The sequence below is a fragment of the Azolla caroliniana genome, unplaced genomic scaffold (assembly GCF_043228905.1).
Source record: "Azolla caroliniana isolate FFs.n. ecotype wild unplaced genomic scaffold, voAzoCaro1.0.p SCAF_16, whole genome shotgun sequence".
In the NCBI taxonomy this organism is placed as follows: Eukaryota; Viridiplantae; Streptophyta; class Polypodiopsida; order Salviniales; family Salviniaceae; genus Azolla; species Azolla caroliniana.
In genome coordinates, this window is record NW_028230451.1 from 9416133 (window position 1) to 9488221 (window position 72089).

At 41.8% G+C, this 72089-nt stretch overlaps 2 protein-coding genes across 3 annotated transcripts; one reads left to right on the top strand and one right to left on the bottom strand.

Moving 5' to 3' along the window:
- The first annotated feature begins 10195 nt into the window (after positions 1-10195).
- Positions 10196-31924, top strand: LOC147853940 (DNA topoisomerase, type IA, core). 2 transcript variants are annotated; one of them, XM_087332338.1, is made up of 15 exons: positions 10196-10234; positions 10401-10457; positions 11438-11541; positions 12871-12964; positions 14266-14365; positions 15129-15375; positions 15481-15643; positions 15858-15977; positions 22739-22818; positions 22925-23206; positions 23297-23465; positions 23741-23869; positions 23953-24165; positions 30877-31056; positions 31132-31924. In XM_087332338.1, the coding sequence occupies exons 1-15, from the start codon at positions 10211-10213 to the stop codon at positions 31765-31767; spliced, it is 2598 nt and encodes an 865-aa protein (XP_087188464.1). In that variant the 5' UTR covers positions 10196-10210; the 3' UTR covers positions 31768-31924. The 2 variants fall into 2 exon arrangements, with proteins under 2 accessions (XP_087188464.1, XP_087188466.1); XM_087332340.1 differs by lacking the exons at positions 23741-23869; positions 23953-24165.
- Positions 31925-62587: 30663 nt separating this feature from the next.
- Positions 62588-64510, bottom strand: LOC147853941 (putative pectinesterase 53). Its single transcript, XM_087332588.1, has 4 exons — positions 63800-64510; positions 63509-63715; positions 63088-63323; positions 62588-62875 (listed from the first exon to the last, which is right to left on the bottom strand). Exons 1-4 carry the CDS (start codon positions 64448-64450, stop codon positions 62725-62727), a joined length of 1245 nt encoding a protein of 414 aa, XP_087188714.1. The 5' UTR covers positions 64451-64510; the 3' UTR covers positions 62588-62724.
- Positions 64511-72089: the final 7579 nt, after the last annotated feature.

Consider the following 72089-nt stretch of genomic DNA (forward strand, 5'->3'; position numbering starts at 1 on the left):
TTGTACTTATCCCATGTATATTTTCATACATGAAAACTCAAATGTGTGGGATGTCTATTATGCATCACATGCATTTCATGCACTACATGCATGTTTTGTAACCTCACATGCATCATATGCATGGAGGCACCTATTTAAAGAGGGAAAGGGAAAAGAGTGAGGGTGGGATAAAACATGAGACGAAGAATATTATTGTAATAGGAGGGACAAGCTATATTATTGTACAAGAAATATTTTGTAATCACCTTCAAATATCAATACAAGTTATTTCCTTTTCTCCTCTTTCTTTGACAAGAAGCCCGGTGCTTACTTCCCGGATTCGCGATTTTCTTTCCATTTGCTCTCATAGCCGAGATCGACACGACAATGGTGAACCTAACGTGAAACAGGGAAGTTAAGAGAGATGGAGAACCAACAAGCAGTCTCAAAGCCACGGATCAACCAAGAAGCCGTTTTGGAGCCACAAATCAACATGGTGTTACAAATGATTGAAAGAATGATGCAAACCCAAGAATGTGCAACTGCTCTTCAACGAATCGATCATGCTATTGACAAGCTTGTAGAGAAAATAGGTCTCTTTGGAGGTAAAAATATATCTAAATTCTTACACGTATATGTTACTGAGATGGGTAGTAAAGGGTTAAACCAACATGATGTTCAAATGAATTTTGTGAGGATGGTTGAACTCCCTTTGAGAAATAGAGTCTCAAAACTCGCAACAAGTGCTAATGATTGGGTTCCATTTGAGCAAGCCTTATTAAATGAGTACATGCTTGGTGATACAATCCGAGCGTCAAGGAGGAGTTTCTTGGATTGGGTGGACAAAGAGGACAAGAAGATTTTGGTGATGGAGTTGTTAAAAGAATTTGAAGCTCGGTATAACCAATTAACGACTGTAAGGACTCTTTTGGAACCAGAGAAGGTCATATTATTCTTGAAGGCATCAGACTAATCCTATCAAGAAAAAATAGTCACATTCCTTGAATACTGGACTACACCCACTGGACTAGTGTCTGATTGGAATCAAGTACATGAAGCTTGCATTAGAATCAAGGAGGATACTAGGAGTCCGTCAACAATTTCCAAGGTACCCGAAACAATGATGGACGATCTTATCAAAGGTATAAAAGATCTCATTACATGTTGCAAAGCTACAAGAAGAAAAATCCTCACAACCCCAAAAAGATTATGAAAGAAGATGCATATGGTGTGATGGCGTTGACCATTCAAGAGGAGGGTGTGATAACTATCAAGAAGCAATAGAAAGAGGGGTGATATTCTTCAAAGATGGTAAGATTCATTTTTCTAAAACTCGATTACCTCTCTAAACTAACTTTAGAAGAGGTGGTATGAGAAGGATCATCGTAGACGCGGAAATAACTAGGACACAAGCTGCCTATCAACCATCAACTATGGTCATCCATGTTGGTGAAGGAGGATCTCAATCTGAACAACTGAGACACCCGTGAAGATTGAAAACCTTGAAGATCAGGTCGTGGCCTTAATTGACCACGGCTCAGAAATTAATCTAATTTCTTATGATATTTATAGGAAAGGCGGATGGTCAATGGAAACGAATCATGGGTGGAAGGTGAAATCGACTAATTCAATGACCGATCAACTTCATGGAGCTTGCCCAAACATCAAAGTCACCATTGGAGATGTGCTAATGGAGCAACATTTTTTTATCCAAAAGACCTCTTCATACCTAGTGATTCTTGGTCAACCATACATCATATCTTCTAGGATGCAGACGAAGGTGCTTGAAGATGGTTCAGCATATGCTAGGATTCGAAGTACCAATGGTAAAAGAAGTGTTCAATTTCTTACTGTTAGGCAAGAGCATGATAGAAATAAAGAAGAATTACGAATTAACTCATATGAGCATGATATGTCATCTTATGAGTCGGATTTTTAAATAGGATCATTGATGGACAGGGACACAATGGTCCCAAAGCTTTCCTTTCCTTGCAAAAATGTTTTCCAATTAATAAAACAATCAATACTTTGTCTAATACAATGGATGGATTTACCTGTTACTTTGGTGTGGAAAGTCATGCACAAAATAAAGGGAGCAGGAAGATGTTGGATGCATTGTGCACTTCAGGGATGATTGAAAGGGATGACATAATTTTTGGTATGTTTTCTTGAATGTTTAGATGTGGATATAGTCAAAATATTATAAAATTGCTTGAATGAGAAAGAATGTGACAAGATATTTGTTCATGTAAATTATGTTGTTATGTACCTTCATATTGCTGATTTTATTGAAAAAAATGGTTGTCTAGCTAATAGTGAAATAGTTGGCAATAGCTATCATGAAATGGCTAAAAAAGCAAGTAAAAATAACTATCCAATAAAAGTTAACACTAAATATAAAACAATGGACAAAAAGGTCAGGCTCGTGACCATGCATCTACCTATGGATATTACTAAAATGAAAAAGAATGTCGCATTTGAGCCAACATTGCGGGATTCAATTCAAGAGAACGAGTTGTTTGCAGTAATACATGCACTTAAAACATGGAGGCACTATCTCTATGGAAATAAATTTGTGGTTACAACAGACCATCAATCATTGAAGTATTTTTGTGACCAGCCAGATCTTGTTGGTCGTAAAGGCCATTGGGTTGACCTTATGCAAGATTTTGATTTTTCCATACGGTATCGCAAGGGTTCTATGAACACTGTTGCGGATGCTCTTAGTCGCATTAAAGAAGTTAACATGCTTAGCTTCACGGAAATAAAATCTGATCTTTTAGATCACCTTCGAGGGAAATACCTTGATGACAGTTATTTTTCGAAATACTGGACGAAAGCTGAATCTGGTTTAGATGCCGATACTAGCACCCTACCCTCGAAGGTGACCTTTCACATTACAAACGGTTTGCTCTACCGTAGTGGAAAGGTCTGTGTTCCAGATTTACCAAACGTAAAACAAAAAAATCTTCATGAATGTCATGATACACCATCTACTGGTCATCCTGGAATACAATGCACACTTGTTCTCATCTCGAGTACTTTTTTCTGGCCTAAGATGCGCTCTGACATGCATAAATACGTAACTCAATGTTTACAATGTCAGATTAATAAGTCGGAACGACTTAAAGCTACGGGTCTTTTACATCCCTTAGATATTCCCAACAACAAATGGGAAAGTATCTCGATGGATTTTATTGTTAGTTTACCTCGTACAGAGAGGGGTCATGATGCCATTTAGGTTGTCGTTGACAGACTAACAAAATTGGCTAGATTTATTCCTACCAAAACCACGGTAACCGCTCAACAATTGGCTTATCAATTTGTTGATGAGTTATTTCGTTTTTATGGATTACCAATGGATATTGTTAGTGATCAAAATTCCAAGTTTACTAGTACTTTTGGACTCAAGTCTTTAAGAAACTAGAAACTACATTGAGCATGAGTTCCACAAATCGTCCTCAATCTGATGGACAAACTGAACGAGTTAATCAAATTATTGAGGACATGCTTCGAGCTTATGTAGCAAAAACCCCTTCTAAGTGGGAGCAATACCTTCCTATCTTTGAATTTGCCTATAATAGCTCTAAACATACATCCACTGGATATAGTCCTTTTATGTTGATGTATGGTTTTCAGCCACGTGCCCCAGTGGATGTCACAATTCATCGTGATACATTAGACAGTACACGCAATTTTTTGCAAGACATGAACCAAATGTTGCATATTGCCAAAGAGAATGTCAAGACAACTCAAGATCGCGCTCAATTTTATGTTGATCAAGATAGACCATCCTCGTGCATTTACTATTGGTCAAAAACTTTTTTTGTGTGCCCCTACTGACTCTACATCATTGTCTACATGCAAGTGCGCTAAGTTAGCCCCACGATATTGTGGCCCATTTGAAATCCATAAGTGGGTTGGGTCATCTGCTTATCACCTTGCCTTACCCTGTAACGTTGGTATTCATCTTGTTTTTCCACGTTAGTCGTCTAAAACCAATTTTAGGCTCTAACACCATCACAAACCAAGATCTTGTAACGTTAGAGGATTTTTCTTATAAACCTCATGTTCCTGAATGAATTCTTGATTCTCGTACTAAACGTTTACGTTCTAAAGAGATTCGGCTATTCAAGATCAAATGGATGGATAAACCTATTGATGATGCCACATGGGAACACAAGCATACTCTTAAGGCACAATTTCCTCACTTTATAATGCAAGAGTGCAATATTTTGAAGTAGGGGAGTATGTTATGTACACATAACGTTGGTGAGGGTAGGTCATCAATATTTACGTTAGTGAAGGGTATGTTCACTAATGTTAAAAAGGGGACTAATGATTGGATAGAAGGAATGATAGGTGCATGCACTATCATGATTTGGACAACCAATGAATGGAGAGCCTTTTAGAAAGGCATATCTATTCAAGGGGCCTAGGAAAGGGTATAAATATGAGGCTTAGCTACCCTTATAATCACATTACGTAGGAAGGCTGTTGTCTTAGACACCGGTGGTGCAGGCTAGGCTTTCAACTCGACGATTGTGTTTATCTCTTCCAAGGTATTAGTCATCCTAATATCCGGCGGTATGGGACGTCGGTGGTAGGTTGGCTATGTCTAGATCATAACTCAGGGGTGGTCGGGTGGAACGGGTTCTTCTATCCATTCTATTTTTCTTCTTTTACTTTAGTTTGGTCTATTGATTAGGATCCGAAGGATGTGATCAAAACATCTAGCAAAGATGCTAGTGTGAGGATTGTCGACTCTAATATGAGATTGTATCATGAAACTAGACAAAGTGAGAAATATAGAGCATGGTTGCATAAAGATCTCAAAGTAGGCATGCACTTGAAGGTACTACATGGGGTAGTCAATGTCATTATTCAGATAAAGGCTTGGGGAGAAAGACACAAAACAAAAATGTGTGACGGGTCAAAGTGCCTTGAGCAAGGAGACGATCGAGACAAAGGTAGAACATGCATAAAGCCTAAAGAGTTATGTTCGAAAGGAGAACAAGGGGTCATGACAACTAGTCATGGTAAAGCAAAGAATGAGCGAATGATATGGTGGATTGGGTGGCAACAATTGTTCATGCTCAAAATGGAGGAATCATATTGATCACCATAGCGAAAATCTCACACTCTCTCTTCTTGGCACGTACCAGAGGACGTGCGGTTTGGTGGGGGTGGATGTCATGAAGATTTTTGCCAACGGTGTGAAAATTGAATGGAATGTACAAAATCGAGTGTGGTTCTTCACACACAACATAAAACAATAATAGTGAAGATACTATTTTATACTAGTTTAATATCTTGGTACAAAAAGATGGAGGTCTTCAAGAGTTTTCAAATACACTTTACCACATAAGAAAATGGACAACTAAGTGGCAAGTTATGTGGGTATAAAGTTTGCAAAGAAGAAGAGAAAAAATAAAATTACGAGATATCCCACATAGACAGGACAAATAAGGATCCAAGAGTATATAAGGAGGGCCAAAATCTATTACTTTGGGTCTATGAGTGGATCATAGAATGTTCAAGGTGACTTGAGCTAAACTAACCGAATAAATCCGCCGAGACAGCAACAGGATAGAGCCGGCGAGACGGCAATTGGTGACCGAGACCAGGATCGGATCGGGATTGGATTGAACTGATCGGGACAGACGAATCAGTCGGTTAAATGCGGTGCATGGTGTTTTGAATATTTTCAGTGTAAATACAAGACCAAAAGCCTAGTAGTATTTTGTGTTTTAAAAGGGATGTGACCAAAGCTTGAACCTTGCACCTCCAAGATAGGAGGCAATAGACTTACCACTAAGCCAAGTCATTTTCTTAAAAACTATATTTTTATCATTATACTTTTACATGTAATTCTTATACATGAGAGCTTAGATGATGACATGGCAAGCATGCATTGCATGCATGCATTACGCGCATGTCTTGCACGCTCACATGCACGATATGTAGGGGGGCATCTATAAAAGAGTGGAGGAATCAAGCAAGAAAAAACTAATGAAAAATTTGGGGAAAAAAAAAAAAGAAACTTGTAATCCTATTGTTGATGTATCTTCCCTCTTAAATCTAAACGTTAAAAGTTCAATCTTTATCTTAATATCTCTCTTTCGTCATATCAATCTCTCTCAATTTATCTTAAATACTTTCTCGCTAAAGTTAGTGCAAACTTCGAATCCTTCCGATCCAGGACCCCGGTGGTTTCGCCTCACGATCCGCACGTAGTGACGGATCTTCACAACGCCTAAAAGATCAACCCTCCCTTGGGAAGAGGTTATTTTCTCATTCCCTCACTCTCCGTCACCATCATTAATCCCTCCTTCTCTCCCTCTATGTGTTGTTCTTTCTATTAGAGAGTGTGATTTGTGCATGAACTCTTTGTGGGAGAGCCAACCTGGGATGGAGATCTCCACACTACCCTGTTGAGAGGAAGTCTATCCCTCACTCTCCCTCTTTGTGTGTTGCATGTCTCTGTGTTGCGTGTTGAGAGACAAAGAGTTGAAGTTTTGGCTCCATTGATATGAAAGAAGGAATGAAGCATTCCTCACCTGACGAGAGAAAAGCATGTGTCTAGTTGTTGAAGAAAGAAGCTTTAAGTAATATCCATCTCTTCTTGCTCTCTATCTCTGTCCCTGTCTCTCTCTCTCATGGCCAAGCTTCAAGCTTCTCCTCCTCCTAGCCATAGCTTTTTGTCGCAATAGTCTCCACAAGTTATGTCCTGGTCAGGCATTTGAAGCCACCAACAAAGGCCCCATTGAGCTTGTCAAACTTGTCCTTCTCCTCGGTCGTCATCATTTCACTAGTGTGGATACCCATATCTACGTCTGTGGAGGATGCCATACTTCTCAAATCTATGCCATCCGACAGGCCATCGCAAAGGCCTTTGTTTCCTTCTACTAAAAGTACGTAGATGATCAATCAAAGGGAGATCCGTGATATCCTTGGCAGGTATGATCGAACACTACTTGTGGCTAATACTCATCGCTGTGAACCCAAGAAGTTTGGCGGTACAGGTGCTCATACTCATTTCTAGAAGTCTTATCGTTAGGGGATGGAAGAGAGAGAAGAGATGCTTATTGACAATATGCTTGAGTATAGGGTCAACTTCCCATTCCATGCATATGACTGTGAAATCGTGTACATGGAACGTGTAGTCGAAGTGTTGCAACAGATTCTGCAGAATGCTCTGTTGGAGAGTCCCACCACCACAAAATAGATGGTAGAAGGGTAGAAGAATAGAAGGAATAGACATATGTAGAAGAACCACAACAGGATCATCAGTCTGACGAGCCATCCGCTCATCATCACACAGATCATGCTTCTAGATGTTTGGCCATTGAATCTAATTCGAAGAAGGAATCGAAGCTCTCCATAGCTCACGTAGATCCCATCCAATCAGTTCATGGATATTTAATTACCACATCTTCATCGTGTTCGCAACACCATCCATTACAACCAGCAACTAAAGATTATGGGGTTAAGAAGAAGATCGTAGCTCAAATGATGAATGGCGATCCTAGGTACAAGCATGGTGGCGATGGCTATGGCGACATATATGATGTTGAAGTTGTTGGGAATATGTCCCTCTAGTGGGAAAGAGAGAGGAGCCGAGTTGATGAAGAACCGACTGATCGGAAAGCCGATAGTCGATGACAGGGAAGATCCGACTGTTCGGAAAGCCGACAGTCGAAGAGTCAAAAACAGTGAGTTGATTGTTTGAAGATTCGACTATTATTATTATAGTAATAATAATGATGATGATGTGTGGAAACAAGTCCCTCCAGATGGGAAAGAGAGAGGAGCCGAGTTGATGAGTGACTCGGCCTTGGCCGAAACCGGAATCGTGTAAATAGCCAACTCGGGTGACTATACTTGTAAATAGTCTAAGTGTGCGCCCCATGAGGGCTACGTATGTAAATAGCCAGAAAGTTGTGTAAGTATATATATACAACTAGGGAAAACTTTATGCGTGTGTTAGTGACAGTGTAAGAACAGAAGTTGTAGAACGTGAGAGAGTGTGAGAGAGAAGAAGTGTGAGTCGTGCCATAGCTGTGTGAGTAACAGCAGACGCGAAGAGCCTTGTGTGGCCGATACACTCGATAGAGTGTTGTATTCCTCTCGGTGTTGTATATCCACTTTGTATAGTGAAGAAATCTGTTCACCAATTGCGTAAGATTGGGTTTGCGGCCTCCAAGTCTAACTCTTCATTGTTCATCCAGAAGAGTCCAAAGGGTCTGGTATGAATTCTTCTATATGTCGATGACTTGGTCGTCACCGGACCCGACCTCATTGAAATCGGTTGAGTCAAGCCCCAACTGTCGGACACATTTGAGGTGAAGGACCTGGGGGACCTTCACTACTTCATTAGGATCGAAGTGATCCACACCCTGACAACATATTGTTGTCTTAGCGACACTATGTGTTGAATATGTTGTTCATGTTCGGCATGATCGATTGCCGACTGGTCTCGACACCCCTTGACCGGAATCTGAAGTTACAACTTGACTCTAGAATGGCCTACGATGACAGAAGGTTCCAACCAATTGTGGGAAGCCTAACATACCTGACTATCACATGACCTGACATCAGTTATCTGGTCGGACCGATCAACACATTCATGTAGCGCCCAACCGTTGAGCACCTTCAATGTGCGCATCGACTACTATGATATGTGAGCGGCACTAAGAATCTGGGATTGTTGTACCAACAGGGAGTAATCAAACAATTAGTCGTATATACTAATGCCGACTGGGCCAGTGATGCGTCGGATAGTTGGTCAACATTCGGATTTATGTTTTCTCTTGGGAGTGCAGTTGTCGTATGGAGCAGCAAGAAGCAGTCGACAGTGGCTCTATTGAGCACTGAGGCTAAGTACCAAGGAGCTACTGTTGCGACCTATGAAGCCATATGGATTTGGCAGTTGTTGTAGGACATTCGGATCACAGTATCGATTCCTGTCTCGATCTACTGTGAGAACATCACTAGAATGCAAGTAGCAAAGAACCCCGTGTTCCATGCTCGCACAAAGCACATCGAGGTGCATTATCACTTTGTGCATGAGCGAGTCTTGAGCGGTGAACTCGAACTCCGGTATGTTAGGGAGTGGAGACAGAGGTAGAGCGAGTCGAGGAGACAAAGGTAGAATGAGTTAGGGAGACAAACCCCACAACATTAGAGATGGAATCATGGAAGTCCAAAATACAATGAATGAGGAAACTATTCAATGTCTCAAGCAAGGGTTAGGATCCTTCGACCGTGCAACTATTTTGGAATTTATACAAACATTGGAAGATGTGACTGAGAAGGTGTATTGTGTTGGTGCACCGAAATCAACCAATGAAGAAGATGGCAAATCAATAAATTGCAACCAACAAATCAATGCCAAACGAAGTGCAACAATAGACATCTCACCAGAACTTATTGGCAGCTCCCCAAACACTTCCAAATCCCACACCAGAAAACTACAAAGGGGAGGAGGAGATTGCCAATATGTGACCATGAGAAGGTTCGGTGTTTCTGTTGCGATGGCTTGACCTTGACTTAAAGGGACTCGATCGTTACATGTTGTAAAAAATGTGGTTGCATTTTGCCATCATCCCGACATGAGTCATAAACTTATGTGACGTGTGTATTCATATTTCATTTTAGGTTTTTTCGCATGGATTATTCCCATGTAAGATGTAAGCTTTAAGTCGATTTGTTATATGAAGCTTGGAGATATAAGTTTGTGTGATTTTTGAGCTTTAAGTTTTAAGTTTTGTGCAATTGGAAATTTGGGGTTTTTTTGAGTAATTTTTATGCATCATTTTCATGGCAAATATTTGTTGTACACTTTGGAAGTTTTTGGAGTTTTTGATGTTTGTTTCTGAGTCAGTCGGGGTCCTACCCTGAGTCAGTCGGGGCCCCGGTGGTGATAAGATGCTGTCAAATAGAGGGGCTCCTTGTTAGAGAGTTGGGCTCCTCCCTCCCTGGTGACACACGAGTCAATAGCCTACTACGAACGATCCCACCCCAACTCTCTCCCATCTATTTCTATTTACGTATGTATTAATTTTCACTATGACTTTGCTACTGCTACTGCATACATATTCTTGTACAAAACGAGAGATCTTCTGCCTTTGTAACCCTCCTCCTCTCTCAGGATTTCTACACCTCTTGCAGCACACGCGCGCGCGCGCGCACACACACACACACACACACACACACACACAGAAACGACATGGCTCCTCCAATCGTGCTCATGGTATGCACAGATTTATTTTCCATCTTCTTGTTTTCGTATGCATATATTTCCCTCCTGCCTACACATTCGTTTAAGCCATGATAGCTTCTACTCTTTTCTTCCGCATATTATGTGAACACTGTCTATTCATTTACACATGTGGTATGCCTTCTTCTTTTTGGTGCAGGTTGCTGAGAAACCAAGCATCGCATCTTCTGTTGCGTCCTTACTTTCATCTGGCAGGGTTTGTATATGTGATTCTTCAGTAATTTCATATTTATATTCCTAAATTTCAGGATCCTTTTTTCCATTCATTAGAAAATTATACTTTCAAGTGTTCTGTTACTATATTTAAACTTTGTTTAAAATTGGCCTGAGACAACTCATACACATCAGCTCTCATGGGAGACATAAAACTAGTCATAATACCAAAATGGCGTATAACATCCAATGGAGATTGCAGCTATTGATGCTAACACAAAAATGCAAGAAACTCAAAGAAAAATGTCTTCACATTTTACCTTCCTAAATGGACACAACTTGATCATATGTAAACTATGCGAAGTTTCCAATGTTTTCATCAAAGGACTTTGCCAAAAACAATTCTAACCGGCAGTTGCCTTTTCTAGTCTTGTTCATGGTGCTTTGAAATAACTTCATTTCTTAATGCATTTTTAATTATCGAGTACAAATAGTCTCAATGTTTGTCTGGCCGTAAGTAGACCGCATTGTTTTCTTGACAAGGGTTCGGATGGTTGCGTCACATCAATACTAGTTGGAAATATGTGATATAAACTTCGTTTTTGTTTACTTGGTTAAAAAGTGTGCAAATGTTTCTTATTCATAAGATAAATAGAGAATGTGTGTCAAAAGTAAGTTTGGGGGCGAATGATTGAGAATCTCAACATTATGCCTAATGCGAATATAAGAAATGTATACTCGGTAAGATGTGTTGCGTTTTTATGCTTTTAAATCTATACCTCTCATTGTAAATATTTTTATCTTATGCTTCTTAACAGTTAACTATGTGAAACTGATTAGAAGTCATCATATTTTTAAAGTGGTCACTGAACATTTGAAAGATTTGTTGTTTTCGATTAAATTTTTTATGTTTATTTATTTATTCTTTACTCTTCAACAATATGCTATGTGCAACATTCATTCACATAGCATGAGCATTGTGAAATATGCTCGTTTACATTTTTTTAGTTGTTTTTATGACAGGCTACAACAAGAAGATCTTATTTGGAAGTACATGAATTCAGTGGAAATTTCAAGGGAATGCAAGTGCGTTTCAGAGTCACTTCAGTAATTGGGCATGTTTTTAGGTACTTCAAGAATCTATGTACTTTATTCCCTTTGGATATTAATCAATGTGGGCATAATTGTAGTTTTTACTTTTGTTTTATCAAGAGAGTGGTTGAAGCATTTCAGAGGAGAGAGTAACATGCAGACATATTCATGCCATATGAAAGAACATGGAGCAAAAGTCATATTTAAAAATATCATTTCCTTAACTATCTGCATTACAAAGGTTAGTAACCCTGGGGGATTCACTTGTGGACTTGCTCTATTAAGAGAGCAAATGAAGCATTTAAGAAGAGAAAGTAGCATGAAAATATACTTATGCCACTGTGAAAGAACTAAGCGTAAAGTAAAGTATCATTTTCTTAACTATCGGCCGCATGCGAGGATGATGGTTATTGTGTTTTAGAATTCCATCACATAGGATGGTAGCTCTGGGAGATTCACTTGCATATAATTATATGGATTCCTATGAATAATTCACACATACTCCATTACTAAAATGTAAATGCAAATCTTCCATTTCGCCGTTAACTTCTAAATTTGACTGCCTTCAATGCTTGCAATGTTGTTTCATAGAGAATCTAGTGTTTCTGTTTTCAAAAGGTAAACAGTTATGCTCTACGCAGTTCTAACTCCCAATGCATTCTATATTGCATTTTTCTCTTTTAAGGCCGTTTCTATACTATATCTCACACAATTAACTTTGTCACTAATAATTTGGTATAAGATATCTTCTTTTTCCTTGTATCCATCTGATGAGACTTGCATTTTCCGCATCTTGTCTACCCTTCGAGCACTACCTAGGATGGCTGCTCCCTTTGTTCGTATCTTTATGGGGTTTTCCATATGTCTGCCCCAAGTCTTGATCTCTATGGTCTCAACTTCATTAAGTGTCCACAGAAAATCCATGGCATTCTAGCTAGATAGTATGGATAGCAGAGAGATTAATGCCAAGTAGTGAAGACATATTAATGCAGAGATTAATGGATAGATTAGGTAGGATTTAAGGCAGAGATTCAGGAAAGAGAGACTCACCAGTTATTAAGGAAAGTAGTAACAAGAGATTAACATAGGGGTTCAGTAGAGATTAACACAAAAACTCAGCAGATATTAATGCAGGCATTCAACATACATTACCATTATAAAATTATACTCATGGATGCAAGCATAGGTGATTGATGATGCTAGTTTCCTCACTAGCTAGTGAAAACCTAGTGTATGAGGATAGAGAAATAAGATATAACCTGCATAATTTATCTTTCAATGTTATGAAAAATGTCAACAAGATTTAGAACATTTCTGAATATTTTATTAATACTCTCTTTGCAACTTTCTGCTTTGGTAAATAGTGTTGATTTTCCTGCGAAGTTTCAAAATTGGGAGACTACAGACCCTAAAGATCTATTTCAAGCTCCTATTGTAAAATCTGAAGCTAACCCTAAGGTGACAATGCTATGTAATCAATATTGGCTTTCATAATTCTGTGATTAATTCTCTTTGCGTGATACTGTATAATGTCATAAAATATTAGTTTTCTAATGTTAAGATAAACTTGCTTAATGTCTAGCTTAGAATTTCAGATCTAATGCTAGTCATATACCAAGCATGTGAATAAAGATGTACATTTAAAATCACCACAAAATGCAATTGGTTATCCAATTTGATTTGTATACTGAATTTTTTGACTTGAATATACACTATTGAATTACAAGTGAAACTGGCCCGAACAATTTTCTATATCAGTGATTAAAATCATTGCTCATAATTAGCTTTTACCCAAATCATAATCATTAAAATTGTGCTTCAGAAGTGAGTAAGAATTTTTACGATTCGACACAATACATCGATTGGACTCAAAACTTGGCACCCTTGTGTGTATTTCTTCATCAATCCAACTAGAATCAAAGATCATAAGCATGGTGTTTCATCCAACACACAATCTGCAGTGATACCTGAAAACTATAATTTCTGATACCTGAAAACAGTGATAGAAAGCGTAATATCTGATCAGAAATTATATTTTTGTCTCTGAATAGAACTTAATGTATATTTCTTTTCTCATATGGATATCGTCAAATTATTTATAACTCCTGGTTGCTAATTTAATTTTTGTGTGGCTGTTTCCATGGATCCTTTGGGTTACTCTTTTGTTTGGTCTTATAGAACAAAACCATGGTTTTCTTGTTATAGAGTCTCTTTTAGCACCAAATACAAAGTATTGCTGAAAAACCCTTTTTGATTAAGTAGTTTATTGACAGTTTTTTATAAAAAAAGATCAATTAACTAAATTAATTGCATAAAACTGTGATAGTTTTATACACAAAGATGGTAAACACGGTAGAAAATTTCTATGTTCTTGTCAAGATGCTATTTAACTTTTCAGCTATTCACAACTCGCGGAAAGCTAGTATGTGTGGGTGTTTCTGAAACTTTCTGGCTACCCTTGTCTTCTTAGAGAAGAACTTCACAATATCAACTTAGCCATGTTTTTCTTGTTGCATAGTAATTCCTTCTAGCACCATATTTTTGAAGTATTGCTGAAAATCCCATTGTGATTAACTATTTCAATAGCAATTAATCATTAAAAAGATAAATTATTTGTGTTAATTGCATAAGCTATTGCAGTTTAGTACAAAGAGATGGTGAATATATAGATCATTTTCATGTTGGTGTGAGGATGTTATGTACCTTAAAATCTTTATGATTGCTACTAGCTTCTTATTGGCATGTGTTATTTGGTGAAGGCACATGTCTGCAAACATCTGCAACAAGAAGCACATGGATGTGATTATCTTGTCCTTTGGCTTGATTGTGATCGTGAAGGTGAAAACATATGTTTTGAAGGTAATGTATGTCGAATTGTTTCTTTATCTCCTTGTTTCTCATCGCAAATGTTACTTGTGCAAGTGGCCATTCCTTCATCTTTAGGGTATGCTATGTGCACATTCCATTGTGATTTTAGTCTGATGGGTGTGAAGACAGCGGTTTTGTACATGGATGTCAAAACTCTATTACAGTTTTTAAATGATACTTGAAAATTGTAAACATATGCATTTCTTTGTCAAAGATGTGCCCGTGTTTTATTATGAATGATGATTACTATATTGTATACCTGTAATAAATTCAATATATATATATATATATATATATATATTGCTACGTCATTTTCTATATACATACTGTAAGATATATAATATTGGTACATAATATTTAGTAAAAGCTGTATGACGATTTTGGTTATGTGAATTGGCACCAGAATGTTCTTTTATGGCATAAGCTATATTAGATTATTATGTAAGTTATATAGTATACAATATGTATAAGTATATTCTATGATTCATCTATTTATAGATTAGTTTATATATAAGGAAAGCAAAAAGGTATCTCATTAATATAAAGCACTAAGAATAAAAACTTATGATTGCTGTCAAAACATCAAAGTTATTGCATTAATATATACCAAAGTGTTAACTTTTTGCATCCTTGAAAGATTTTTATAGGAGACAAAGATAAGAATGGATTATTTTAATATATAGTTTTCTGAAGGTGTATTACGTGTCTGAAAAAAGGAACCAATTTCTAAGCCCTCTCCTGGATGGACATGCAGTGATAGAGAGCATAGGAGGAGTCATGAAGAAAATGTCTGCTCAGCAGATCTATCGAGCTCATTTCTCTGCAATTAGTGAGCGTGATATTTTACATGCAATGGAAAATTTAGTTTCTCCAAATCAAAATGAAGCATTGGCTGTCGATGCACGGCAAGAGATAGACCTCAAGGTGGGAGTAGCATTTACAAGATTCCAGACGCGATATTTCCAAGGAAAATATGGAAATCTTGATTCTAATGTTATATCGTACGTATCTGTTTGGTGATATTGCGTACTCCTGAATTTCGGTCACCGTGGGTTTTGTGTATAATATAATTTGAACAATTTTGAAAATGCCACATGCATTTTCAGGTATGGACCTTGTCAAACTCCAACGCTAGGTTTTTGTGTGGAGCGCCACTTACAAATAACTACTTTCAGCCCTGAATCCTTTTGGAGTATACGCCCGCGGTTGAATAAAGGGGGTCATCAGTTGCAGTTGAGTTGGGATCGCAATAGAGTTTTTGATAAAGATGTAAGTGTTTAGTTATGGTAAAATATAAAAATATGGAGAGAGAATTTTCTTGATCATAGCGAGACTATCATAAGGGTACTTTTTATATTACTCCTAAATATGAGAGGTAGTTTTTATATTTTCCCTCTACCTATTCTTCTAAAATACCTTAATTCATGAATATCTCTCCATATGTGGTGCATGTTCAGACCATATTGTGCTGAAAAATGAGCAGGTAGCTCTCATGTTTCACAAGATGGTAGCTGCTGCAATCACATTCAAAGTTAAAGATGTATCAAAAAAAGAGGAACGAAAAGGGAGGCCAGTAGGGTTGAACACTGTAAACATGCTCAAGGTAATTATTTTTGACATCATGTCTATCATAAAAGTTATGGATAAAATCTACACCAAAACTCAACAACTTTACTTTTCATTGAAGCCTTAGTGTTTTAAGCTTGTATAGAAGGCGAATAATTTGAACACTAGAGTGATTGTAATGTACAAGAAGGTTGAATTTTGAACATTTTTAGCCTAAATTTGATATTTTAAGAAAAATCTTTAAATTTGTAAAGAGGTAAATAAAATTAAAAGTGACTAAAGAATCTTGTTATCGATACTTGTAAGATTCTCAAGTCAGATAGTTTGTAATTTTTGTCTTCGAAAGGTCTCTAGCATAGGTCGATCCAGAATTGAGAGATTCTGAAGTGAGGGAAGCACTTGCGATAGAGGTAGATAATGGCCTTTATATGTTGATGACAAGGATGGGTAGATTGTGGTTCACTAGGCCGGTGCCTACATGCACGACAAATTGCTATTGCCCGATCTATCATGACCCTTTTGCAATGTCCTGGTTGAGATCCCATTTGTGTAGCTCTTTATTGATTTGTAGCATAAGTAGGAGTGATGTCTAAAGTTGTGATCATAGATTGACACATGCGTGATATTCGTGACATTCTCCATGCGCAATATTCTCAATATTCGAGAATATGAAATGACCCTAAGAATATTAAAAAACCATTCGTTTTGCAAAATAGATATAAAATATTTATTTATTTATTTAAATAAATTTATTTTACCAAAAAAAGAACAATTATTCATTAATAGATTATAGTGTCAAGAGAGTTTATGAAACTTATTTTAATTTATCAATCAATTAATTAATTTTTAAAAAACGAATATTTTTATATTTACTATACAAATATGATTAGTATAAACTTTGAATATATGATTAGTTTGAAGTACTATTTTTAATGTCAAAATAAAAATATCCATAAATTTTGAGGGAATAAAAAGTGAGAAATTTATGAGCCTTTATTTTATTTTATTTATTTATTAAAAATAAAACGAATACTTATAATTTATAAGTTATACATTTATTATAAAAATTTAGTAGTGACAAATCCCCAAGTCCCTCTTTTATTATCCCTATTTATTGTCAAGTTCCTTTTTTTTTATCCTAGGAAATTAAAAAAGACATTTTTTTTTTTGAGTTAAACGAATACTTGACCACCCATTCGTATTCGTATTCATATGCATTCGAATGGGAAACCCAACGAATGCGAATATGTCAATCTATGGTTGTGATTGTTCTTTCGTGCTAAGCTTGTTTTGTAGTGTTGTTTGTCAAGAACTTCTCCCTGTGTCTCATGAGTTCTAGCAAGAAAAGCCCCAAACACTGTTGGTCCTCGTATTCCATTACCTTGTGTATTGGGCCAAACCCTTGCTTAAAGAGGCAATGGTATTAACCTCTTATTTTAATAAAAAACACTACAATGACAAACATAATGTTCTTTAGATTCCACTACCTGATGACACAATTGACATATCTATCTTTCTTCTAAGGTATTCATGCATATCTGCCTACCTCAATCTCTAGCTGATATGATGAAGTTCACTGCTGCCGTATCACACTGTGCAGTACATAGGATAGATTTATGTCCATATAAGATAGCTTGATGATGAACCCATCCTCTGATGTGTATAAATAATGTCTTATAATGGGCCATCTTCCTACCAAGTGATATTTTGGGGATGATCCACATTATCTTGTTTTCCAAGTTAATAATATCAATTCTAATCACTCTATTCTTTTCCACTTTGGTCATATTTAGATGGGAACTCGAACCATTGCTGCATTTCAGCATACCAACAATGAATGTCTCCATGTTCAACAATTTGTTTTAATGACAGAAGTGCCAACCTTGAATATCTTCTTTTAGGGAGCTCCCAAAGCCATTGGATACAGGTCAGTGATCAGAATAATGCCTCAATGATTATAGGGTCTGCTCCCATCTCTGTGCACAGTATATTGTGGAGCACTGGTGCTTTGCTTCTTATCATGCTGGCAATCATTGACAGTTACAGTCTCTCTAAATCTATCCAATTATTTGCCTTGTTAAGACTCAGGTCTCCACGTCTCTTTTGAAGACAAAAGTTATAATATATCTAACTTGAGAATCTCGCATGTGGCGAAAACCAGATTCTTTAGTCTCGTTTTATCTTATTTATTTTAATATTTACTTAGTAATGTTTATTTTATTTTAATTTGTTATTCTCAAAGACGAGACAATACCACAAGTGTATCAAATAGCCACAATTTAGTTCGTGGCTCTTGGAGTTGCGAATGTGCAAATTGTCTATCAAGAGCACCAAGGGCTGCATATACACAAGAAAGTCGGGCTGAAGCAGCCTTCCGTAAGGAAAACCTTGGCCCTGTAAATGTTACTCCTATGCATGTTTAAGAGGATTTCTATGCCACCATTTCCTCTCCCAAGGAGAATTCTGGTTATAATCTTGTTACCCATGCTTTAGTGGTGTTAAACACCATCACTTTTATTTTATCCATGTTTATCGACTAACCTTTGTCTGTACAAAATACTTTTAAGGTGGACAAATGTCTTTGTAGTTCCTCGAAAGAGTTTGAAGTCAGCACATATCATCAACGCATAGAAATATTTGTATGGTTTTACTCGATAGGCATGCTTTTGGTCCTCGAATCTCTTTAATGTAATATGATACCTTGTCTATATAGAGACTAAAGAGAGTGGGTGATGGTGGGCATCCTTGTTTTACTCCAATTGTGCTAGCCACAGCCTCTGACAAACCATTGGGAGATTGCACTTTTCCTAACACGGATTCTTACAGTGTATAGACGCGCCATGACATATCTATAGCAATCCCAAGGGCTTCTAGCCGTTGCATAAGCCGAGAACGGGGCACAATGTCAAAGATTTTCGGAAATCCACAAAGCAACAATGACTTCTCTTATTATGGATTCTGCTCTCCAAAGTTGTGAACCCCTTCTGAAAGCCTGCCTGTCCAGCTGAGTGGCAACCATTTCTTTTTGTGGTGTAAAGAAGGTTGATTCACGTGGGCGTGAGGCATTCGGGTGGGGAAGAGGAGGTCGCCCCGGGATATCATATAGAACCTTTGCATATTCATGCCACACTTGAGGTGAGGTCAGTTGTGTGGTGGGTTGCCTCTCATTAAACATTTTCCATGCTCTTTTACTCTCTTGTCCTAGGAACGAGCAATACAAATGATCTTCAAATTTAGCCAAATACAATCTCTTCTGCCTCCTTACGAGGTGTTGGAAGGTTGCTCTTGCTTGGTTGTGTGTATAAATGCCCCGAGTTACATCACGCTGCAAGCATCTCCTTGTATCGCGACATTCCTCATCATACCAACTATTTTGTATTACTCTACCAAGTTTGGGGGGATTGGCTGTTGTGTGAGGGAAGGCATTTGTGGTTGCTTTATGCAATGATTTGGACAATCCTTGGGTAAGTTCTTCAAGGGGTGCGAAAGGATCTAAATCTAGCATGCCATTGTATACACAACAACTATACACATCAATTGTCTTCCGAGTAAATAGATACTTAGCCAGCCCACTCTCCTTAGCATATACATCCTTTGTGCATTCATCCTTTACCTCGAAGCGTAGATATGCATGATCTGCTGCGAAGCCAATAGGTCTACCTGATATAGTGAACACTTTTATTTCAGGTATAAGAGATGGAGATCCCATTAGATAGTCCACTGTGCTTGCACCTCCTTTTGGGTTCCCACATGTCAAAGCATTTGATCCAGGCCATTGTGACAAGCCATTATATATCACCAATCCATGCGCAGTTCCCAAGGCTAGAAAGTGTTTTCCATATTTAGTTATAGCACTCATATCTTGAGCTTGTCGCTTTAGACCAACCTCTTCTTCCATAACTTCTCCATAAACAGCCTCGTTGGTGTTAAACATAGTTGTTCATCCTTGGTTCGTGCATTAAAATCTCCTAATAGTATAATGTCCCCCATAGTAGCAAATCTTATGATATCATCATATAGAGGTAGATATGGTGATTCACCTAGAGGTGCAAACCTTGAGTAAGCAGGTGGAAACCTTGAGTAAGTAGCAAATTGCAATGTATAACTCCCTAAGATCCCCTCTTTTTATTCGTATCCACATGTAGCGTGCATCTACATCCTTATGGACAACATGCACTCTATCATGGAGGAGTGGTTGTATAGCACAACCACTCCTCCCGAACCTCTAGTGCTTCCTCGTGTCCGAGGTTGGGGGCGACATATTGACTCCCATCTATATCCTTGTACGTCGGGGAGTTTGCTAGCCATGTATTGGTGAGTCTTTGTATACATAGCAATATTTGTGTTTTTCAATGTATCTTCAAAATATCCGACATCTGTATGTAGAGAGCTGTTGCAATTCCATATGGTCATGCGTAGGGTCTCATAGGCCATATATCGTCATGCGGTTCTCTTCTCTGTAATAATGACCTTGCCATCTCTATATACGGCCCATTTTCCTTCCTTTCTTGCATCAAGCACTCGTGTCATGTTTTCTTTGCGGTGTGCCACTTGGGTTGGAGTGAGATCGTCATCTAAGTATATTTTTTCACCCTTGAGTGCCTTTCTTTTAGAGAGGAAAGCTTTTTTCTTGTCAATATCCATGAAGAGGATGATAAGGGCTTTAGCTCTAGACTCATCTCTTCCCACCCTCCACGCCGAAGCAAAAGGAATATCTGATGCTCCAATCTTTGTTCCGAGATTCTTGGCATCTTCTTGTGGACTTCCTTTTTCGGCCCAACCAACCACTTGTACATGCAACACACGAGCTTTCCTCTTGGCTTCTTCTTCTAATGTAGTATTCATCATTGCCGTCCTATCCATGGATGTTCCTTTTTGCTTTTTCACTACCTCTATCCAAGGAGCATTTGCTTTAATTTCATTTTGGGCTTGCTCAGCTTGAGCTTTGGCATCTTTGGCCATGTCTACCCATGTTTGCATTTCCTTAGTGACATTGGCTTTCACTGTAGAGATGCATCTTTTCACTGCTTCTTGTCCTTTTTCTAAATCCACTGTTATAGCTCCTAACACAACTTTACTTGAGGATATTTCATCCTTAAGGTATTGTGTCATGTCATCCTTGAGCTCTAAGTGTGATTTCTTCACATTGTTTATTATGTCTTTCCGCATCTCTTCTAATAACTTAGTCTTGACAGAGGCATACAACTCTGTTTTTATGTTTCTCTCTCTTTTTTCATTTCTTCTTTTAGTGCTATTTCTATTTCCTCTCTAATAAGATTGATCTCTTGCGCAATCAAATGGCGTACTAGATCATGTTTCCCATTTTTGACATCAAATGGAATGTCGAATGGGGCCTGTGTTCTGGGTGCCTTGTGCACCCTTCTAACGCTATTCGGGGTGCTTCCATCCCATCCTTTTCGTCTATGGTATCTTCTTGGGGTCTTCCATGGATCTGGACCCTCGTCGTGCGTGTTAAGATCCATCTTTTCATTTTCTGTCCATTCAGACTCCATGGTGTCTTAGGACAGCAGGTACAGGGTATGAAATGCTGAGGGCAGAGGGAACAATATAGATTCCAGGAATTTCTATTGGCCAGAAAACACAGACGAACAGATTTGGTGGAAAATGCAGGGAATCAGATTTGGCAGAGAATGCAGAGGATCAAGCATTGCAGAAAACGTTGAGGACAGACATTGCAGAAAACACAAAGGCTTAGACATTGCAGAGAACACACAGGGCAGACATAGCAGAAAACGCAGAGACAGAGAAAGAAAGAAAGAAAGAAAGAAACATTTACGTCTTTTAAGAGGCCCAAAATGGCCTATAAGCCCAAACAAGAGATTGCACCTTAAGTGTTTTGTCGTCTTTGAGAACAACAAATCAAAATAAATAAATGCTACTAAGGAAAAAGAAATAAATAAGATAAAAGAGACTAAAGATTTTTGTTATCGAGCTCAAGTTGTGTGGTAAGTTGCCTCTCTTTTAAGTGTTTTGTTGTCTTTGAGAACAAATCAAAATAAATAAATGCTACTAAGGAAAAAGAAGTAAATAAGATAAAAGAGACTAAAGATTCTTGTTATCGAGCTCAAGTTGCATGGTAAGTCGCCTCTCTTCAAGCATTTTCCATGCTCTTTTACTATCTTGTCCTAGGAACATGTGACACACGTGCTTCAAATTTAGCTAAATATGATCTCTTCTTCTTCCTTAGGAGATGTTGGAAAGTTGGTCTTGCTTGTTGTGAGTATAAATCCCCTGAGTTGCTTCACGTTGCAAGCATCTCCTTGTATCGTGGCATTCCTCATCATACCAACTATTTCGTATGATTCGACCAGGTTTGGTTTCATTGGCTGTTGTGTGGGGAAAGACATTTGTGGCTACTTTATGCAATGACTTTGACAATCTTGTGTAACTTTGTCTAGGGGTGTGAAAGAATCCAATTCTAGCATGCCATTATATACTCCACAACTATACACATCAACTGCCTCCCAAGTAAATTAGTATTTAGGCAGCCCACTATCCTTAGCATATAAATTCCTTACACATGTATCCTTCTCCTCAAGCGTTGATATGCATGATCTGCTGCCAATCAAAGAGGGAGAAGGACCTATGACATGGAGATTTAATACATATCCAATTATATTGAATTTGTTCATCTTCCATTACACAGTTCCATTAGCTGTGCAAACTTTCAATCGCAATGAACATAAATCGTTTGCTTGATACAGATGTTGTGATGGTTTAAAAGTTCTGTGATTATGACGATTTTGACATATTCACATTTGGTTTGTACTGGTATAGGTAGCTTCCAGCGCTCTGGGAATGGGACCACATCATGCCATGCAAATAGCAGAACGTTTATATACACAAGGATATATAAGGTACAGTTGCTATATATATTGCTTTCTGTGAATGTTTAATTTGTTCAGAGTGCAGTATCTCATAAGTCTGGTCTTTCTTAATTTTTTACTTCCTGTCATTCCATAGTTACCCACGAACTGAAAGCACAGCATATCCATCAAGTTTTGATGTGAGAGCGATACTCTCTTCGCAGCAGAATCATCCTTTATGGGGGGACTATACACACTCACTTTTGACTAGTGGAGCCCATACTCCAAAAGGGGGAGTAGATGTGGGTGATCATCCACCTATTATCCCGATGAGATCGGCAACTGAGATGGAGTTGGCTGGTGGTGATGCATGGAGACTATACCAGTATGTGACACAACATTTTCTTGGAAGTGTCAGCCCTGACTGCAGATATGTCAAGTATGCTGAATACATTTGATAATATATACTATATACTGTATACTAAATAATGTAGAATCTGATGTCCTCCATCTTATACCACTATCTCAGGACTAGAGTAGAGTTTATCTGTGCAGGAGAATACTTCTCGTGTACTGGACAGAGTGTTCTTAGCCCAGGATTCACAACTGTCATGCCATGGCTTCGGATTGTGGAAGAGACTTTGCCGACTTTCTCCATAGGAGAATCTATCCAAATCGGAGAGGTTGAGTTGTATCAGGTACTAAAAAATAACTATAGCTGAATGTGCACTAGTCTATTTTGCTTAAAAATCTGAAATACCAACTTGTTTTATGTATTTATGATAATAACCCAACGTTTTCAAGAAGTACCAGAATACCCCTCTAGCACAAAAGCTATAACTCTATAGGGACATTCAGTATTTTTTGAAAACGTAGCGGTAACTTGTGAACATGTTAGATGTATTTTGCTGTTTTTCCTATCTTTTATTAACTGCAGGAATCGGTATTCCAATCAGATGTTATTTGAATGTAGAGTAGGACTTCACCACCTGATTATTTAACTGAAAGTGAACTAATATCATTGATGGAGAAGCATGGGATTGGAACAGATGCTTCCATCCCTGTCCATATAAACAACATATGTGAGCGTAACTATGCACAGGTAGGGTTGAAAAATTGTAGCACAAGGTTGATTATAGATACTCAATTAAAGCTTTTCGTTTCAATTCTAATAGAGGGTTTCAGGTTCAATCGGGTCGACGCCTAGTTCCTACTACACTTGGGATCACATTAGTGAGAGGATATCAAACCATCGATGTTGACCTTTGCTTGCCAGATATTAGAAGCTTCATAGAGCAACAAATTACGTTGATTTCCAAAGGCCAAGCTGACCATGCTCGTGTAGTTCAACATGTCTTGCACGAATTCATGGCAAAGTTTGCATACTTTGTCTCTCAGGTTTTTGTTTTTCTGTATTTGTTGTTCATTCATAGTTCTATACCTTATTTTTCACAAATTCTGGTGATATGAAAAAATGATAAAATACTCGTCTCTCTCTAATCAGTTGTTATGTAATGGGTAGCACAATTTTAATGACACAAGAATCCCCACTTTTACACACTCTTTTTGGTCTTTATATAGATGAGGCATCTAATTGCATTAGAGAGATTGGGTGGCGCAGGAGCATGTTTATCAATGGCTATATGATGATGATATTTTGCTGATTTCTGACTCTCCAGAGCAGCTATAAAGACATATATACTTCAAAGTCATTCAAAGTCATTTTGTGCATATAAATATTTATTGGCAAAGTGATGGTGTTTGGCACCATTCTTACTAGCAGAGGAATATGTTGCATAGACACAATCCTACACATATCTAGAAGTAACATTCATAGGGGTTTGGTTTTTCCTACAGGAGGCTACCTGTGCTTAACTTTCTCGTGGATATGTGATGGACAGATATAGAAAAAAAATAAAGAAGAGAATAGGAAGAGAAAGGAATACTTTAATATACTATTAGGAAAACAATACCATCTTCTTAGACTCCAAAATTCCTAATCATCTGTGAGATCCTTTGTCACTTTTAGCATGTCCCTGAAAATTTCGGGCATCAATAAGAAAAAAACTTTCACGTTCCGGTAAAAGTTTAACCCACTTCTTCATCTCAACCACCCCCACCAAAGCTGAGCCTTGTAAATCCTCGGATAGCCTTGTAAAAGAAGTGAGGGAAGTCTTCGTAGAAGAAAGAGAGAAGGAAAGACTATTATTAACTATTGTCATTGAGATTAAAGTTGTTCTTTGGGTTTGTTTTTCTTTTCTTTTATTTTTATATATCCTCAAGTTTATGTAAGTTGTTTTTTTATACAACTATTTCTGCTTTGTCATCCCAAATTTGTCAATAAGAAAGCTCTCTTTGTCAGCTTTCTTATGAATCTTTTCTTTTAAAATTTGGATATGAGATGAAGAAGTTATGAGCTTTTTTCTCTGCCCTGCGTTTTGTGCCTTTTTTTGTGCCTTTTTTTCTTTTTCACTTATGGCTGTACATGCTGAAATTTGACTCTTTTATGGTCACACTTAGCGGCATAATCATTTTTAAGCAGACTTGTCTCATTAAATACATCTCGGCTGCGTATAACCTTCTTGAGTTCAGATAGCCAAATCTTGTAGCCAATTTCACCTTCATCTTCATAACCCATAAAGATTCCTTTCATGGACTTTGCATCCAACTTGCTTCTTAACTCAGGCTTTATATGCACAAAAGCATCACAACTAAAGATGCGTCGGTGGTCATATGAAGCTGGTTTGCCAGACCAAACCTCTTCAGGAATGGCACCTTTTAAGGACATATGAGGGGATCTATTGCAAACATGAACTATAGTTTTCTAGGCCTCTCCCCAAAATCCATGAGGGAGATTAGATGTGGACAGCATGCTTCTCACCCTCTCACATAAAGGCTTGTTATACCTTTCAGCCACACCATTGGAAGAGTATGGGACTGTTAGCTCCCTCTTAATACTAGGATTTTCACAAAATATATTCAATTCAGCACTTGTAAGCTCACCCACATTATTTGTGTGTAAGCAGTTCAGCTTTCTACTTGTTTGGGTGGGTCACAAATGCATCAAATTTCTTAAATGCAACAAAGGCTTCATCATTAGATTTTAACAAATATACCAAAAGCTTCCTAGAGTAGTCATCAACAAAAGAAATAAAATAAAGAGCACCCCCAATCAGAATAGTCCTTACATTTGGTGGGCATGTTACAAACATCAAAATGAACTAGATCAAGAAGATTAGGCTTATGAGAGACACAAGAGTAGTAGGAATTCTTTACTTGCTTACCATATTGACATTCATTACAAAAACCAAGTTTTGAGCTTTTAGCATCAAACTTGTCCAAATTACATAGTTTATCAAGGCCTTTTTGGCTCATGTGGCCAAGCCTTTTATGCGAGAATTCCATATGTGAATGGATTTCAGCCAAAGCAATAAACTTGCCCACAAAGATTTACCATGCAAGCAATATATACTTCCCTTCTTTGTACCTTACAATTAGCCTAGAGCCGTTGATAGCTTCCATGGCCCTTTCTCAAAGAGGGTACTATATCCATGCATATCCATTTGTATAACAGACAATAAGCTTTTCGTGATGCTTGGTACATACCTTATGTCATGCAAAACCAGCTCATTAGTATGATCCACAATGAGATGCATTGTGCTAATACCTTCAATAGAACAAGCATGGTTATTTCCAAGATATACATATCCATCGTTGCTTTCATGAAAGGTAGTAAAACACTTCGTAATAGGAGTAACATGGAATGATGCACCTGAATCCACAATCCAGGATTGTGAAAAAGCATCATTCAACGTAAGCAATGCATCACTTATTTTGCTCTTTGTTATTTGCATATCCTATGCATGAATAAAACCGAAGCACCATTAACTTCAGCATGATCTGTTGTGATGGTAGCACAAATAATATCTTCAACATCTGAAGGCTCCTCAATGATGACACTAGAGGCCACATTGACCTTTTTGTCCTTGTCCTTTTTCTTCATTCTCATTGTCCTTTTTCTTCTTATCAGTTGTGTTCTTCTTTCTTTCTAATTCAACTTTGTAATATCTGCAATCATGCTTCTTATGACCTTTCCTACCACATTAATAACAAGTTAATTCAGCCTTGCCTTTGCGTTTGCTCTTGTTTTGTTATACATTTTCATTTTGTTTTTCTATTCTTCCTCTAGCCACATTGGTTGATCCATTTCGCTCTTCACTAGCTTTCCTCTAGATTTTTCATTCAAATTAGAATCCCGTATGCCATCAAAAGTACGATTAGGGTTATTTGAGAGTGAAACAACCAACGTTTCCCACGAATGAGTTAAGGTCATCAAGAAGAACATGGCCTTAAGCTCTCATCAAAGGGAGGTAATCCAGAGTCTTGCAATTGTGAGAGAGTACATGTAAATGCAGATAAGTGCTCAACTGCACTTTTTGACTCATCAAGTTGCATATATACCAGCTTACGCATGAGATGCACTTGATTTACAAGAGTGGTAATTTCATAAGTAGCTTTCAACTTTTCCCATACCTCAAAAATAGTTGTGAGGCCCTTCAGATCCACTAATGTTAGAGCTTAATCCTAATGTAAGCATATGATAAGGAAATAATAGCTAGATAGATAAGAGTAGAGAGAAAGAAGGGTGCCAATCTACCCAACCACCCCAGAGCGAAGAGATCGAGATGGACTCGAGCCTCGATCGGCATCCCATACCACCGTTGTGGCATCGAGCTGTACCTAGTGCTAGCGCGCTCGCGAAGAGTCGATCACCACAAGATCAAAGTCTCAACATAGTCGATAATATAGGAGAGTTCTTTGGGCCTTTATCCCCAACAACAATTGGCAAATTCTTTTTTCTAGAGGTTTTCGTGTATATCTGCCTGATGATGAATCCATCCTCTGATATGCATAAAGCATGTGTCTTGTAGTGGACCATCTTCGTGCCAAGCGATATTTTGTGACTGATCTATTTTATCTTGTTTTTCAAGTTAATAATATCAGTTCGGGTCACTCTCTTAGGGGTAGTGCATTTATGCTTATGCCATGTCACTCGAACTGTTTCTGCATTTCAGCATACCAACAATAAATGTCTCCATTTTCGCCCAATTGTCTTGATGATGTAAGTGCCAACTTTGGGTACCTTCATTTATGGAGCTCCCAAAAACGTTTGATAGGTCACTTATTGGAACAATGCCTTAGTGATTATAGGGGCTGCTCCCATTTCTCCCCGGATTATATTATGGGCACCAATGCTTTGCTCCTCATCATGCGAGCAATCATTGAACACTAAAGGTCGCTCTAAATCTTTCCAATGATTTGCCTTGTTAGGATTCGGTCGTCATGATTCTACTCCATAGAGAAGAGTTGACTTGACAATTGTATTAAATAACCACAGCTTACTTAGTGCCTTTCGGAACTGTAAATGTGCACATTGTCTTTCGAGAGCAACCTTATGTAAGGAGAAAGTTGGGCACAAGCAGCCTTATGTAAGGAGAACCTAGGCCCTGTAAATGTCTCTCCTAGGTACATGTAGGAGCGTGTGTATTCCACCTTTTCTTCTCCCAAGAAGAATTCCGGTTCTGATCTTGTTACCTATGCTTGAGTGGTGTTAAACACCATCACTTTAGTTTTATCCATGTTTATCGACAAACCATTGTCCGTACAAGATAGTTTTATGGCATGTAGATGTCTTTGTAGTCATGATCCTACATGTATTGAGCAGTAACATTCACTGGGTTTTAGTTCCTACTACAGGAGACTACCTGTTAATGATTTTCTTGTGGATATGTAGCCCTTTGTTTGGTTGAGAGACAATGTGCACATTTACACTTCCAAGAACTGCAGAAAACTTAAAGAAATATATATGCTTCAAACATTTACCAGTAAAGATGGTGTTGGTGCAGGTAAAGATTTACCAGTATACGTTGATAAAGCTAAAATGATGGTGTTTGACACCATTTTTATTGGCAGAGTAAAATGTAGCGTAGACGTGATCCTACACATGTTTTGGTTCTTTCTATGGGAGGCTACCTGTGCGTGACTTTCTTTTGGATATGTAGCCCTTGTTTAAGTTGAAGACAATGTGCATATATACACTTACAAGAACTGCAAACAAAATTGCGGTGGTTTAATACATTTTTAATACCAACTCCTCCCAACAGGGTAAAAGCTTGGGAATCAAGCTGTGGTATGGTAGTTAGCGAAGGTCTTTAATCTTGATGATTAACCACATGATAAGGAGCAAAGAATCAATGGTCCATGAGATAATATACCTTGAGAGAGCAATCCAGATAGTTAACCAGGCACTTCCAATCAGTGACTATCCAAAAGATATGGGAGCTCACCAACACATAGGTAGTCAAGGTAGGCACCTGGTAAACCAAACAATTGGAAGAACAGAAAGATACTTATTGTTGGCATGGTGACACAAGAATGGTTCCAGAGAGATGGTATAAATATAAATGCACTGGCTACTTTCCATGCTCCTTATGTGGACTTGATCAAAGTGGAAAAGAATAGAGAAGAAGCAATGACAGTATGTGAGGAATCACTGTTGGATAACGTTGTGCCAAAGAGGAGGATTTTCTTTTTATCAAACCAAAGAGGATCATTTCTTTGGGATCCTTAGTTTATCCCACAATGCAGCATGGTAGAAGATGGTCCTCCGTACTGACCCATTTTTACACTTGCTGCATTATAGATTTATTACCAAGTTCTCCTATGTGGATGCACATCTCTTTCCTCAGTAGGCAGCTCAGGACCTCTTAATATTGGTTATGCATGGAAAGCTATGGAAGAATGAATTTGCCAGTTGTACCATCATGTTGTAAATTCTGAGGAATATTATGGTTCCCATTGTACCTTTTCTATATTCTGCCCATAAGGCTTGACACCCTCCTGTTCATTGATAACAAAATGACCACAGAACCATATCTAGAATGAACTCTCACCATCTTCTTTAGGACAGTTACCCTCTTCCCCATGGTGAATCACATTCTAATCAATGGAGCCAATTATGGTGAATCACGAAAATTTGGGCTGCAAACCTCTTTATATCAGCTAGATATTGAGTTAGGCAGATATGCACGAATACCTCTAGAAGAAAGAATTTTCCAATTATGTCATTAGGAAGTGGAATCTGAATGTTTGTCATTGTGGTGTTTTTTATGAAATAAGAGGGAGATACCATTGCCTGTTTAAGCGAGGGTTTTGGCCACTATGCAAGAAATGGAATATGAGAACCAACAATGCTTATTGGTTCTCGTTATGGGAGGCTGCTTGTGCCCGACGTTCTCGTGGATATGCAGTCCTTGGTTCTCTCTAAAGACAATGTACAGATTTGCAGTTCCAACAGCCACTAAGTAAGTTGTGGTTATTTGATACACTTGTCATGTCAACTCTTCTCTATGGAGTAGAAATGTGGGGACCGAGTCTTAACAAGGCGAGATTTAGACCTTTAGTTTCAATGAATGCCCACATGGTAAGGAGCAAGGCATCAATGCACCATAATATAGTCAGGGCAGAGATGGGAGCAGCCACTATAATCACTGAGGCATTGTTCCGATCAGTGTTCTGTATCCAACGTCTTTGGAAGCTTCCATGTCATCAAGACAACTGGGTGAAAATAGAGACATTCATTGTTGGAATGATGAAATGCAACAATGGTTCAAGTCACATGGCATAAATTTAAATACATTAGCCCCCTTCCAATACAGCTTGGACTGTCCCCATTAAAAAATGACCAAAGTGGAAAAGAATAGAGTGATCCGAACTGATATTAACTTGGAAAACAAGATAACATGTATCAGCCCCAAAATATCACTTGGTACGAAGATGGTGCACTGCAGAGACTAAATAAATGGTATTGTAATATGTAACACAGACTAAATAAATAGTTATGAGCTCACATGACCATAGGAGTCATTATGTACTACAAGCAAATTTTCTCCCTATAATTTCTTTCTAGAGAGCTTTTAAGAGAGGGTTCTGGAAATTTTGCAAAAAATGAGTGATATTTTGAAATTTTCGTGGAAAATAATTTATAATTTCACCATTAATGAGGAATGTTTTTGCAGATTTCCCATAATATTTTTCTTTCTCTTACAGATTGAGTGCATGGATAGTCTCTTTGAGGCACAATTCTCTCCTCTTGCTGATTCTGGAAAAGTGCTCAGCAAATGTGGTAAATGTGCAAGATATATGAAATATATTGCTATGCGGCCATCACGACTATATTGTTCTACATGTGAAGAGGTCTATGGGCTTCCACAAAATGCCAACATCAAGGTGATGACATTCACTTTTTTGTTTATTTTAATTTCGAATCTACTATTGCTCATTTTATACTCCTAAATTTGGCAGCTGTACAAGGAGCTAATATGTCCATTGGATAATTTTGAGCTTGTTTTGGTCTCTTTCATTGGTCCGGATAGCAAATCCTATCCACTTTGTCCCTATTGCTTTAACCATCCCCCATTCGAAGACATAGGTATAATGAAAAGTGATGGAAAAAGTGACAAAGGAGGCAAGATGGGAATGCCATGTACATCATGTCTACATCCAACATGCCGACATTCTTTGATAAAACAGTCAGTGTGTGCTTGTCCAGAGTGCAATGGAATGCTAGTTCTAGATCCCGTTAGTGGTCCTAAATGGAGGCTAGATTGCAATAAGTGTAACTGTCTTGTATATCTACCAGAAAATGCACATCGCATTGGAACTACTGCTGACATGTGTGTAGAATGTGGCTCTACTGTGCTTGAAATTGACTTCAATAAATCTTCTACACCACTTCTAGATGGGGAAACTCTTTATCGAGGGTGTGTGTTATGTGATGATTTGTTACATTCCCTTATCGAAATGAAGTATGGAAGATCCTTCATTAGAAGATCAGGAAGAGGCCGTGGTAGAGGAAGAGGAAGAGGAAGAGGAAGAGGGAGAGGGAGATCTGGTAAAAGCAAAGGTGAAGATCCTCGAATGAGCTTTCGTGATTTTTGAAGAAGTCTGAAATAAAAAGGAATGGAACACTGCCACCTTAATCTTGACAAGTTAGGACTGGATTCGACAACTCTTGTAATTCTTGAAACTAGTTTCAAGCCACATTTCAAAATGGTGGTAGAGGAATAAATATATATGATGAAAGGCGTTTCATTTCTTCATTGCTTTTTGCAGTCCTGAATTTTGTGCGTTTGGTGTAAGCTTCTTCTCATGAGAGAAGATTACATCACTTCTGGAAGCAATACGTATTGTATTGAACCATAAACCAAAATAGACTTAGCAATGCTACTTGATGGAATGGGGTTGTGGGCAGTGCTGGTGTTGCCGGGATACAACTAATTAGGTTTACATCTATCAGAGAAAGATGACAACCTTCTTCTTGCAAAGCTTCGATGGTGCTTCGTCATCAATCGTTTCATCCGGTGTTTCTTCTGTTCAAATTACATTGTTAATGCGTTTTATTTTCTTCTCTTGCATCCTATCTTCTTGATCTTTTGAATGCTTGCTTGCTTTCTTTTCATCCTTTCTTTTTGGAGTAAGTAATACTGCTGTTAATGGGTGATTCCACTGAAACTGTACACAATTGAAATGGGAGAGATTTAGTGGTGATGGCTGTACTGATTTGAAGAAATGATCAAATCCCATCTTTGGTAAAATCCACTCTGTGGTTTTACACAGAATACATCATCTACAAATCCATTTTTACAAGCAGGATACACAATCCATCTTGAACCAAACTAAGGAGATACCCTTGATGCCCAACTCAAGAATTCAGTCCATGAAAACGAGCAAAGTTGAGCTGTCTGATGGTTTATTGTTGGTGGTTAACTGAATCACTGTTGGAAGTGCCCAATGAATGTGTTGATTTTGGCACTTCGTGTCATCTTTGTGAAGTTACGGTTGGTTTGTTTCTTTTTTGTCCTGTTGGATGCAGAAGAAATTGTTGTGACATGGTTGTGCTCTTTGCACATGCATTGGGTCCTAATGAATGCCACGTGGTTATATACTGTACACATGCAGTGGGGCTCAAGTTATAGTTAATGGAGGTGAGATATAAGGAAACACACTTTCCCACTTACTACAAAAATGCCTTTAAATGACCTTAGACTAATTGACATCTTACTTAAGTGATTAATAGATGTTTGAAAGAGTGAAACCCATAGTTCTTGGATATATGTTATTCGACAAAAATACTAGCCATCATGCCTTCGGATTGAGTTTTTGATTTCTGTGTCACATCTATTGGTGTATTTATTATACAAATATTTTATTTGGATGTAGGATAAGGCTAGGGCACCCTTTACGCCACTTTGACATGTTTTAACAACTTAGGTTTGGTTGGCCCTTGAAGAAGGGTAAATGTTGTGTCCTCCATATATCCTTGGTTACTTTTTGGAATACACACCGTATGTGGCAATCAATTACACACGTAAGATAACAAGAGTACACAAGATAGATGACAAAATCAATAAACAATAATTTAACTTGCATTGCTTTTGCCCTAGATACAATGAATTTGAACCCTTTAAATAGGCATTAGTAAGTGTACAAAACAGTGTCATATTTTTTGGCCTCCGGTTCACACTTTTGTCACTAGATGATACTCTTTCTTCGGCCAACAAGTGAGGTCAACGAGGACGTGGAGGAATCTGCTTGATAATAGTAGCCGAAATCTCGCACACGCTTCTTGGCACATAGGACGTGTGGTTTGTGGGGGTGGATGTCATGAAGATTTTTGGCAATGGTGTGAAAATCACACGGAATGGTTGATGGTCACACACGTACGTTAGCATATTACACAAACACTTGTAAATATGAAAATAAGTATAGGGCCTTGTGGCATTTTTGTCCATACAAAGAGGTGCAAGTAGGGTTTTGAACCTTGCACCTCTAAGATAGAGGACAATTGACTTACCACTAAGTTAAATTGTTTCTTTCAATGTGTTTTACATATAAATTCTCATACATGAGAGCTTGAATGAGTGACATGGTTAACATGCATCAAATGCATTCCATGCATAGTATGCATGTCTTGTACCTTCACATGCATCATATGCATGGGGACTGAAAAAGTTAATATGCGGAAGCTTGTAGACAAACCGGCTCAACTAGATAACAACAGTAAAATAGAGATGAAGGTTTAATGGAAGCTTAAGAATACACTATACACGGGAGAGATAGAGAGTAGAACAATGAAAACTCAATTCAAAATAATAACACTTTGTACATACAAATGTCCTACAAAACACTTTTTATACAAGTCCTTTAAAGGACTGATAGAAGTACTAACATGTACTTCAATGCTCATATGAGCGATTGACACCAACTCCAAGGAATATGCCTACGTACTAGGCTTGGATCATAGGCTCCAACGGCCTACCGGTTCTCACTATTTCGGAGTATGATCCGGTTCTCCGGTCCAACTCTAGGTTTTGGATACTGATTTGGTTCTCCCCTCCGGATATCGATCTGGTTCTCCCCTCCGGATATCGATCCGGCTCTGGCTTATTTAGCCGATTCAGATTTGATTGAGCTTGAGGTTGGATCGATATGTGTGTCTACCGGCCCTTTCATCCGCCTCCTCCTGGCATCTTCTTGCCTGGCTTGTGCTCTTGGTCTGATCTGGTTCCTCTTCCCATGACTCATCTCGTTCTGCGCACCTCGACCTTCTCGGTCGGTTTGTCAGTTCCCTAGCCCTTGTTAGCTCCCTTGCTGTCGTGGTCCTAGCGCTTCTCGACCCGCTTGGCCAATCGATTCGACTCCCTTGAATCGAACAGTCCGATTGAATCGACTATTTCCGATTCACTTCGAATCATGATCGAATCGGCTGTCTCCGATTCGTTCCCGCTCTTGTTCGAATTGGCTGTCTCCAATTCGTCTTCAACCTTCAGGCCCTTCAACATGTCGGACCATGTCTGGGTCTTGGCCTTTTTCCTCCGACTAACTCTACCGCGGTCACCGCTTGTTCCGACTTCCTCAGTCGACTCGACACCCTTTTTCTTCTTGTCTCCCCATGCTTCAGTTGTTTCCTTCTCTTCGGGTGTTTTTCTAGTTTCTGTTTCGGTTCTCTCCGTACCAGTACTAGTTCTCCCCCTCAAGTGAGGCATGTTGAGATGCTGAAGACCAAGCATCTCTGAAACTGTTGCAACTTGTCAGTTCCAAGGGCCTTGGTGAAGATGTCGGCAACTTGTCGATTCGTCTGGACATACCAGAGTTCGAGTTCACCGCTCAGGACCCGCTCGTGCTCAAAGTGATAATGCACTTCTATGTGCTTTGTCTGAGCATGGAACATGGGGTTCTTGGCCAGCTGCATGCTACTGATGTTGTCGTAGTAAATAGAGATTGGAGTTGGTACATCGATCTGGAGGTCGTGCAACAGCCACCGAAGCTAAATGGCTTCACAAGTCATGACGGTGGCTCCTTTGTACTCAGCCTCAGTGCTCAACAAAGCCATTATCAGCTACTTCTTGTTGCTCCACGCAACAATCGCGCTCTCGAGAGAAAACAAGAAGCTGTATGTTGATTAACGATTTGACGCATCACCATCCCAATCAACATCTATATAACGGACTAACTTTCCAGTTATACTGTGTTGGTACAATAGTCCCCGATCCTTAGTGTCGATCACATATAGAAGTAGATGATGCACGCACTGAAGGTGCTCGACGGTTCGTCGCTGGATGAATTGACTTATCACCTTGATCGGATAGCTGATGTCGAGTCGGGTGATACTAAGATATATCCAACTTCCAACAACTACCTAACTTCTCGTTGTAGGCCATTTCTGGTTGCAGGCCGGTTGTCAGAACTGTTTCTCGTTGCAGGCTAGTTCGGAGTCGAGTCGTAGCTTCTAATTTCGGTCAAGGGGTGTTGAGACCGGCCGACAATTGGTCATGCCAAACTTGTACAACATATTCATCACATAATGTTGCAAAGATAAGAATATGCTGTCGGGGGTGTGGATCACTTTGATCTCGAGGAAGTAGTGAAGGTCCCCAAGGTCCTTCATCTCAAATGATGCCACAAGTTGAGACTTAATACGACTGATTTCCTCTTGGTCGGGGCCGCTGATGACTAAATCATCAACATAAAGTAAAAGACTTACCGGCCTGTTCTGACCTTGCCGGATGAAGAGTGAAGAGTCCGACTTGGATGTAGCAAACCCCATCCGACGCAAGCGCTACTTGATCTTCGCGTGGCATGCACGCGGGGCTTGCGTTAATACGTAAACAAACTTGCTTAGTCGGCATACAACCGACGTATTCATTCGGGACTGAAATCCAGGTGGCTGCACCATGTAGACCTGTTTCTCAAGTTCTCCCTATAGGAATGCGTTTTCACATCCATCTGGTGCAAATGCCAACCCTTCGGCGCAACGACCACAATCAAGACACAAATGGTCGTCATCTTCGCGACTTGCGTGAACGTCTGATCGTAATCAATGCCGTGTTGCTGTGCATAGCCCTTGGCCACTAATCGGGCCTTCGGCATTGTACTTGATCTTGTACACCCACCTGCATCTGATTGGCTTCATGCCCTTGGGGGCGTCAACTAGGTCCCGCGTCTCATTCTCCGTTAGCGCTCGCATTTCTTCCTCCATTGTGGCACGACAATTTGCATCTTCTGTCGCTTTTGCGTAGCTCTCTAGCTCACACACTTCCACCACCATTGTGTTGAGCGCACAAGATCAACATGATCCAGATCGGCTGAGTAAGCTAGAGCCGGATCGGCATCCGAAACGAAGAAGTAGATCGATATCCGGCATGGTGTTCGGATCGGCATCCGGAACCAAGAGTCAGATCGGTGAGCCAAACTCGAGAGCAAGATCAGAGAGTCCTGAAGAGAAACGCTCGGAATATTGCTCGGCCACAACCGAGTCTTGAATCACTTCCATGAGAATGAAAGACAGAAATGGGAAATGGAGAGTACACAAGGAAATACACAGGATGTTTATGTGGAAAACCCTAAGTGGGAAAAACCACGGGAGCCCACAGACTCCAACTAACACTATAGGAGAAAGGTACAATCAGAGCCTCAAAGGCAATGACCTCGAGCTTTGTATCTTCGCCAACTGGCAATTACAACAGAGTATCACTCTGTATCTCACACACACTCTCTCTATCGCTCTCTGTACAACAGTTACAACAATATGACAACATACAATACCTAAAGTGATTGCCCTAAGTCATATTTATACTTATATGAACTTAGGGCTATTTACAAATATGGCCTCAATAGGCTTACTCAAAACATATTTACAAATATGTCTTCTCTTCTGGTTCTCACCGGGTCCTCTTCATTCATCACCGGATCCCATCCGGAGGGATCGATTTCCCAACAATCTCCCCCTTCACTCTGGCATGAGATATCTCGCCAACCCGATCCTCTTTCGACACGCATCCAGCTTGTCGATTGTCAGCACCTTGGTCAGCATGTCCGACCCGTTCTCCTCCGCGTGGATCTTCGTCAGCACGAACTCTTGATCTTCTACTCTCTCCCGAGTCTAGTGGTACCTTCGCTGGATATGTTTCATCCGGGAATGGTACGCCGTGTTCTTTGCAAGGTGGATGGCACTTTTATTGTCGTAGTAGAGCCGATATTTCTCCAGTTGGATTCCTAACTCTCTGATGAAGTCCTTCATCTAGATTATCTCCTTGCCGGCTTCTACAACTGCCATGTACTCTGCCTCTGTGGTTGACAACACAACCATCTTCTGCAGCCTTGATTGCCATGAAACAGTTCCCCTTGCATAAGTCATGACATATCCGGATGTAGACAGGCTGGTATCCGCATCAGCCGACATATCCGAATCCGTGAATCCGTCATGTTGCGGATTACCGGAGCCGAACTAGAGACACATACTCGAGGTGCCTTTTAGATACCAGAGTATCCACTTGACCGCATTCTAGTGCTCTCTTCTGGGATTGCTCATGAACCAACTCACCACTCCGACTGCATATCCGATATTCGACTGGGTACATACAATCGCGTACATCAAGCTTCTGACGGCAGCGGCATATGGAATCTTCATCATATCCGTCTTCTCTGCCTTTGTCCTCAGACTTTATTTTCCGGATAGCTTGCAGTTTGCCGGAAGTGTCGATCCAACCGGCTTCGGCTTCGGCTTCGACATGTTGAACCGTTGTAGCACTTTTGTCATGTACTTCTCCTATGACAACGACAACTTCTTTGAACGGTCCTGGATGATATGCATTCCCAATATCTGTCTTGCCGAACCCAATTCTTTCATTGAGAAGGTCTGGTTCAGAGCCTTCTTCAACATCCAAATCTTGCCTTGGTCTCGTCCGACGATCAACATATCATCCATATATAGGAGGAGTATTAGGAACTCTCCTCCATCTCTTGTCTGCCAAAATAGTAACCGACGGACAAGAGCGCAGTAATATAGAATAGAGTAATATTGTAACGCATGTAAACAGTTCACGCGGGAAGTGTGAACGGCTAAAAGACCCTGCATATATAAAGGGCAGAAAACCTCTGATAGAGGTAGCGTGTAATTTTGAATGTAAAAGGCGTATTTTAATAGAGTTCTATCTTCTCTGATTCCTGTGCGTATCTGTGGTTAATCTACTGTGTGTCTGTGATTCTTGGGTGGCGTAGCGCAATCATAAGAGTGTAGGCGTGAGTAACAGTGTGGTTGCTAGTCCACTCTCTAAGGAGTTCGGTTGTAGCCATCTCCCTTATACGCTACTAGGATACGGGAGGTATCCCACTAAGTATTACGCTACGACGATACCATTCGTTGCAACATAGTCACTCTGAGGGCTAGGTCGAATGACTGACCGTAGACCGTGTTCCTAATCGGTAACACTTTTGGCACACTTGGTGATCTGTGTCTTCTCACAGATGAACAACGATGAATGAATGTTTAGCCGTAGACGCCCTAGAGAACCAACACGACAAGACCGACCAATCACAAGGTCCATTACACGCCAGGCAGAGGAACGCGCACGACAAAAGCCTTGCCTCAGTGACCACAGTGATACCTGTCGGGACCACAAAGACGATTTCTCGCTTCCCAAATACCTCGGCGATACGTAGGAAGCGCGCTCACCACAAAAGCATTGTGGTCCTTCCCTACTCGCCATAGCATCCAGCATGGCCTTTGCTTATCCCCGCTTCAACGGCGAAACCAACGCCGCAACCCACATCCGACTGTTGCTCAATGTCTGGAATGCAAACCACATGGCGTAGAGCCTTTCCGAAGCAGTAGCGCACCAGTCCAAAATGATGGAGTTCGGATTAACATTGGATGGGAGAGCGGCATTTTTGCATTTGCAGATGGATCTGCCAGCAATGACGACCTTCGACCATCTGCAGTCAGCCTTTCTACGGTTTTTTCATCGGAGGGTGCCGCAACGCGAAATCCTCGGGTAGTTTTACACAATTAAACAGTTGCCGACCGAGACGGTAGCGGATTTCAGTTTACGCTTCCAAAATCTACGACGGAAATTAGAATGGGGCCCGATGGAGGACGAAACAAGGGAGACATTTCTGGCAGCATTACGACGACCCATACGGACAACGCTCAACAACAATAGCGAGAAAGGGGAAACAACTGATATGGTCATAGAAAGAGCACTACAACTCGATCTGGACGAAGAAGAGGAAAGGTTTTCCATGTCCTCATTATGACAAGCGTTACCTCAGGACAAGGAACGACATTTTCGCCAAGCGATCCAGTGCACGATTTGCTTGAATTCGGGGCATTCCGTAGTTGAATGCAACATGCGAATCCACTGTCCAATCTGTCACTCGAAAGCTCATATAGTTGAGCAGTGCAAGTTAAATATGTTTAACAGATCCACGCCACATTACGCAATGTGGAAAACACAGCGTCCCCCACGCCGTAATGAACAAAGGTGGCAAGAAGAACAACCAGAGTATATGGATTGGAACCCACGTGATGATCGGCACCTCCGGAATTGCCGGAATCAAAACGATTCCGAGGAAGACGAGCTGGAGGATGAAGACTACCATGGCAACCACAGAAGTATAAAGGGGGTCGGCGCTATGAGAATTACCGTCCGATGAACAAACGCGGCGGCTTCAATGGGCCTCGCGGAAAGCATTGTCAGTATTGGGACCAACGGTGGTACGACGAAAGTTTAGACGATGACCAGCAGCAGGAACTATGCCGGGACCAACACCAACCACCGCGTATGCTCTGAAGAATGAATCAGGACCGGGAGGAGCAAGTCACACTTGGGTATCGGCACACACCACCAGGGGCCGAGAAGGGTGAATCTACAATCCATTCTTTTGTTTGTCAACAACTCGGACATTATGCCACACAATGCCTAGTACGCAAGGGCAAGGGGCCCGCCATTAATACGATTACGGCAGAAGTACAACAAGTCACGACACGTCAGCAAACAAAAAATACTGATTGGGCCGCGCAAGATGAGATACGGTAGACAACCCAAGCATGGGTTGAAAAAGCAAACATGGCAAATACGGAACGCATGCAGAAGGAGTCCGCAAACACGGTGGAACTATTGGAGGAAGAAGCAAATAGGGTGGCAAGCATTGACAGGCTACGAGATAACGTTAACCATGGAGAAACTATTGCAACTAGTCCCATGATTCCGCCAGGCTGTGGAAGAGCGGATGACGGGCAGACCTGGGGTAAGCGTAGCCGCGGATTTTACGAACATTAGTGCCGGACCAACAATGGTGGATCACCACAATCCGGCTATTAAGTTGATACTACACAGTCAGGAAATCCCAGGATGCGTAATCAATGGTGGCTCGAGCGTTAATGTAATTACTGTGAAGACGTGCGAACAATTGGGAATTTCAGAATGGGAAGCTTGCTCGTTTTGGCTTCGCATGGCGGATACCCGCTTAGTACGACCATTGGGTTTGATACGCAAGGTAGGCATTATCGTGGGAGGACATCGCTTTGACATCTCGGCGGTAGTCCTCGCCCTTGACGCCCCAGGAGCGTATCCTATGTTGCTGGGCAGACCGTGGCTTCGTTCAACGAATATCAAGCAGAGTTGGCAACACAAGTGTATTAGCTTTCGACGTGGACGCACCAAGGTCCGCGTACCAACAGAGGAAATGGCGGCACAACCCAAGGGAATAACACCATTGTATGCGGAGGATATAAATATGCTAGTTGGGGTGGATGGTACAGAATTAGAGGTATACCTATACGAGCACCCTCGGATTATTCTGCTGTTCGAAATCAATGTCATCGAAACCGCAGTGGAATATGCCACGCCCGCTACACTCCACGAAGAGGCTTACGAAACAAACCCGGAGTCAATATTAGAACGAAGCAGAGCACAGGCAGTGTTCGAGAGGGAAATGGAAATTTCACGGCGAGTCATTGCCTCAGCCCTGGAAGAAGGAAACGTGGGTACGACGTTAGAACCCTGATTCCTCTCCATCACAAAAGAATTACTGCCGGATCAGAGAGACGCGATGATAGCACTATTCAGGAAGTATAAAGATGTGTTCGCCTGGGCCCACGAGGACATGAAGGGGTTAGATCCGAAGTTCTATCAACATAAGATCAATCTAGCAATCGATACGAAATCGGAAATTGAACGTCGTAACCATTACGGACGCATTCCCTTTACCATTCACCGATAGCGTACTGGACGCCGTTGCGGGGCATGACATGTACAAGTTTTTAGATGGCTTCAGTGGGTACAACCCGACGACCAAGAGAAGACGATGTTTGTCACGAACTGGGGAGTCTATGTCGTAGTCGTCGTGATGTTCGGGCTAAAGACGGCGCCGACGACATTTCAACGGACAATCACGGAGATTTTTGGGGAATATATTCTGGCCTTCATGCAAATTTTTTTAGACGATTTTGTAGTATATGGGACAACAACCGACCATTTTACGCATCTGCAGCTTTGCATAGAGTGTTGCCGAACCGCACGCTTAAGCCTGAATCCCGACAAATGCGCCTTTGGCATTACCAGCGGGGCTCTCCTTGGCCATATAGTCAGCAAGGAAGGGATAGCGGTCGATCCGAATAAAATCTCCCCGACTCATGTGAAAATGCCGACAAACACGAAATCACTCAGCCGGTTTTTCGGGCAAATACGATGGCACAGTCGGATGATACGCTATTTGGCGGACTTCGCCATGCCATTACATGCCTGACAAGACAAACAACAAGAACACGAAGACAACAAACACGAAGTCGGTTACAACCGAACAGGCCGGCGAACAGATGCCGATACCTGCTCGTAAACGCACAGAGGGGAAAGAGTAGGTTGGAGGTGCTGCCGGAAGCACTCGGGCATTCCTCAGAGCAGCGCGAGCCTCCCGAAACCTGCACAGAAGGAAGCTATGACGTTTTTAACAGGAAAGAGAGAGAGAGAGAGAGAGAGAGAGAGAGAAGCCTTCGCACGCAAACCGACAACACTTCGTCCTCGACTCTCCGCGATCCCTCTACCCTCCTCGTCTCCCTCCTTTTATAGGCAAGGAAGGAGCCGTTTCCCCTTTACTCCCTACCTACCGAATCTACCTAGGATCTCCTATGTACAACTTAAGGCGCACGTGCATGAAGAGTCGGTTTCTACGCTCCGGTACACCGATTCCGCTTGTGGACGGTTTTCTTCACGACAACGGTAGTCATCAGACGACGACAGCAACAATCGACAACAAATAGCGGCTGCAGACAACGCCGACAATAAACGGCGCAGACGGCGACGGTTGCAGACGGTAGCAGACGGCGATGACAGTACACAGCGGTAGTCATCAGACGACGACAGCAACAGTCGGCAGCAGACAGTGGCTGCAGGCGACGGCGACGGCGACGACGATGACAATAAACGGCGACAGCAACAGCGGAAAGAGCCATTACACAAAGAGCGAGAGAGAAGTAGGGGAAGAGAGAGAGAGAGAGAAGAGAAGTCGTCGGTTGAATAGTGAAGAGTTCGACTTCGACATAGCAAAGTCCATCTAACACAAACATTGCATGATCTTTGCATTCCAAGCACGTGGGGCTTGCTTTAGTCCGTATAGGGACTTCTTCAGTCGGTAGACGGTCGACGTGTTCAATTCAGATAGAAATCCGGGAGGTTGCACTATATACACTTGTTCCTCAAGCCCTCCTTGTCGCAATGCGCTCTTGACATCCATCTGGTGCAGATGCCATCCCTTTGCCGCGGCTACCGCTAGCAAGACATGGATGGTCGTCATCCTCGTGACCGACGTCGTAGCCCTTGGCAACTAGTCGGGCCTTGTATCGATTCTATTTAGTAATGAATAATACTATTTCCAAGTATCAGTTGAAATCGAATTCCACTTCTCAAGTTGGTGACAAGTTGATGTATCTCACGCATACGCGACATGGGCATCCTGCTCGGATGTGTCGAACCGGAGTTGTCGGTGTTGTACTTAACTTCATATACCCACCGGCACCTTATCGACTTTACACCCTTGGGGGCATCAACCAGGTCTCGTGTCTCATTTGCCGCTAACGCACTATTGCGATATTCTGCGTGGATCTGTTGAAACAAGGCGGAACCACAAGGGTCTCAGACCAAGTAGCCGGTGGGAGTAGGAAGTTCTTCCGGATATATTCGAAGGATCGGTTAACGGTCACGTACCCATTACTGGACGCCGGATAGTGAGTGCACCTTTTCTCCTCGTAGCCGGAATTCCCCATGACATCCACACCCACCAAATCGCACATCCTCCGGCATGTGCCATGTAGGGAAGTGGTGTGGATTCCGGCTCGGTCTTTACTCATCCTTTCGCAATCCATCGTCGATCTGGTCCTTGTCCATGGTTCTGGCCTCATCCTCCAGATCCGAATCTGGCTCGGCTTCATGACGCTTCTTGAAGGCCTTTATCCGTTTTTCGGCAACCGGTGGTGCTATCCTCGTCCCGTCTAGCTCCACAAGATGGTAGGCCGCATTGTCGTTCGTGCTCGTCACCATGTAAGGCCCAAACCATCGCCTCGTGAAATGTCAGGTCGACCGGTGCATGTGTCGTAGAACACCACCCAATCGCCTTCGTCAATCTTCTTCGACCGAAGTCGGTGTGTCCTATAGAACCAACTCTTGCTCTTTTTCTGCGCTTCCTCCACTCTTGTCGTCGCTCGCTCAATGTCTTCTGGTTTCCATTCAAGTTGTTCGATCCTCATTTTCAACAACTTCTCTCGACTCATCCCCTCTGTCCAATCAGTCGCCAACCAGAAAGAGATGGTCTATTCCACCGACACAATCAGCTTCTGCCCGAACCTGAGTTGGGCTGGCATGTAACCGGTCACGAAACTGTGCATAGTCCAGTCGTCCCATAAGGCATAGGGTAGGAGCCTCAGCCAATTGCCGACCCATCCATCACACGCTCGTACTAATGCTTTCACGATTAGCCCATGCCCATCTTGACCTTTCCGTTCGGCTCTAGATTGTACGCCATTGTGAGGGAAATCTTGAACCCTAGCCGGTCAAATACCTCCTCAACTTCTGGTGCATCCAACTCCCCTCGATCGGCTATAATCTTTCCCATGCACCCGTACTGGCAAATCACATCCTCGATTAGGAACCGATGAACCGCGGCAGTCATCTTGTTCGTTAAGGCCCAACCCTCCACCTAGTTCGTCAGATCTTCTCTTGCAAGCACTAGGTACCGCATTTGTCCTACCCCCATCGGCATCGTCACTAAATCAACCATCCACTTGAAATGAATGGTTGGCTGGTAGATCGGGTGCAACTCGTCGCGGTGCCGGATCTTGGAATGCATTTGACAACTTTCGCATGTCGTCACGAAGTGATGCATGTCGCAATACATCCTTGGCCACCAGTACTTCTCCTTCAGCTTCATTCACGTTCTCCGGTGTCCGAACCAAGGGTTTTTGTGAAATTCTGACAGAAGCACTGTCTGCGCTTCTTTCTTCGTCACCATGCGGAATGGTGTGCCGGTTTGTCTCTTCCAGTGCTTCTATTTCTTACCATTCCGGAGATGTGTCGAATCTCTAGATTCACGGACTTGATGTACATAATCCACCTAAGCATTGCCAGGTCCAGAGTCACGCATCCGGAAACCATGCCGAGAATCGGTAGGCCGTCCATCTAGATTATCACTTATGTCCCGAGTAAGTAGTCTTTGTCGGCCTTGACTGCTAAAATGATACCCCAAAGTTCGTATTTAGCTTGGGCATATCCTTGGTTGCCGCTCGTTGAGCACCTTCGCACCAAACCGGATGGGGAACCGTGCGCCATCTTCGTCTTCCTGATTAATCAACCATCCAATTCTGGTTGGACTTGTGTCCACAGTCATGTAAAACCGGAGTGTTCACCCTGTACATGAGTTTCCGGAGAGCTGGGGCCACCGTCAGCATCTCCATCAGTCTCCGAATTGCCTCCGTGTGCTCATCGCTCCATTCGAATTTCTGGCCTTTCTACAACAAGCCATAGAGCGGCTCAGCAATGTGCGCTTAATGTGGGATCCATATATGGTAGAAGGCGCACACTCCCAGAAACCATCGTACTTGCGTGACCGACCTACACTCTTCCTTCATCGTCGAGATGGCCTGTACTTCTGTTGGAGGGGATCTCCGAATGTCCGAAAGTCGACTTCTCCCTAGAGAAGGTAAGTCAAGCGCCTTCAAGCCTCAAGCCTCTGGAGATGTGGTCCGCCATAAATTTCCGGCATCCATGCTCTCCGATCGACTCGTCCTTTCCGTCCTCCGGGTATCCCTTGATCGGGATGTCATCCAAAAACGGCATGGTGATCTCCATGATGCAATTCCTCAGCACTTTAGTCATTGCATTCACCATGTGTGCCACCAAATTTGTCCCTCCTTGCAGCAAGGTGCACTTCCGAACTAGGCCGATAGTGGTTCGCATCGTCATGATATCTCAACTCTCCACAGCTAGCTGGAATTTGTCATACCTAGAGTATAAATCACCGACTGAGTATGTTGACCTTCTGGCGAAGGCTTCTGCGAACTCGTCACCTGTTGGGTTCATCCTGCATTCCGAATGGTCACTTTATTGACAAGTTGTAGTTCTTGGATAAAGCGCAGTGTGTCATTCTTCTTCGGCACCGTACACCACCAATTCGAATAAGGGGCACTCGACGGTTCGCGGATACCCATCTTGACAGGTTGTTGGGTTCATCCTGCATTCCGAATGGTCACTTTAATGACAAGTTATAGGTCTTGGATAAAGCACAGTGCGTCGTTCTTCTTCGGCACCGTAAACCACCGATTCGAATAAGGGGCACTCGATGGTTCGAGGATACCCATCTTGACCTTCTGCTTGAGCAACTCCATCAGCATCGGGATGTAAGCTCTGGGTACTGGAACTGGCTTGAGACTCCTTGGTACATGTGGAACTGGCTTGAGACTCCATTTGCTCTACGATCATCAAGTCGACGCACCTGATCTGCCCCGGAGAGAACATGAAGGCTTTTCCGTGCCTTCTGAGCATCTTCCAAAACCAGTCCTCCTCTGCTGGCAGTACGAAGCCACCCCCACCAATCTTCAGCTCCTGTAGCATCTCGTCAGTGAAGCAATGCCCTATGCCAGCCGGATCTCGTAACATTGTGTCCACCGCAACCCCTTTCATCTGTTCCGAGCTGTCATCCGGCAAAGGAGCCGCGATTGGCCTCACCTTCCGTTGACAGTCTTGTACTTGGTGTCTACTCGGGATGTCTGATCTGACCCGATCATCTTCCTGAAGTCCGCGATGACTTTGTACATCTCGACGGAATTTGCTGGAACAACTCTCTTCGACTATCTTCTTGATCTCCCCGAGGATGTCATCGAATGAGACCACCTCCATGGCCACTGATCTCGTAGCATGCCTTCAAGAGTCCTTCGACTTGTTTTATCTCTCGGCCACAGATGCCAGTTATGGTACAACCTCCATTAACAGAGGGCCGAAAAATCCTACCTAGTGTACAGGTGTAGTGTTCCTTCCGGTTGTCCTCCATTATCCCTTTCATGCCGCCTCGTCCGATGTTCACCTCTAGGGACCTCCGGGTATCGCTATTGTATACTCGGCCATTCCTTAAGCGCCTCCATGAAATACGCATAGTCCCTCCGGACATGGCCGACAATGTTGCACCATATACACTTCTGGTCGAATGGCGGCCTCCGGTCACGTGACTAGCCTCTCCCATCTCTCGGAGCTTGCGCGATTTGAAGATCGCGCACCATCTTGGTCAGCTCCTCCAATGTTGCACCTTCGGCTAGTCCTCCAACCACATTGGCCGGAACCGCCCCCGACTCCAGCTATTGTCTCATCCCTTCCAACCATGTCGGGATCGGTTCCTCCCGCTTCTTCTCGGCCGCCAGGCCCGTTGTCGACGGCCCTGCATCATTCCAATTGTGTCATGTCCCAGAAACCCTTTTAACCACGACCCGATGGGTCGTGAGCCCTTTGTCCACCTCCAAGAGGAGACCCACCATCTTGCAGTCAAGCAAGTCGACCAACTTCACAAACAACATGACCTTGCTCATATCGAGCACGGTCTAGTCTAGTGTCAAGAGTCGCGAGGACCGCTTTTCAAACTCCTGAAGCAGCACCATCGTATTCCCTCCCTTGTCGAGGCTCTCAACCCAATCCATAAATTCCTTCTTTGATAGCCAGAGCGAGTCGTCAAAGCCGTATCTTTCGAGGACCAGCCCCTCGAATTCAGCCCAATTACGACAGACTGCTTGCACCTCGAGCACCTCAGTGTGGATGCTCGACGTAACGACTCAAGGGAATCTATCCAACCGTTAGTCCTTCGGAATATACCTCATCATCATCTCGGCTCGGTAGGCCTCTAGGTAGCTCATCCCATCCTTTCCATTGAATCGACCAAAAAAGGTAACTATCGCCTCAATGCCTCTGTCAAGGGTGCTCCTGCCATCACGAGCATTCACCAAGCTGTCGATGGCCACTCCCATTGCCTCTGCAAGTTCACATCCCTTCATTTTTGAACTCCTTTGTCGCCCCTTTCACGTCGGGTTCACGAGGGTATTCCGTGTGGATGTGTCGAAATGGGGCAGGCCCACGAGGGTCTCGGACCAACGAGCCGATGGGAGTAGGAAGGTCTTCTGGATATATTCGTCGAATCGGTTAACGGTCACGTACCCGGTCCGGATCAGTTCTCGGATGTCGGAAAGTGAGTGCGTAGGATCAGATGTATGTGTGTTCTGGACTGGCCGTTGGATAACAAGCAACAACCACGCGGGCTCGGAACTTGGGTAAACGCGAGCCATCGAGGGAGACAGAATGGCGATGTGCACACAACACAGAGAGAAATCAAGATACAACGAAACTAAATAGATTATGCAAGAGGAGTACAACCAGACCTGCCCAGTATCAGACATACGTTATCGCGAAGATCTGTCACTATGTGCGGATCGTGAGGTGGAACCGTCGGGGTTCTGGACCGGAAGGACTTGAAGTTGGCGCAAGCTTTAGCGAGAAAGAAATTAAGCTAGATTGAAAGAGAGTGAGAGCTTGAGATAGAATAGAACCCTTGATTTTAGATTGAGAGAGATTAAGATTAACCTCTTCATTTTAGATTTTAAGAAACAAGTTACACGATCAATTCGATAACAAATTTTCTTCTTCTTAATTTCATAACAAAAAAAAAGCCTAACCTTTCTTCTTTTTCATCCCTCCTTTTATAGATGCTCTCATGCATATGATGCATGTGAGGGTACAAGACATGCATAAAATGCATGTTTGCCATTTGGCGCTCATGTATTACATGTGGTGCATGATAACCATCTCACTCATTTTAGCTCTCATGTATGAGAATTTACATGTAAAAGTACAATGATAGAAATATAAATTCAACTAAATGTTATGGCTTAGTGGTAAGCCTACTGACTCTTAACTAGGAGGTGCAAGGTTCAAATCTACACTTGCACTCTTTGTGTATATATATGTGTGTATACATTTATTTATTTATTTATTTATATATCTATCCAGATGTCAGATAACGCCGGTTCGCCGGATGCCGGATGCCGGTTCCATTACCGGATGTTGGATGGCGGTTACCGTTCAGTCACCGGGTCCTGGTTCTGTTGCCGGATGCCAGTTACCGTTCGGTCACCGGGTCCCGGTTCCGTTGTCGGTCCAGTTTTGGTTGGGCAAAACCTTTGCAAGTAGTTAGGCCACACCCATTCATCCAATAGCTTAGTTCAAGTCACCTTGAACTCTCTATGTTCGACACATAGCCACAAAGATAATAGCTTTTGCTCTACCTTATATATGGTGAGATCCTTATTTCCTGTCTATGGGGGATATCTCACAGTTTTATTTTTCTCTTCCTCCTTCTCATACTTCACTCCTACATAACTTGTCACTTAGATGTTCGTTTCTTATGTAGTAAAGTGCATCTCTTCAAGATCTTCGTCTTTTGTACTAAGATATTAAACTTACTTAGAATTAGAGTATTCACTATTATTGTTTATATGATTGACACTTGATTTCATATGTCTTATGTGATTTTCACACCATTGCCGAAAATCTTCACGACATCCACCCCCACCAAACCGCACATCCTCCGGTACGTGCCAAGAAGAGAGAAAGTGAGATTTCGGCTACGATGATCAATCAGATTCCTCCATGTCTTCAGGATCGAGATCGAGGTGATCGAGATCAGGATCCTCGTCTTGTCTTTTCTTGAAAATCTTTACTCTTTTTCCCGCAATGGGTACAACCAACCTTGATCCGTGTAGCTCCGCAAGGTGGTATGTGGCATTATCGTTGGCACTTGTCACCACATACGGCCCGAACCATCTTCTTGTGAACTTTCTTGTTGTACTGTGCTGATTGTCAAGGTTGTTGTCGTAAACCAAAACCCAATCTCCTTCTTCAATCTTCTTGGGACGAAGTCGATGCGCGTTGTCGAATCCAACTTTGTTCTTTACTCGGGCTGCCTCCATCATCTTTCGCACTTTTTCTAGATCTTCAGGTCTTCTTTCAAGTTGCCTTATCCGCGCCGCTAATAACTCTTCTCGGCTCATCTCGTTCTCCCACGGTATAGCTATCCATGAGGCGATCGTCCTTTCGATGGGCATTACCGGCTTTTGTCCATACATAAGCTCTATCAGCATATACCCTGTCACCGAGCTGTGTGTTGTTCTGTCGGCCCACAAGGCATAGGGTAATAGTGGTGGCCAATTCCTGACTCGACCGTTGCATGCCCGTACGATGGCTTTGACAATAGGTCCATGCCCTTGCTCGATCTTCCCATTCGCTTCCGGATTGTAGGCAGTCGTGAGAGAGAGCTTCACGCTTAGTCATTCGACGAGCTCTATCGCTTTGTGCGCATCCAACTCCCCTCGGTCGGCCACTATCTTCCCCACACATCCGTATTGGCAAACAACCTCTTCAAGTAGAAATTTGCAAACCGTCAGTCGTCGGATGACGGCGGAAGACGCCGGTTCACCGGATGCTGCCGGTTACCGTCGGTCACCGGATTCCGGTTCCATCGCCAGTTGTCGGTTACCTTTCGGTCGCCGGATGCCAGTTACCGTTCAGTCGCCGGATGCCGGTTCCGTTGCCGAATGCCGGATGCTGGTTATTGTTCGGTCACCGGGTCCTGGTTCCGTTGCCGGATGCCGGTTACGTTGCCGGTCCGGTTTTGGTTGGACAAAACCTTTGCAAGAAGCTAGGCCACACCCATTCATCCAATAGCTTAGTTCAAGTCACCTTGAACTCTCTATGCTCCACACATAGCCACAAAGATAATAGCTTTTGCTCTACCTTATATATGGTAAGATCCTTATTTCTTGTCTATGTGGGATATCTTACAGTTTTATTTTTCTCTTCTTCCTTCTCATACTTCACTCCCACATAACTTGTCACTTAGATGTCTGTTTCTTATGTAGTAAAGTGCATCTCTTCAAGATCTTCATCTTTTGTACTAAGATATTAAACTTACTTAGAATCAGTATATTCACTATTATTGTTTTATATGATTGACACTTGATTTCGTACGTCTTATGTGATTTTCACACCATTGCCGAAAATCTTCACGAAAACACGCTCTGGAAAACACGCACACACAGAAACTTAGGACGGTGAACCTCTGGCCGGGAGCTTACAGGCTTCCTGCACAAGCAGAGGCTTCAGCTTCTTCTTGGAGTCAATCTAACAACGCTTTGTCCTCCCAAATTGTGGATACCTCAAACAAACTAGAACCTCCCCTTTTATAGAGCAAGGGGAGGCTGTTACATCACCATAATGCCATCCGTTTTTAGGCAGAGATTTCCCTTGATTTCCTCCATCAGATAGAATTCTTATTCTCTATGCATGTGGGACTTAATGTACCCATTAAATCCTACTACCTAGCACTTATTAGTCCTATGTTATGTACATGTGCTTGTACATTTCCGTGTGCATCCTTGCACACCCCCGTTCACGCGCATCAGACCCCTTTTCTCCTCGTAGTCAGAATCCCCCACGACAGTACGCATTTCTTCCTCCATTGTGGCACGCCAATTCATATCCTTGGCCGCTTCTGTGTAGCTATCCGGCTCACGTTCTTCCACCACCTTCGTTATATACACATAGTGATGCACCATGTAGTCATTGTACCCATACCGAGTTACGAGTTCTTTTGGCATGTTGATCGGTAGAACTTCTACATCGCCGATTTCAAGGCCCTCTGGGCCGATTCCGATCTCATTTCCGGAGGTCCTTTCATGCTCCCGACCGTGTTGAACTCACTCCAATCCGATGCATCAGCTTCAGTCCCATACTCCGACATCTTCATCTTCCCCATCTCGTTGCGTGTAAACATCTGCTTCATTTCTGGTGCAAGGACTGCATGGCCGAGTCTCCACTACTCGCCGACTCATCATTCAACTGGTCATTCTGACTCAGTCTCTCATTCAGCCCACTCAACCAAAATGAGATCAGACTCCCCTCTTGAGTTCCAATGTCTCCCTCTTTCAGAGAGTTGGTCTCATTGGCCTCACCTCCAACAATCAGCTTTGGGTCTTCGGGGGTCAGAGACAAAAGAGAATACCAAGACAATGATTCGTCCAAGAAGACATCATGAATCACTCTCACTTGCTTTGTCCAGGGCTTGTAGCACTTGTGCCCCTTCTACTCATTGTCGTGGGGAAAACCGGCTACAAGAAGAAACAGAGACCAAAGGCGTGTGAACCGCAACATGCACAGATGCACGCTAATTTAAAACTATGTTTGTAAATAACCTAGGACTAGGCTAGGTTGGCATGACGTAGGAAGCTTTAATAGGACGAATAAATCTAGGAAAATATCTGTCTGAAAGGGCAGAGAATAACTACTAGATGTTATAGCCCTCTCTCTCCTTGGTTTGTAAAAAGGAGGGAGAGAGGACTGAGTTGGGGATCCATGTTTTGGGAGGAGGAAGTGTTGTCAGACTAGGGACCGACCACCGATCGTTACCAAGTCCTCTGCAGGAGTTCTTTTGCCGGACGATGTTGTTCATGTACGAAGCTCATGCACTCGCGATAGAGGATCCAGGTCTTTTCTCGCCTATGTTGTGTGTGTGAGAGAGTGTTGTCGACTGAGTAGCGGCTTAGTTACAGGCGAGCGGGTTGTAATCCTTTCCTAATCGATTTAGGGTTTCTTTCTCTTCTAATTATCTCCTGCATTGATCGGAACTGAACCGAGTCAGTCGAGCTCTGTGCTTGCTGGCAAATTCAACGCTTGCCCAACACGCGCTCTTTGTTTCACTTTCCCTCTTTCTCACGCTCCTCGGTCTAGGACCCCTGCGGTCCCACCTTCGTTCTTACATGTACGTGTAATTATGCGACATCATGCAAGTAGCTCAACCTTGGCATCCAACTTTCTCTTCTTCTCATTCGGCACATGCACATATTCAATGCTATTGAACACCCTAACATGTCTCACGTTTCGCTTGCACCCGAAATACAACTCATGCGGCGACATCTTTGCTCCGGGGGTAGAAATCCGATTTTGGATGTAGATGACCATTTGGATTGCTTCGGCCCAATTGATCCTGGGCATGGTCTTTTCCTCCAACATTTCCCTAGCCGTTTCTACCATTGTCCAGTTCCGTCTCTCAGCCACGTTGTTTTGCTCCGGCGTTTATCTGCAAGAGAACTCCTTACGGATTCCCTTTGTCACAGATAGTTGGTAAACTAACTAGAAAATTATTCTTTTCCGTTATCCGGCCTTAGACACTTGATTTTCCTCTTTGTTTCCCTTTCGACTAGACTTTTCAGGGCTCAAAAATAGGAGATGACTTCGCTTTTCTTCTCAATGAGGTATACCCAAGTGTGTTGGCTGAAGTGGTCGATGAAGAAGACGAAATATCGGCTCTAGCCCATGCTCACACAACTTGTCGGTCCCCATATATTTGTGTCTAGCTTTGATTCTTCTCATTGGGGAACGGAAGCCTATGCTGCTTCCTGAGTTGGCAAGCTTCCCATATTTGGGCCTTTCGGCCACTAAACTTCGGTAGTCCGAAAACCACATGTTTCGACTGCAGTTCATGAAGCTTTCAATAGTTGATGTGGCCTATCCGCTTGTGCCATAGGTCGATGTCTGATTTGACCTTTTCTCCTTTTGCAAACATCCGGATGGATGTCATCTTTACTACTAGGGCAAAGATCTCATCGAAATCCACTCCTTTCTTCTATTGGAAGCCCTTCATCACGATCCAGGCTTTGTACCTTGCTGGATTTCCGGCATCTCCTGGTTTCAACTTGTACACCCACTTGTTCTGGAGTGCTCTCTTCTCTTTCGGCAACTCTGTCACTTCATAATTGTGGTTCTCATGCAGGGAGTTCATCTCGTCCTACATGGCACTCAACCACTTGCGGTTGTGGGTGTCTCTCATTGCTTCTTTGAAGCTTTCCGGCTCCCCCTCATCGGTTAGCAACACATGCTCTGCATAAGGAAATCTCCGGGGGGCTCTTCTCTCTTGGAGAGGATAACTCCGGCCCTGGTTTCTGACCACCGGTTCCTCCGTTTGTTCCAAATCCGATTCGGGATCTTGTCTAGTTCCGATGTCTTCTTCTTCATCATCATCTTAAATCGGTTCGGTTTCTTATCCGTGTCTGGCCGGTTCGTCGAGTGTCATCCGGTTACCGGCTACCATCCGGTTTTCAACCTGGTAATTCTTTGTGTCCTCAAGCCGGTTTTCATTGGATGATCCGGAGTTCATCACCTTCTTCTTCGACTCCTAGTCGACAATGGTCCAGTCTTCCATGAAGTCTATGTCCCGACTCCAGAACACCTTCTTCTCAACCAAGTCCCACACCCGGTAACCAAACTCATCATCGTCGTATCCAAGGAATATGCATGGATGGGACTTCGAATCCAGCTTTGTTGTCTTGTCCTTCACCACATGCACGTAAGCGAGACATCTGAATACCTTTAGATGCCAGTAGGACACATCCTTACCGGTCCATACTCTTTGCGGTGTGTTTCCGTCCAAAGGTACTAAGGGTTATGTGTTTATCACATAGGTCGTCATCGTCAGCGCCTCAGCCCAAAACGTCTTGGGTAGCTTGGCATGTGCAAGCATGCTCCAGACTCTCTCCATTATGGTCCGGTTCATCCTTTCGGCCAACCCGTTTTAGTTACGGTGTTTTCAGCATGGTAAATTCGAGCCAGATTCCCTTCGACCGACAATACTCCTCAAACTGCCCCCGGTATTCTCCTCCTTTATCTGCTCGAACTGCTTTCATCTTCTGGTCGGTTTCTCTTTCCACTCTCGCGTGGAGCTCCTTGAAGACGGGTAACACTTGATCCTTCGTCTTCAGTGGTGTGACCCACAGCTACCGGTTGTGGTCGTCTATGAACATCACAAAGTACTACGATCTGGCATATGACTTCATGTCCACTTGACACACATCGGTATGCACCAGCTCAAGTGGTGCATTCCGTCTCATCGGTGGTCTTCACTAGAAGGAGTTTCGGTTTTGTTTGCCGGCCAAGCAATCGGTGCACTTCTCAAGTTGCACGTCCTTCACAAGAATAAGATTGTCTTCGTCAAGCCTCTTCATCCACTTCTCACTCATGTGACATGGTCTTTTATGCCACAACTCACTGGTGTCGCGAAAATACGACGAGGACACGCAAAAATACGACCAGAGGATATCAGATTCGTGCGTTTATACTTTTAAGAATTAACGGAAACGAGAAAATTTAATAATTTTCATTAACAAAGGAAAAGAAATTACAATATGTCCCAAGATTGGGATTCATAAGTTTGAGGTTTACTGAGATTAATAGAAAAGAAAAATTAGGGGTTTTGAGAGATATGGCTTTCGTAGGGAAAATTAGGGTTTTTGGCTTCCGTAAGGAAGTTATGGTTTATGAGAGATATGGCTTCCGTAAGGAAAATTAGGGTTTATGAGTGTTAGGGCTCTGTGAGATAAGGGAACATAGAAGGAAAAGAAAAATAATGGAGAGTGGCCCAAGTGGAGAAAAAAAATCAAATATATATGAAGTTCTCCGTTGATCATAGCCTCCCATTATCCTTTGCATGCATCCCACATGGCGTTTACCTTACATAAAGTTTGACTTTAGTTGCATGGCCTCCACCTTTAGTTGCATGTCTTCCACATGACCTTTACTTTTATGCATGGCCTCCACCTTTAGTTGCATTCCTTCCACATGACCTTTACTTTATTTTACTTTACTTTAGTTCAGTCGCATGATCCTATAATCCGTAAAGTTTGGCCCATGCTTTGATCCGACTAATCCGCGTCCGTCCTAATCCATCCAGTCCGGTTCCGGTTTTGTCGCCGTCTGGTTCCGGTTCCATCCGTTCGCCGGCTCCATCCAATTTCCAGTCGTCGGATTCGTCCGGTCAACGGTTGCCGGATCCATGCGGTCGCTAGTTGCTGGATCCGTCCGGTCACCGGCTCCGTCCGGCTGCCGAATCCATCCAGTCGCCGGTTGACGGATCCGTTCAGTTGCCAGCTCTACCCGGTTGCCAACTCCGTCCAGTTTCCGATTGCCAGCTCTGCCCAGTCATCGATTTCCTCCAATTGCCGGCTCCATCCAGTTTTCGGCACTATCACCGACCGGTTTGAGTAGCACTTGGAGCCGGATTGCTCTCGATGGCGAAAGATTGATCAGATATATTGACATATGCAAGACTTTGGCCCAAACTTCTAGCTTCAGTCTAGATTGTGGGAGCATTGTTGCCACCCTCTCTTAGATCGTTTGGTTCATCGTTTCCACCACGCCATTTTGCATCAAGGTATATGGAGTGGTCGTTTGGTGCTAAACCCCTTTGTCAAACAGGTACTATTTGAAGTCTCGAGAGGTGTATTCACCTCCGTTGTCGGACTGGAGTGTCTTCACGTGGTATCCTAATTAGTTCTCCACTTCAACTAACCACTGCTAGAAGAACTCGAGCGCTTCATCCTTGGACTTAATCAAGTAAGCCCAAACCTTCTATGTACAATCATCTATGAATGTGACAAAGTATCACGAACCTCCTAGTGACCATTTGGGCATCAACCCACATGTATCGGTGTGGTCCAGTTCTAGGGGTTGTCGTATTGCCTCAACGTGGAGAGAGTGCGTACTTTGGGTCTATTTCCTGTAATAACAATGCTCGTAGAAGGCCGCCTTCATCTAGAGTTTTTGGATGTAATCGATCGCCATCAATCGGTCTAGTCCAGCTTAGGACATAAGGCCAAGTTGGCCGTGCCATAAGTTCGAATCTTGCGATTTGGCTATGTTCACTATGCCCTCTGGACTCATCGCCACCAACAAATACAAGTTCTTGTAATTCTATCCACAACCGATTTTCATGTTCCCTTGGCTGATTGTCCATGATGACTCATTAAGAGTCGTCAGGTGTCTAGTTTCGGTTAGCATGCCGATCGAGACCAGACTCCTTCATAGCTTGGGAACATGCCAGACTCGGTGCGGGATTATCAAATTTCAATTCGATAATTGAATTGGGACTTCCCCTATCCGTACAATTATGCATTCTTGCCCATTCTCGAGTTAGATTGTACCATCGGCTCTGGCGGAATAGTCTGAAAACCATTCGATGTTTGGGGACACGTAAAATGTGGCACTAGAGTTTAGCAGCCACGTTCTCACGTCTTGCGTGCTATAAAGGACATCACCAGTCGAGGAGTCTTCTAAGGGGAGAACTTATTTGGACCGGGATTCAGAAACATTCACTTGGTTGCCGGTAGGAAAACAATTCGAATCGGATTTTCCTTGTGTCCAATCGAATTGCTAACCGTTCTCCTTTCTTTTTATTGACCAACAGTTGGAAATGTTGTGGCTGGCCTTTCTGCAATGTGTGTAGAAGGCCTTCGACTGACCGTTCCTTGGTTTCAACCTTCACTAATCATCCCTCCTCTTCAATCGACTAGTACTTAAGTTGGTTCTTCCGGCTGGCTCAGCCTTGTGGTAAGCTTCTACCGAATCATCAATGGTGAGGCCCATCGATCATCACCATATGTCCTTAGTCAAAACTTGTCTGATTGTTTCGTCCAAATTGAGATTTGGATAGTTGTTGGTGAATTTCATGCAGAATACCTCCTAGCCTGATGGCAAACTAAAAGGGACGGCGCGAGCCTTAACTTCTTCTTCAAAGTTAATCCCTTGGGAGGAGAGTTTGGACAACACCCAACTAAAGGAGTTCATGTGGGAGGTCACCGGATTTCCACATTTGTGCAAGATGTAGAAACCATTTTCTGGAAGTGTTGTTTTGATGGTCCGGTCTTTTCTTTCAACTGGTTCTCTTATCTTGCCAGTTTTCTGTTGTTCGTTTCCACTAGATATCAAGGTCACTCTGATACCACTTAATGGAAATAGTATGAATTGTTGCAACAAAAGAATATGAGGACTTGTAGGTTAGTCTCCAGCAAATAACATAGATAACCAAAGAAGTAGATGTGTGCACTGTTGATAGATTCAGGAAACAAGAAGCATAGAGCAAAATGACACAATTAGAGGTCAATTTTCAAACTTTGATTATTCTCTCAAAAACCCTCTCACTATACAATGTCACAATTGGGCTTATATACTCTAGCCCTAATTGAGAAATATGTTCACACTGTACATACAACAAATTGGGTGGAATCGGTCTTTTATGCTAACAAATAAAACATCCTCCATGATTGTACTGTACTTGCATCCCTTACTCCACGCTCTGGCTGAGTGAGACTAGATTCTTTGTTGTGGTAGGAACATGCAAGACGCTTTTGATGTAGGTCTGGTTTTCCTCTTTGCCGAATGGGACATTACCGACATGTCGTATCGGATGCATGGTGTCATTTCCAGTCTCTACATAGCCAGGTCGATCGGGCTTTCTTAATTCACAAAACCATTCTTCATGAGATGTCATGTGATTTGAGGCATTGGAGTTGACAAACCATACATCTTCTAAATTAGAGGTGTTGATTGGGCTGAGGGTCAACATAGAGTTTTGCTATATGTTTCATCACGAACATTCCACCATAGTCATCGTATTTGGAGTTGGTGGCGTAATTGGTGAGTTGTCGACTTGTAGACGCTAACTCACTCTTCTTCTTTCGACACTCCTCTTCATGGTGGTCAATTTTTTCATAGTATCTACATTTGATGAGGTTGTTTTTTCGGCTTGGTCCAGCATGGAAGCTCCCCCTTCTTTTGAATGTTCCTCTTGGGTTTCCACCATCTTACTGGTAATGGGAGTTCTTTTCATAGGTCGAACCTTGTCCTTGGCTAAATTAGCCTCTTCTTGCGTGGTTGCGTCCTCTTCCTCTATCTAAGTGTGTGTAGAGCATGTGTCCTTCGAATGCATTGCTCTTGGTTCGAACATGGTTTTCTTCAACCGATAACATTGATTGAAGATCCAAGAAAGAGGGAGCTTGATTCTCTCTTGCTAGAATGGCGGTTCTCATTGCATCAAACCGTGTTGCAAGGCCACCTAGGCATATTTGCACCATTTCATCATCCTCCACATTAACGCTTATTGAGCCGAGTGAATCATAAAGCTCCTTGATCTTCAAGGTGTAGCTTGTGATGGACATGTCCCTTTGTTGGACATTGTTCAAATCTTGGTGGAGTTGAAGCTTTCGTGTTGTCGTATTGGCGACGAATATTTTCTTGAGATTCCCCCAAGCTTCTTTCAACGTCTTGGCTTCCCGAGTGTAGCTGAGCATGTGGTCACGGACACATGTCTCCAAGCAATACATCACTCGACTCACCATTTTCTCCCATGTTGGGTATTTGGCATTCGTTGGGTTATGTTTATTTTCTTGCGCTCCTTTGATGTATCTCCAATAACCTTAGGTAACAAGGTATTGGTGCATCTTGTATTCCCAAGATTCATAGTTGTTTCAGTCCAACTTCTCGCTAGGGAGAGGGCTACAGATTTGAGTGTCCATGATATCATCATCTTCTTCTTCCTTAGACACGAGCTATGTAATGTCACTACGATAGCGATGAGCCGGTTCTTCTTGAACGTCGGCATAGAACACAACACGCGTGGATGAGCTAGATCGGACTGCCAACGCGCTCTGATACCATGTAAATAATTACCTACAATAATTATGTTAGGCGGAATAGATTAGATGTGTGTTTGTGTCTGTGTGTGTGAGAGAGAGAGAGAAGAGAAAAAAGAAAAAAGATAGAAGAATCAAATGTATATTTATCCAGGAATAAGAAAATAAACTAGCAATCAACCAAATTCAAAGGAAGGATGAAGGTGCTTTATATAAAGTCACCCTCTCTATATATTCTCTCACTAAAACGTTGTGGTTTTGATCTCGGCATATGCGTGCAAAGGAAAAGAAAGTGAATTCGGGAAGTACGCATCGGGCTTCTTGTCGAAGAAAGAGGAGAACTGAAATAGCTTGTATTGATAATTCCAAGATTATTACAATTGCATTTCTTGCCTATCCTTGATAAGATTACTCACCCCCCTTTTTATACATGAGGAAGGTGGATGCATGAGTGCCAAGTGTCACCCATGCATAAGAGGCACTTACATTAGTGGGCACTTGATATTATGTTTTTTTTCGTAGATTCAACTAGCAATTTACACATAATATTATCATCCTATGGTGACCGGTTCTTATCGAGCTATTAGCTATCGCTTAACGAAACAATCATTTACATATTTGCACATAATATTATCATCATTAGGTGATCGGTTCTTATCAAGTTATTAGCTATCGCTTAGCTAATTTAACAACCATTTACAAAGATTCTAATTAATTCCTATAATTTGGTAGAGGTTATTTTCTCATCATGGCACAAAAACGTCACGACAATGTCCACTATCTCTCTAGAAACTCATTAGTTATGTGTCATGGGGAATATGGAAACTCATTAGTTATGTTTCATAGAATATGATTCTATGGCACATAATTAATGTTAGAAAGTAGTGGTGACCTTTGACCTTTGAGTGTACATACATTCTCAAAAATGGTGTGTTTACACACTAGACTTGGGTTAAGTTTGGTTCTCAACAAAATATCATCTCATTCTATTTAAAATAGACACAAGACTAGGATATGCATCATCATAATATACAACCTAGGGTCAAGAGCCTATACACTCTAGGATCTGTAGGAAGGAAAGATGGCACCTAGGATGTAGAATTTGATTCACCTTGGAGAGGATAGCCAAGCCATCAAAAGAAAGGTATAACACTAATTAGTAAGTATTGGAAAGGTTGTGGAAAGTGAGGACCATGGATGAAATTCAAATTAGGACCTAATGAGACCTAGGTGGAAAGTTTGGAAATTTCAAATCAAGTGATGTGAAGAGAGAAGCAAACATGTTGAAAATTTTAATGGATAAGACATTAAATCTAGCACTTGAGACTATCCTTGATGACAAGAGGTAGCAGAGCTCTATTGATGAGGCCATGCTAGATCCATCATGAAAAGAAGTTCTGACACATTGGAATTTAGTAGTCCAACCAAACTAGATGGTCATCAAAGTTGAGGATTGATTGCACAACTCAAAACAATCTATGATATCAAATTGGCGTATCGTAATGACTATCCTAAAGGAGGTCATAGAGTGATGGAGCATGGGGACCACTCTATAATGGAAGGGTTAAGAAAGTGACCAATAAGAGAGAAAGAGGATAACAATAATATAATTGCATTATTAATGAAAGAAGGATCATTTTCTCTTCCTAGAATGGCTATGTGCCTAGATTTTTAATATTCCTCTTGAATATTGTATTGAAGGTAATCACTACTATGGATGACGTGACAATATATTACTAAGAAAGTTTGAAAACAATGTTTTTGGCTGATCATTTTTTTAAAGAAAACATATCCTTCCATTAGTTTTAAAAAGCATATCAACTACAAAATACAAAATGATGGAAAGGAAGTGATTATCCTTCCCCAACCCGTCTTGTGTAAGACAATAGCTAGCCAGGAATCCTTCATTTGATAGACTTGATTGAGCACTTGATCAATAGTTGAAACATACCATGAATTTGCATATGTTCAAACCAAATCAATCTTCCTCATCATGTTCATAATCAACATATCCAGATACCACCTTTGGGTCATCACATGCATCCAATATACCACCACATTTACAATGACCAAGCATCCTCTAGTTTCCATATTCAACGTAAAACTCAAGCAAAACATTATGGTATAGAGCTCATTCCATGATTCCAACATATGCCTTCATGTAAAACCATGTGATCAACACCCACCTTAAGGTATCTTTGCCCATCGAATAGTTTATATGCATCTGATAAACTTCCACATGTTGTGTACAAATCAACAATGCTTCTAATGAGCATATTCAAGTTGATACCTAACTGAGCGATGGCAATATGGATTTATTTTCCTTTCTTTTAACTCAGATGTGTTTTGAACATGTTTTTGGCTCATCATTATATATCATAGATTAATTTAATTAGTCATTAATGGATGTAAATAGAATTTTATACCATATTCTCTATTTCTATTTAACATCGCATTGATATGGTGATATGATGAAGCGAAAACCAATGATACAAAACATGGTTGAAAATTGAAATGCTAAGATCTAGCCATTAATACCTAAGGTTTAAGGGTTCACAATCCTTTGAAGATTATTGTTGATAAAGACAAAGCTCTATTGGATAAATGCCAACATGGGAGAATGTGGTAAAAATATATATGCAACATTTATTTTCTCCACATAAACACCTACACAATTCCTATAGATACAACTTACAAGTACAAGAAATTGTTTACTATTTGTATGTATGTATGTATGTACGTATATACTCCACACCACGCCCATCTAAGCACCTACACAATTCCTATAGGTACAAATACATAAACTTTTTTAATCTCTCTCATACAATTTTGTATATATTCAACACTACACCCAATTGCACATTACTGTGCTTATAATCTTATACATTATATTCTACATATTCCCATATAAATTCCCCAACAAAGCCATACATTTGGACATACCTACACCATTACAATAAGACATTACCAAATAAACATTCACCCACATACACATATAAAGTCACATGCACATTGATACACGCATACATAGAAATTACAGTCAATACAAAAAATAAAAACAAATGTTAGATGGACAATTGATCAAAGTCAAGCACCCATGCAATGCTAAGGACAAGTGCACATGCAAAAGAAAGAAGATGTGGTGCATGTTAGGCGAAAAGAATTTGACATTTCACATGCACGTGTAGATCTATGCAACAATATGATGTCAATATAGGTTAATTCCCTCTGTAGAATTGATTTTAAGCCTGTAGCTTTGAAACCATGAAAGAAAGAGTATATTAATTTTCATAAAGAAGTACAACAATGTGGGGAATTGAATACATCACCCCAAACCATTTGATGATGATTAAGTATGACATCATCGTTTAGGGACGTATATTCAGTAATATCAATGAGTATATCTTTATTGATGTGTAATAATGGAATGGCTAAGCAATAGATTTTGTGATTTCCATTGCAAATATGTGTTGCCATTTAGATTTTTTTGAGTTGGATAGAAAACTTCTCTAATGTTCTCATTGCTTAGGGAGCCATTTACTGCCATCAATGAAGGCAATACTGAGGAAGGGCTTGGCTTGTTTATCATTAAGACTACGAGACCATGAAACACGACCTTTACGATTGGCTCCAGGGCCAGAGCATTTATACTCACCATAGAATACTTTCCTGTGCTCGAAAATGAAATTAAAAATGAGAGGGAATGAGATTATATTTATAGAGAAACAATTAATAACCACATGTAATGAAGCATAGAAACTATCCAATATGTATATCTAACATTACAAGCATGCATATTCCACATAGTAGACATAAATAACTTTAGAAACATTGGTAATGTGTGTAGAGAGAAGGGGAGATTAGAGATTTTTAAAACTCACCTTTGGTTGGCAGGCACGCCGAAGTCATTCCAACCTTCAGGCCTAATGATACTTGAAAGATATGTGTATGAAAAGACAACCCTTGAGTAAGCACCCCATGCTCTACCCAAGTAAATGTAACCCGAACCACTAACGACGCAAGAGACAAAAGAGTAACCAGTTTGAGAAGTGGCAGATTGTCGTTTTTGTGCTGAGATGGAGCCATATGGAGAGGCGATGGAGTGTAGGTGGCATTTCTGAATTAACAAATACATTATTTATTAGAACATAAAATTGGGATTCTTCATAAAATTTTGTTAGTGATTGGGATAACATGAATTAGTGAATAGAAATATTCTTATTTAAAATAATTTAAAAATCTAGAATTCAAAACAAAAGGTCATAAATTGTGGATTACTAATGAAGGTCATATAATACATACGACAAAGAGTGTGCGGCCATCGCCGAAGATGAAGTCAATGGAGCCCTCAATGTAGCAATTATAGTAGTAATGGCGACCTTCCTTGTCATAGAGGGTGTCTTGGGCACCATAGAAATTGCAACGATAGAAGGCACCTTTGTCTCCTTGAATTCGAAGCGCCACAGCCTGGCGACCAACTGCTCCTGAAGGTGGGGGGGGAGCTGTGTTCTATGAAATACACATTATGCATATAAGTGATTATTTAATGAATGGAAATACAAGGTTAATTTAATGATATATGTATTTGTTTACTTTAAATGAAATGTCAAGGGCGATGAAGTTGTCAGCTTCAACAGCAACGGAAGCACTACCATAGGTGCTTAGGGGCTTTCCATCCTTTCCTAGAGTAGAGGCAGTGTCACCCCATTGGATGGTGGTTAGAGAGGCACTTTCCCCTTTAAGAGTAATGTATTGCTTGCCTGAGGGTATGCGCACCTTTTCAGTGTACACCCCCTTCTTGACGTAAATAATGACTCGCTTCGTGTTTTTTGTCGGCACACGGTTGACGGCAGCTTGCACAGTCTTGAAGTGACCAGAGCCATCTTTTGCCACCACAATAATTGTTGGGGATGTTGTAGTGCCACTTGAAGCTAGCTTACGTTTCTTGAAGAGGTTTTGCACCTTCTTTGTGGCGTCGTTGATGGTCTTGCTAAAGACTCGATCATCAAATTCATATGGACGACGTGGCATATGGTCCTCATTAAAAGTGTCCTCTGTGGGGTCTGGAAGTACATGACAATCCACAAAATCTAACCAACTATCTAAAGTGTTGTTGGCTTGCCCACAAGTGTTATTAACTATGCTTGCTGTTGTTGGGTTAGTATAATGTATTGTCGATGCCACAAACACACTTGGTAGCACCACTAATACTAGATTGATGAATGCACGCCTCTGCAAGTCCATGATTTGCTAGTTGTGTTTCTAAAAGCTCTCCAAATGATCTCTCCTTGTCTCTCTATCTATCAATTTAATTATGTTAGGGATCAATTGTGCTAGTTAAATAGAACATAATCGTTGGTGATCATGCTTGCCCACTTTCTTCACATTATCAATTAGTATGCTACAAAAAGTCATTTAACATTTATAAAGTCTAGCACTACGTCTCCATTTCTTGTATCACATGAAAATCTAGGTTTCTTTGTCATATTATGCAACCACTAATTTGGCAAAGAGTTTATAAAATATTCTCATACTATGTTTTGACCGTAAATATAATGTTTTACATCACATTTTCATAAATTATAACTATCTTTATATTAAATAAATTATTCTACTATTCAATTGTCATTCACATTAGGGGATACTCATTCTAAATGGATAACTATATAACTTTTAAAGTCCATGGTTTTGAAGAAAAGGCCATAACATTCACAATATGACTCCAAATTCGATGTTCCTAATGTTTGGGGATCCTATCACTCAGATGTTTCTATATTTTAAATAAGATATACTAAAACCCTTTAGCCAACCCCACAACACAAGTATATTAATAATGTGCCATCTATTCAAGGTCCAAAATTTGCCTAATGGAGGTGATAATAGGTTCAGCAAAAGCAAGTTGTTTGTGATGTAGGCCAAAGTCATATGGACCAAATGAAGGTGATTTAAATGTGGCACCAACTCAGTAGATCGATTCATGTTGAAGATTTGAAAGAAGGGAAACATATTTATTAAACATTGTGTAAGAAAAATTTCTAAAACCATAGATAAGATTACTTGCAATATTTTTTTCTTTTTTTCTCCATGATTAACAACATTTTTTTAATGTTTTCTCCTTTTTGACATCATTGGACACTTCGCCTTCTTAGTATCTATTGATATACTTTTTGTACATCCTTTCTTTCCCTCTCTCTCTATCTCTTACTTTTTGTTTGTTTTGTCTCTTTTCTCCTTTTTCTCAAACAACCACAATGTGCACTCTCAATTGCAAATGCTTATAAGTAAAATTCTTAAATATTAAGAATTGTTGAATGAGAAGCTCAACATGTAGCTGGATCGGCAAAAGCCGAAAGGCCGAATCGGCTAAGAGCCAAAAAATGGGCAATAGGGACAGATCGGTTGGAGAAATCGTTAGGACACAACTTTTGGGAATTGGGCTTGCAGGAATATTATAGGCTAATCAATGTCAAAGCTCATGAACGAGCTCAGAGAACTTGTGTCAGTACTCTTTTGTATAAAAAATGCTCTGTGTGCACATTGTATGTATAGAGTCATTTTGTAATAGAAATTTTTGGGTGTTGTTTGCTAACTCTGTCTGCCTGTCTCACTGTGCACTTGCTCTCCACCCCTATTCTCTGTGAATACCTAATTGTCTACTATTATTTAGCCAATGTCACAGACACACCAACCCTAGCCTAGGACAAAGCACAGATGACGAGGCTACAACCAATAAGGTTACGAACGTGGAACACGACGTGATGAGGCCAGAAACTCGGGAAGTTGGGAGCGACAAGATGAGGAACTTAAGATGTTGGGAACAATACAAAACCATAAAGTCAGAGATGTAAATCAAGGAGAGAAGATGGGGCTAAACAAGAATACTAGATTGATGTGTCGATGACTGGCGTTGAATCCCATGAAAAGGGACCAAGGAGGTTACAAGTATTTATACTGTGACTCGAAGTACATACATTAGAATATTCGGGAGAATATTCTAGAACCCTCTAGAACTTTCTAAAAAATCCTAGAACTTAAAATAGATAATCTACTAATAATCTACTAAGATATACAAAACATGACTCTATATTTGGATGTGTTGGTTAGAACACAACACTTGTCTATATACGAGTGGTCAAGAGTTCAAATGTTGTCGTCATGTCTGTGACATTATCCTCCCTTTACGGCCACCTTTTTGAAAGTGTGGTGTCGGGGTGAGCTAAAAGAGAAAACCAAAGTACGTTGAGGCATGAGGGACCATGAGCAGTCCTCACTAGAAATAGGAGCACAAGTGAACGCGGGAAACCATGTGTGGTCCTCACCAGAGACTAGACACCAACGTGAGTGTGAGCAACCATGTTCAGTCCTCACTAGAGACTGGAACACCAACGTGAGCGTGAGCGACCATGTGTGGTCCTCACTGGAGATGGAACACCAACATGAGTGTGAGCGACCATGTATGGTCCTCACTAGAGACTGGAACATTAATGTGACCATGAGCGACCATGTGTGGTCCTCACCAGAGACTAGAACACCAACATGAGTGAACGACCATGTGCGGTCCTCACTGGAGACTGGAACACCAATGAACGTGAGCGACCATGTGCAGTCCTCACCAGAGACACAAACACCAATGGGCGTGAGCGACCATGTGCGGTCCTCACCGGAGACACGAACGCCAACGAGCGTGAGAGACCATGAACGGTCCTTACCGGAGACACAAAAACCAACAGAAATGAGTGACCATGTGTGGTCCTCACCGGGAACAGGAACACCAACGGACGTGAGCGACCATGTGCGGTCCTCACCGGGAACTGGAACACCAACGAACGTGACTGACCATGTAGAGTCCTCACCAGAGAAGCAAACACCAACGGGCGTGAGCGACCCTGTGCGGTCCTCATCGAGAATTGGAAAAACTTGATGTCAATGAAGGCTAGGCAAAGTAGTGTTGATGATGACACCAAGAGGTGTTGAAGATGATGATGTCGAAGAAGAAGCAATGAAGACAATGATGTTGAGGATGTGTCTCTCGAAGCAATGATTGTGACTATGGCAATTATGAAAACAGAGAAATAGTTGAAGATGATAAGAAACAAAGAGATCAAGATGTTGAGGATAAAAAGAAACACAAAGACAGAGATATAGAGGATAATAGAATACACAATGACAGGGACGCAAATGATAAGAACACATAGATACGGATGATGATGATAAGAAACAAATAGATAGAGATGAAAATGGTAGGAAACATAGGTAGAAGGATGACAATGACAAAAAACCCAGAGATAGGGATGTGGAAGATGATAAGAAGCGCAAAGATAGGGATGACCTGGTATCAGTCGGCACCGCCATGTTTGCCAAAGGATAGAAGATTGAATCGGATATCGATCTCTGGCATAAGAGGATCGGCCACGTACCAGAGGCTTCAAGATCTGCAGTCAAAACAAGTTGTGTTCGGATTGCCGAAGTTTAGTGGCCGGAAGGCCCAAATATGTGGAGTTTGCCAACTCGGGAAGCAACACCGGATTCCATTCCCACAGAATCAAAACAGAGCCGTAACAAGCTCGATCTAATCCATTCAGATGTATGGTGACTGACACAGAACATTAGTCTTGGTGGGAGTTGGTATTTCGTCTCCTTCATCGACAACTATAGCCGACACACGTCAATCTATCTTATCGAGAAGAAAAATGAAGTTTTCGACTATTTCCGGACCTTCAAAGCTTAATTGAAAGGGAAACAGAGAGGAAGATCAAGTGCCTACGATTGGATGGTAGAAAAGAATACTTTTCTAGCCAATTCAACTGTTATCTGCAGTAGAACGGAATTCGGAGAGAATTCAGCTGCCGATACACATTGGAACAAAATGGTGTGGCTGAGAGAAAGAATCGGTCGATTGTCGGCTTGACAAGGGCAATGCTAGAGGAGAAGAGCATGCCCAAATTCTATTGGGCTCAGGCAATTCGGATGGCCGTCTACATCCAAAACAGGATCGAAGACAAGTTATCTACACAGGAGTTGTATTTCGGGTGGAAGCTGAATTTGAGGCACCTTCGGATCTTCGGTAGCATAGCATATCTGCATGTACCAGATGAGAAGCAGAGGAAGCTGGATCCGAAGTCGGAGAAGTGCATCCTAGTTGGTTACTTGCATGAGCAGAAGGGGTATAAGTGTTACAACCCCCAGACGAAGCAGGTACGAGTAAGCTGAGATGTTGAGTTTGATGAGTCGACATCATGGTACTCTCTACCGACTCCAACCTCCGACTCCAACCCGATTCCGGAAGATGAGACTAGTGAGCTTGAGGAGGTCCAGGTAGAAGATGATGACTTCGGCACTCTAGAAGAGAGTCCGATCTCATTCCGGCTAAGTGGGCTGAATGAGCGGCTGAGTTGGGATGAAGAACCGGCGAGTAGTGAAGACTCTACCGTGCTCTTCCTGTGCAAGGAACGAGGAGACGGTTCATGTGCAAAGAGAAGGGAAGAAGAAGATGCCGGAATACGATACCGGTAGCGAAGGGTTGGATCAAAACGAATATGACACCGGAAAGGAAGAAGGTGGATCTTTAGAAAGGAAGTCCGAATTGGCCAAGATGGGCCTCAAACCGGGTAGCGAAAAGTTACGCTAATCAATCGGTCAAAAGAAAACCGTCATGAGGTACGGATAAAAATAGTACATGCCGCATCACTATGCGTACATGACTAAGGTGGCGGAAGTGTGTGAACCGGAGAGCTATGCAGGAGCGGCAAAAGACGCAAATGGGCGTGCTGCTATGGAGGAAGAAATGTGGGCACTTGATGCCAACGACAGATGGGACTTGGTTGACCCTCCTCGACAGTATAAACAGATCGGTTGCAAATGGGTATATAAGGTGAAGTACAATGCTGACGGTTCGGTCAACTGGTACAAGGCCTGGTTAGTGGCAAAGGGATACGCACAGACCTACAGAATCGACTATGATGAGACCTTTGCTCCGGTAGCGAAGATGACGACGGTTCGTGTGGTACTAGCTGTTGCTGCAGCAACGAGATGGCATCTTCACCAAATGGACGTGAAGAATACGTTTCTTCAAGGTGACCTTGAAGAACGGGTCTATATGATCCAACCCCCCGGTTTCCAATCGGAGATGAACAAGTTGGCAGTATGCCGACTCAAGAAGTCGTTTTACGGTCTGAAGCAAGCCCCCCGAGCTTAGAATGCTAAGATCACGCACTGGTTGCGTAAGATGGGGTTTGCGGCCTCAAAGTCCGACTCGTCACTGTTCATCCAGAAAGGTCTGGATAGTCTGGTCTGTATCCTGCTATATGTTGATGATTTAGTCATCACCGGACCTGGACAGGATGAAATCGGTAGAGTGAAGTGCTAGTTGTCGGACGCATTTGAAATGAAGGATCTGGGAGACCTTCATTATTTTCTTGGGATCAAGTGATCCAGACCCTTGATGGCATATTGCTCTCACAAAGACACTATGTGCTGAATATGTTGTACAAGTTCGGCATGACGGAATGTCGACCGATCTCCACACCCTTGGACCGGAACTTGAAGGTACGTCCCAACTCCGGCCCGGCCTGCGATGAGAAACGGTTCCGACAAATTGTCGGAAACCTTATATACTTGACGATCACCTAACCTGACATCAATTATCCAGTCAGGGTGATTAGCCAGTTCATGCAGAAGCCGACCGTTGAGCACCTTTAGTGCGCAGACCGGATACTCTGGTATGTTAGCGGCACGAAGGATCGGGGACTGTTATACCGACACGGTATAGCTGGGAAGCTAGTCAGATATACCGATGTTGACTGGGTCAATGATGCTTCGGATCGTCGATCCACCTCCGGTTACATGTTTTCTCTTAGTAGTGTGGTTGTTGCATGAAGTAGCAAAAAGCAGCCAATAGTGGCTTTGTCGAGCACTATGGCTGAATACCAGGGCGGTACCATTGCCACCTGTGAAACTATCTGGCTTCGGAGATTGCTGCGAGACCTTCAGATCGAGGTGCCGACCCCGATCCTGATTTATTGTGACAACGTAAGCAACATATAGCTCTCCAAGAATCCTGTATTCCATGCTCGGACAAAGCACATAGAAGTGCATTATCACTTTGTTCGTGAGTATGTCCTGAGCGGTGAAGTTGAACTTCAGTATGTTCACACGAATCGGTAGATTGCCGACATCTTCACCAAGCTGCTCGGATTGGACAAGTTGCATCATTTTTCAGAGATGCTTGGCATTCAACATCTCGATGTGCCACACTTGAGGGGGAGAACAAGAACGGGAATGGATGACACCGGACAAGGAGAAGGAGAGGAAGAAAGAACCAAGGGGGAAGATGAGCAAATAAAGGAAGCCGAGCCGATCGAAGGAGTCGGCACATCCGAATAAGTCAAAGCAAATGGTAGAGTCAAGAAGGACAAAGCCGATCAGAAGAAGGCCAAGAGCCGGACGTAGTCCAATGTGGTGAAGTGCCTAAAAACGGAAGAAGAGTCCGACACTACCAACTCGAACAAGAGCTGGAACGAATCGGAGGAAGCCGATTCGGTTCAATAGTTGGATTCGGAAGAGCTCGATCAACTAAAGGCCAAGCAGACAAGAAGGCACTGGAAGTCGAGACAAATACGGGCGAATCGATGGGTCGACAAGCGCCAGAGTCGTAGCAGCAAAGGAGCTGAGATGGGCCTGCTGAGCAGAAAAGCCGACCAAGGAGCACGAGGTGCACAGAACTGGACTGGACGAGGAGTGCGAGCAAGGCGGGAGGACGTTAAAAGAAGCTGAAGGAAAGAACCGGCCACTGTAGACACTGACACCATGATCCGACCTCAAGTTGAGCTTGAGGAGGAGTGTTGAGCGAGCAAGCTCAACCGGATCCGGATCGGTATCCGGATGATATCTGGAACCAAGAGCCGAATCGGAGACCTGGATCGGATTGAAACCAGTAGGTCGTTAGAGGCTTAGGGATCCAGCCTAGTATGTAGGCATAGTTTTGGGGGTCAGTTACAGTCACTCATGTGAGCATTGAAGTACCTGTCAATACTTCTATCAGTCCTTTATGGACTCGCATAAAAGTCTCTCTCAGCACATTCAATGTACAGAGTCATATATAGAGTATTATTTTTTAATATAGTTTATGTTGTCATGCCTTTCGGCTCCAGATCGTTGCATGAGTCGGGTGGGAACCACTGAGGTTTTAGACTAGGAGAAAGAAGAATACAATATAAGGCTAGTTATGAATAGGTAGAAAGAGAAGTAAGAAATAAAAACTTATGAATCCCACGTGTTTAGTGTATTTAATCAATATTTAGATTGTAAGAAAGAGAATTTTTATGATAAACTCGTGAATCCCACGAATATATTAGATTGATCAATCCTTGTAAAATAATCAACAACATCATACATCTTTCTCTCCTCCTTATATAAGGATGGAAAAGACTAAGCATAGCGTCATGCTTTTTCTAAAGTGTTCATGCACACTAAATGTGCATGAGTTGCTTTTTCCACTATGCTTTTATTTCCTAAATATAATGCTCATGCTCGCTAGATGTGCATGAGTAGTTTTTTATAGGTGTACATTTTGTTTATAAATAAAATATTCACGCATTCTAAACATGCATGACTTACCTTTTAGCGTAAATAAAGGTCTTATATGTATTAAATCTATATTTAAAACACTTAGGATAAGTTAGTTCAATGGTAAGGTTGTGGTTTGTCTACGTAGAGGTATAAGGTTCAAATCTTGCCCTATCCATGTAACAATCCTTCCTTCTATTTATAAATTTATTTCTTCATCCTGTGAGAGACTCTCACTAGCCTTCCCGGTTCCTCCTTCATCCGGTTCACCTTACCGGGTCCTCCTTACCGGTTCCTCTTTGTCCCATCCGGAGGAACC

Coding starts and splice junctions, on each gene's coding strand:
- LOC147853940 (XM_087332338.1), top strand. CDS start 10,211: ATGGCTCCTCCAATCGTGCTCATG. Junction 11,542..12,870: donor GTAATTGGGCATGTTTTTAG/GTACTTCAAGAA, acceptor TTTGGTAAATAG/TGTTGATTTTCCTGCGAAGT. Junction 23,870..23,952: donor GTGAGCGTAACTATGCACAG/GTAGGGTTGAAA, acceptor AGAGGGTTTCAG/GTTCAATCGGGTCGACGCCT.
- LOC147853941 (XM_087332588.1), bottom strand. CDS start 64,450: ATGGACTTGCAGAGGCGTGCATTCATCAATCTAGTATTAGTGGTGCTA. Junction 63,716..63,799: donor CCCTTGACATTTCATTTAAA/GTAAACAAATAC, acceptor TGTATTTCATAG/AACACAGCTCCCCCCCCACC. Junction 62,876..63,087: donor GGCGTGCCTGCCAACCAAAG/GTGAGTTTTAAA, acceptor TTTCGAGCACAG/GAAAGTATTCTATGGTGAGT.